The sequence below is a fragment of the Erinaceus europaeus genome, chromosome 17 (assembly GCF_950295315.1).
Source record: "Erinaceus europaeus chromosome 17, mEriEur2.1, whole genome shotgun sequence".
Classification (NCBI taxonomy): domain Eukaryota; kingdom Metazoa; phylum Chordata; class Mammalia; order Eulipotyphla; family Erinaceidae; genus Erinaceus; species Erinaceus europaeus.
In genome coordinates, this window is record NC_080178.1 from 6,444,504 (window position 1) to 6,516,592 (window position 72,089).

Sequence of the window (72,089 nt, forward strand, 5' to 3'; positions counted from 1 at the left end):
ATTATCACACATAGAAACCCAGTAGCAGATGGTCTCTGTACTTCAGTGCCCAAATAGTTGTTCCAAAGTAATAAGTAATTAGGTGATCTCAGACTCTGATTTTCTAAAATACTTACTTCCTACTAATAACAACAATAAAATTATTACAGATACATACTGCCAAATCTGTATTAGCAGATCTAATGAGTCTGTAACTGATTTTACAGTGGGTAAAATCTACTATGATATTTAGTTGAGTAAAGCTAGAAAATTTATCATTCATGGTTCAGGAAGTGGTGCAGTAGATAAAGCATTGGATTCTCAAGCAGGAGGTCCCGAGTTCTCTAGCCACCTGTGTACCATAAGTAAGTCTGGTTTATTTTTTTGTAATTTTTTAAAATTGTATTTCTCTCCTCTATCTTTCTCATAAATAAATAAAACCTTAAGGAAAAAAAAGAAGAAAATACATCATTCTAGAGAGATATATCAGTACAAAAGCACTATTTCTCATCTCTCCGTGACAGGTGTCTGCAAAATATTCTCACCCCAATTTATGTTTTTCTTCATCATTATGCACCAGGACATCAAGCCCACATTTCTGCCCTCAGATTCCTCCCTGGGATGCCTCATTTCCCAGAGTTCTATCCTTTCTTTTGCTGCAATACAGCAATCCCAGTTCAAGTTTTATTCTGTGTTTTCCCTTTCTGTCCTTGTTTCTTAAGATTTCTTTCCTACTTCCTTGCCTTTTTGTTTTATTTTATTGATTTTGTTGTTGTTATTGAGAGTGAGTGGAAGGGCAAAATCACTCAACTATTGTGGGACTCACATGCTCTATATTTTTGGGGCATCCAGGGTTATTTCTGGGGCTTGGTGCCTGCACCACAAATCCACAGCCATTTTTTTTCCGTATTTGTAGCCCTTGTTGTTGTCATTATTGTTATCATTGTCATTGATGTTGTTGGATAGGACAAAGAGAAATTAAGGGAGTAGGGGAGACAGAGAGGGGGAGAGAAATATAGACACCTGCATAACTGTTTCACCGCTTATGAGGCAAACCCCTCCCCCCCCCGCAGGTGGAGAGCCTGGAGCTCGAACTGGGATCCTTAAGCCAGTCCTTGTGCTTTGCACCATGAGCACTCAACCCACTGTGCTACTGCCTGACCCCCATCACATGCTCTATTTTTAAGTCTGTGTCAATTGTAGTTTTAATTGTCTTTATATGCTTCAAAATAAATTGTCCTGGTTAAGGAGGTAATTCAGTGGTAGGTACAGTCTGCTTGGAGTACAGGACTCTCTGTGTTGGACATCTGGCATCAGAAGATGAAAAGTTCGTGGAAATGCCTGGATGCTATAGCCATGCTCTGCTCTCTTTCTAGCTATTAAATCTTTCCTAGAGGAAGACAGGATGAGGAGAAGGAGGAGTGGTAGTGGTGGTAGTGGTGGTGGTAGTGGTAGTGGTGGTAGTGGTAGTGGTAGTGGTAGTGGTGGTAGTGGTAGTGGTAGTGGTAGTGGTAGTGGTGGTAGTGGTGGTGGTGGTGGTGGTGGTGGTGGTGGTGGTGGTGGTGGTGGTGGTGGTGGTGGTGGTAGTGGTAGTGTTAGTGGTAGTGGTAGTGGTAGTGGTAGTGGTAGTTATTCTTATTAATGTAGCTTAATGGTAGTGTACATGCATAAGATGCTAAACTCAGTCTCTGGAACTGAATTAAAAACAATAAATTACTTTTTCAAACTACAAACAGTGAAGAAATTTATATATCCCTTTGCTTTCAGCTATTTGAGAAAGTAATGGCAATGGAACCTGCAGCACCTGAAACATAATTAAATGTCTCGGTGTGTAAAGAAATAAAATTCTATACCACTGATAATACACAAACCACATGCCTAAACCACGTTTTACCAAATTCAGAGCAAGATTTCATTCCAACATGAGAGTTTACAAATCAGTCAGTTTCAATACTCTCTCGTAACAATTAGCAGATCCCAAGGGTTTTATGCCAGCAGAATTCCTCAATGGTTTTATAGCTTGGGGGCATGTTAAATGAGGCAAGGAATCTCATCCATGTATTGACAAAAGCAGGTATGTGTTATCTAGTCAAAAAGAAAGGCTTTGTTTAAAAGAGGTATCCAGTGATGTCTACATAACACTTTTCTTTCTATTATGAGTTAAGCTTGGCTAAAAAGAGTAAACATATTAGACTTCTGAAGGGGCAGTTAAAGAGAAACAATAGCTGCGTTTTCTCTTCTGGCTCAACTAGGAATAGCAAAGAGGGTCACCTGAGAATGCAAAGAGATAAGACTAGGATCACCCCCAGGAAACCACCAAGACACAGACACCAAGTTGTAGATGCTACCATGATGCCAATCTGACCCCACCTCCCCAGACCGACCCCTGCCCCACTAGGGAAAGAAAGAAATAGGCTGGAAGTATGGATCAACCTGCCAACACCCATGTCCAGCAGAGAAGCAATCATAGAAGCCAGACCTTCCACCTTCTGCATCCCATAATGATAATGGGTCCATGCTCCCAGAGAAATAAAGAATAGTAATGCTTCCAATGGATGGGGGTGGGATGGAGAACTCTGGTGGTTGGAATAGTAGGGAATTGTACCCCTCTTATCCAATGGACTGGTCATTCATTATTAAATAAATAAATAGAAAAAGGAAAGTATTCATATAACAGATATCTTGATATGCAAAATTTTAAAAGAATAAACACATAGATGCTGACATTTCTGTTAAGTACTTTGATCATCTCTCTTTTTCCCTTTACAATGTTTGCATTTTTTTCCTCTAAAGTGATTATTCAAGCTCTATTCCTGTGCTGTGAATGCACTGCTCCTGGAGGCTGTTTTTCCCCCATTGAATAGGACAAAGAAAAATTGAAAGAGGAGAGGAAGATAGAGGGGAATATAGATAGAGCAAGGGATGAAAGGGAGAGATCTGCTTCACTGCTTGTGATATGCATGCTTCACTGGGTGTGCCACCTCCTGGCTCCAAGGATAAAAATATTAAAGGGAGAGCCAGGTGATGGTGCACCTGGTTGAGCACATGTTGCTGTGCAAAAGGACCTGTTTTTGAGCCTCCAGTCCCCACCTACAGGGGGAAAGCTTTGTGAGTGGTAAAGCAGGGTTGTAAGTGTCTTTCTGTCTCTTTCCCTCTCTGACTCCCCCTTCCTCTCAATTTCAGATGGTATATATCCAATAAATAAAGATAAAGATTTAAAAAAGACAATATGAAATATATATATATATATATATATATATATATATATATATATATATAATATAACTAAAATATGCCTACTAGCTATCTACAAAACAGAGACCCACCCAACTCTTCATTTTCACTATTCCAGCCTTTAGGTTCATGATTAGTCAACAATTTGTTTGGCTTTATATGTTAATTCTCTTTTCAGCCACCAGGTTCTAGATGCTACCATGATGCCAACCAGAATTCCCTGGACAGAAAATCCCACCAATATGTCCTGGAGCTCTGATTCCCCAGAACCTCACCCCATTAGGGAAAGAGAGAGACAGGCTGGGAATATGGATTGACCTGTCAACACCAATGTTCAGTGGGGAAGTAATAACAGAAGCCAGACCTTCCATCTTCTGCATCCCACAATGATCCTGGGTCCATACTTCCAGAAGGATAAAGAATACGGAAGTTATCAGGGGAGGGGATGGGATACAGAGTTCTGGTGGTGGGAATTATGTGGAGTTGTACCCCTCTTATACTATGGTTTTGTCAGTGTTTTCTTTTTATAAATAAAATTAAAAATATATATTAAAGGGATAGCTTTCAGCTATATTAGAAAATAATTTAACTGAAGTTTTAATGTAAATTACTAGAAAAATATATTTGGTTATCAAAAAGACAGAGACAAGGCAGTTAAAATTAACAGGATCTTATTTATTAGTAGCTGTCTGATCCAGGGAGACTAAACAGTTGATCTATTCAAGTTTCCTTGAAGAGAAGACCTAACCATCTCTTACAAACCATACATCTTAAATAAAATAACAAACAAACAAAAAACAGCCATTCTGGGAGATAGCAGAGTGTTATGCAAATGGCTTCATGCCTGAGGATCCTGATCCCTGACTCTATCCCCAGTGCCACCATCAGCCAGAACTGAGCAGTGCTCTGTTGTCTCCATCCTTGTCGGGCATTAAGCCAGCTCCCCTTGCTCCACCCTGCATTGCTGATACTATGGCCAATTTACATAATCATTGTTTTGCCTGAAAGATCCCCACCCATTCCATTCCTTTGATCTATCTTCTTCGAGACCCACCCTGCCTGCAGGGTAACATTAATCCCACCAGTTAAAACCATCACAAGAATTGCTAAGGAAGTTTATACCTTCCCAGCCTGCTTTTGCTTTTCTCTACCCCCTTTACTAGCCATTTCCATTTCCCACTTGCCACTTCCAGTTCTATCCTATAAAAGTTTTGTCTATGATCAATTAAGGCTGCATTACCTTGCACACCACATGTTTGGTTCCTGAATCATCTATCTCCTCCATCTCTGAGTTAGTAGCAGTGTAGAGGACCACCAAAAGGCAATTCTCCATCAGGCTTTTGATAAACAAGGCTTCTGGGAGAAAGCATGGCAAAGAACACCATGACCTTTGGTCATACTCACAACTTCTCCATTTACATATGTTGCAAACATTGGCAAAACCTTCTGAGCTGACCTTGACTTTGCTAGCTGCTGAATAATCCTCAAGTCATAGAAGAAGAGAGCAAATTCCAGTAACCACTTGAACTTTAACTAACTGCCAGTAAATCATGAAATCATGTGTAACCTTGTATTGTGTAAGAGCTGCTTGCCTTCTGTATAAATATTAGAAACTCAGAAATAAAGTCTCTGTGTCTTTGGCACAGTCCTCACTACCCATCAGCTCTCATTCCTCCTCTCAGGACTCCTGTTCGACTCTCCCCTGTGCAAGATGTGGATACATAGCAGCCCAGGCTGGCTCCAGTCGAGTTCTCTCCAACCCAGAGAGTATGCTACCAGGAAGAGACACCCCAACACTAGCCCGGCACATCCTCATCCTTCAAGTTTAGGGTTCCCTATTTGAAGAAATCAGCTTCCCCCAACACATGGGAATTTCCTTCTGAGTTACTGAAAAATTCTCCTCAACTTCATATATATATATATATATATATATATATATATATATATATATTTAATATTTATTTATTTTCTGTTTTTTTGCCCTTTTTGTAGTTATTGTTGTTGTTACTGATGTCATCTTTGTTGGAGAACAGAGAGAAATGGAGAGAGGAGGGGAAGACAGAAAGGGGAAGCGAGAGATAGACACCTGCAGACCTGCTTCACCGTCTGTGAAGTGACTCCCCTGCAGGTGGGGAGCTGGGGGGCTTGAACCAGGATCCTTAACTGGTCCTTGCGCTTTGTGCCATGTGCGCTTAACCTGCTGCCCTACCGCCTGACTCCTTCTTCTCAACTTCTAACCCTCCACCTAACTCCCACTCCACCTAACTCTCTTGGGAAATTGAAGTGTCCCTAATCAAGATGGAGTAACCAAAGATTTGTTCTGTCATGAAATCTACATTAAGGAAGAATAGAATTCTGCCAACATCTATAGTGACAGGACCTGGGAAACCTTGTGTAGACTGGGTGCTAAAAGAGGCAAGTCAAAAATAATGAGATGTAGAGATGAGTCAAGACAAAAAATATCAATACTTTTTGAGTTCAAAGATTCATTCATTCACGCTCAAATGACTATAAAAGGTAATATATTGTATTTATTTTTGTTATATGTAAGTATTCATTTGACTAATTATTTTGAATTGTTCAAATATGTATAAAATCAAAACATTATTATTATTGTATTAATATTATTATTAATTTTATCAGATCACTGCTCAACTATGGCTAAAGGTGGTGCTGGGGATTGAACTTGGGCCTTCAGATTATCAGGAGTGAAAATCTCTTGAAGAAATATTATTGTATCTCACCCTCCCAAAGCAAAGCATTCTTAATGCAATGAGGATACATCATCTTGTTAACACCAACATTACTTCCCTAAATAATTTCTATTATCTTTATTTATTTGATAGGGACTGTGAGAAATTGAGAGGGAAGGGGAAACAGAAAGGGGGACAGAAAGACACCTGCAGCCCTGCTTCACCACTGGCAAAGCTTTCCCCTGCAGGTGGGGACTGGGGGCTCGAACCAGGGTCCTTGCGCTCTGTAATGTGTGCACTGAACCAGGTGTGCTACCACCTGGCCCCAATGATTTTTTCATTGTTTCTATATTCAGTGCTGTAACTTCCTGGATCCCATTACACTAAGGACAAACTTTAGTATAGTAGTGTATTTTCTGTCTCTGAAAAAAAAAAAAATGACCTGGAACAATGAAGCCCTGGTGACAACAACAACAATAATGATTATTTATAACCTTGTTTGTATTTGAATTAACTGATTTTCCTTATTTATTTATAAAAATAAAACGTTGACAAAGCCATAGGATTAACTTATTTTTATTGAACACATTACTTTATATGACGACTTTTTGTATAAGGGTTCAATTTCACATTTCTCCAAAAGTGGTGCCAACACAACTAGTCTTCTAACTCCACTGAGGGGAAACGGGACCAATGATAGCTATTCAGTCTCCCCAATTTTTTAATAATTAGAATTGCTGAATGGTGTCTCTCTCCAAGATGAGTCTTGTAAATAAACCTAAAAAAGCACTTTTGATTAATTGTGTTACAGGGACTTTCAGAGCTATGGAGCCCCAAAGTGATTAAATAGTTCTATACACCTGGGAGTCAGAGCAGGTATAAGCTATCTGGGTCCTTAGTGTGGTCTGTTGTTGTCTGTTGTACGGGGATCCACAGTTCAGCGTAGTGGCTCGGTTTAGGTGAGTAGATACTTTTCTTCTGGTAAGCAATATTGACTGAATCGAAGAGACAGAACACTTTGCCAGAAAATGTGCAGCAGAACTGGAGAGTAAAGGAAAATAGTTATACAAAAGACTCTTTTTCCCAGCACCACAACAAACTAGAGCTTTGCAATGCTCTGGTCTATCTTTCTATCTCTGTCTCTATATCTCTATCTCTCCAGCTCTTTCTCTGTCTCTGTCTCTCTCTTTCTGTGTGTGTGTGTGTGTGTGTGTGTGTGTGTGTGTGTGTGTATTTCTCTATATATCTCTCTCATGAAGAGAAGGATGAGGAGAAGGGAAAAGAAGAAATCAAAGAAGGAGGAGGAGAATGAGGAGAAGAAGGGGAAGGGGGCAAAGGAGGAGATCTTGGAAATACAATTATGATCTGATTCATGACAGGTGAAATGCTCACCTGTCACAGCTTCTGAATCTCTTCACATTGTCCTTTTGACTTTCACTAAGGCATTCTTCTTCTAGCGTTTGCCCTTCTTCCGTAGCCAGTCAACAGCGTCATTAAGACCTGTGACGCCTGTAAGTTACCATGAACCTAAGATCGTATGTGAAATCATTGATTTAATGACTTAGGTAACAGTGAAGTGGCAGGTTCCTAGAATTAGAGCTACTTCATTGTTCTATAAGTACAAGTTCCGTATCCCATCTCAATTTGATCATAAGATATTTTATTTTTCTTTTCTCTATTTTCATGTTATTTATTCATTCATTTATTTATTTATTTGCCACCAGGGTTATTGTAACGGTTCAGGGCCCACAGAAGCAATTCATGGCTCCCAGAAGCCATTTTGTTCCTTTCCCCTCCACCTCTTTCTTTCTTTTCCTTGACAGGACAGAAAGAAAATGAGAGAAAGGGAGAAAGAGAGACACCTGCAGCACTGCTTACCCACTACAGCTGGGGATTGAGGTCTTGAACCTGTTCTTTGTCCTCGGTAACAAGTGCTTTCTACACGGAGCACCTCTGCTGTGCACCTAACCACTTGCTATTTTTAACAGTATTGTTACCTATTGCTATCATTAACATTTCTATCATTATTAAGCATTTTAAGTATATTTCCACTTCTCACTGAGCATGCCAGTACTGTGTATTATCAGATTAAATAGAATATTAAAGACAAAACAAGAAGTACAGTATTGGGCTCTATTCAAAATGACTAATCCTGCATCAAATTCTGTGACAACTAGAAGAGCCAAAAACCAAGTAATCAAAAAATATTAAGTTTAAGCACAGGCCCAGGAGTTTTAATTTTATTCTACAGGAAACACTGACTGGTTCTTATAATCCATGTTCTAAAATACTTTTATCATCCACATAATTTTTCTCAACTCACATTAAGATGTTCATTTGGTATAAGCAACTCATGTAATGATACAACTTTTTATGAGATAAATATTCAACTTATATTTTTTCCACCCAAGGTAGATGGGGAAGGCTATATTCTAGTGAAAAAGAAAGTGTGCATATTTAGTAGGATATCTTTAATATTAAGGGAGGTGCAAGCAGTGTCCAGGAGAATAAAAGAGAGAAAGAGAGAGAAAAGGAATCAATGAAATATTAGGGAGATAGATTACTATACAGTGACCAATGAAATTATAAAAATTGCTAGTGTAACAGGTCCCATCTGCAGGGAAGAAACTACAGGAGCTGTGAAGCAGGGCAGCAGGCATCTCTTTTTATCACCCTCCCTATCACCCTCTTGTCTCTCAATTTTTCTCTGTCCCATCAAGTTAAAAGAAAAAGGAAAAATAATGTACATAAAGATGGCTTCCAGGAACTGTAGAATCCTACTGTGGTCACCAAGTTCTAGCAATAAACCTGATGGGAAAATAAACAAGCAAATAAACGTAAAAAAAAAAAAAAAAGAAACTTAACTGTTGGATTTAGATTCTGCAGCTATAAAGTTTAGATCAGGGATTTTAGTAGCAAAATCCCAAGTTAAATAATACTATCTTTTTATATTGTATTTAAAGTGATTAGTTTACATTGTATTCTTAACACTCATATTGGTAAGTTCTCAAGAGGACAGACATGCAGCTAACATGCATATTGACTGGAATTTTAGACTCAATCTGATGGGATGTTTTGTGTGGCTGACATCTTTGAAGTATGCTTCAGATTTTCATTCAAGTATAGAATTATTTCTCTTTGTATGATTCAGTTTAACACTTATGGTTCTAAGTTCAGAGAATCCTTAAGCAAGTTACAGAACCTCTGTGTCTAGAATTAGAATACTTTCTCATCATCATAGTTTAAGACACTATTTGCGCTCAATTCTGTCACTAGATAAAAAAAATCTAATGATGGGGGGTCAGGTGGTGGCACAGTGGGGGTTAAGCGCATGTGGCGCAAAGCACAAGGACCAGCGTAAGGATCCCGGTTCGAGCCCCTGGCTCCCCACCTGCAGGGGATTCGCTTCACAGGTGGTGAAGCAGGTCTGCAGGTGTCTGTCTTTCTCTTCCCCTATCTGTCTTCCCCTCCTCTCTCCATTTCTCTCTGTCCTATCCAACAACGAACAACATCAACAATGGCAATAATAATGACCACAACGAGACTACAACAAGGGGAACAAAGGGGTGAAAAATGGCCTACAGGAGCGGTGGATTCATGGTGCAGGCACCTAGCCCAGCAATAACCCTGGAGGGAAAAATAAATTAAATAAAATAAATCTAATGATGATAAAAATTACAAAGGTACTATAAATTTAGTCAATGCATTTTACTAGTACTACAGTATTTATATAGTATAAGTAGGTTAGCTACATTTGAAAGGGCCTATTAATATATATATGTATATATATATATGATTAAAAAAGAGAGTGTATCATTTGGATGTGTGGAACTGGAGGTGATGATGGTAAGTGAAATAAGTATAATACTATAATATGTATAATAATAAGTATGAATAGGAGCTAAGGAATAACTACCAATTGACTCTTCCTATATGTGGAATATAGATAGCTAAAGAAAATGGCTTTCTAAAGGATGGGTATGGAAGTAACCACTCTCTTGGCTTTTGTGAAAACTGTGCTGACTAAGAAATTCTCTTTCTTTGCTTCTACTTCTCCATAAATATCGTTCCATAAGTTTACTTTATGGGATAGCTCCTAATGACATTGATTTGATACTATCAGCTGAGAAAAGATGTTTTCAGTTACCAAAGAACTCAGATCATACAATGGCATGTTAAAGATAAATTAACTTGGGCATATTGTTTCAAATAAATATTTTAAAGAGCAATGTACCCAAGTAAATTTATCTTTAACATGTCACTGTAAAATCTGAGTTCTTTGGAGCCTGAAAACACTTTCTTTTTTATTTTTTTATTTTTTATTTAAGAAAGGATAAATTAACAAAACCATAAGGTAGGAGGGGTACAACTCCACACAATTCCCACCACACAATCACCATAGCCCACCCCTCCCCCGATAGCTTTCCCATTCTCTATCCCTGTGGGAGCATGGACCCAGGGTCATTGAGGATTGCAGAAGGTAGAAGGTCTGGCTTCTGTAATTGCTTCCCCGCTGAATATGGGCATTGACTGGTTGGTCCATACTCCCAGTCTGCCTCTCTCTTTCCCTAGTAGGGTGGGTCTCTGGGGAAGCTGAGCTCCAGGACACATTGGTGGGGTCTTCAATCCAGGGAAGCCTGGCCAGAACCCTGGTGGCATCTCGAACCTGGTGATTGAAAAGAGAGTTAACATACAAAGCCAAACAAATTGTTGAGCAATCATGGACCCAAAGCTTGGAATAGTGGAGAGGAAGTATTAGGGAGGTACTCACTACAAACTCTAGTATACTTCTGCTTTCAGGTATATATTTTGCAGTAGTTTATGGATACGTGTGAACATAAGCTCTCTCTCACAGAAACTGGTGTATATCTAGGTTATGGGACTTTGTTAGAAAGTGAACCACCTGAGATGAAATTAGAGTATACTATAAAAGGAAAGGTCTCACCCGAGTAATGAAGCTGAAGGGTTGTCATTCCACACGTGAAGTCTCTGGACACAGTCTGAGGTGAAGCATGTTGAGGTGGCAATCGTTAGGTTGTGATCGGCGGATGCAATATTATTTGATATGGATTGGGAGAGGCATATGGGAAAGTGGGCCCTATCCAAGGGTTCCAGGACTGGGAGAAGTAGGGGCTCTATAGTGGAGATGTGAGGTTCCTGCTGTCTTAGGATTCAAAAAGACAATCGATAGTTAATGTTATCATCACATTATTTGGTAATTGGGTTAACTTTGAAAAGTCCTTTTGTTATGGTTTGCTGTACAGTACCCGGTATCTTGTATATATAGCTGTGCTATTGGATGCTTCAGATCTACTTGGTCTAGGCTTTTGAGAGAGTCCGCATATCAAATACACAGCCTATATATTAAAAAGATTCACTTTGTGTTTTGAGAAACTTTGAGACATACAATTGATTTTCCCCCTCTCATATTAATTAACTACTGATTTATATGTCTACATTTTGCTAGGAGTGTACATAAACACCATTCCCACCACCAAAAGACTGTGACCCATCCCTCCCACCCACTCCCACCCTCCACTGACCCAGGAAGCTGCATGTCTACCCCTCACCACAGGGTTTTTACTTTGGTGCCCTACTTATAATTTGGTCAGGTCCTGCTTTTAGTTTCCCTTTCAGATCTTCTTACTCAACTTCTGTTGATGAGTGGAATCATCCCATACTCATCTTTATCTTTCTGACTTAGTTCACTTAACATAATTCCTTCTAGCTCTGTCCAAGATGGGTCAGAGAAGGTGGGTTCATTGTTCTTCATAGCTGCATAGTATTCCATTGTGTATATATACCACAGCTTTCTCAGCCACTCATCTGTTGTTGGGCACCTGGGTTTAGCTATTATGAATTGTGCTGCTATGAACATAGGAGTACACACCTCTTTTTGGTTGGGTGTTATGGAGTCCTTGGGGTATAACCCCAGGAGAGGAATTATTGGGTCATATGGAAGGTCCATGTCTAGCCTTCTGAGAGTTTTCCAGACTGCTCTCCACAGAGGCTGTACCAATTTACATTCCCACCAGCAATGTAAAAGGGTTCCTCTGTCCCCACATCCTCTCCAGCATTTGTTGCTGCTGTCCTTTTTGATGTATGCCATTCTTACAGGAGTGAGGTGGATCTTAGTGTTGTCTTAATTTGCATTTCTCTGACAATCAGTGACCTAGAGCAGTTTTTCATATGTTTGTTAGCCTTTTGGATCTCCTCTGTAGTGAATGTTTTGTTCATATCCTCTGCCCATTTTTGGATGGGGTCATTTGCTTTTTTGGTGCTAAGTTTGCTGAGCTCTTTATATATTTTGGTGATTAGTTTCTTGTCTGATGTCTGGCATGTGAAGATCTTCTCCCATTCTGTGACGGGTCTCTTTGTTTGTTTAATAGTTTCTTTGGATGTGCAGAAGCTTTTCAATGTGATGTAGTCCCATTGGTTTGTTTCTGCTTTAGTCTTCCTTGCAGTTGGGTTTGATTCATCAAAGATGTCCTTGAGGTGTAGGTGGGAAAGTGTTTTACCAATGTTTTCCTCTAAGTATTTGATTGTTTCTGGTCTGACATCTAGGTCTTTGATCCATTTGGAGTTGATTTTTGTTTCTGGTGAGATAAAGTGGTTCAATTTCATACTTCTGCATGTTACAACCCAGTTTTCCCTACACCATTTATTGAAGAGAGCCTCCTTTTTCCATTTAATCCTTTGGGCCCCCTTATCAAAGATTAGATGCCCATAGGTGTTGGGATTTATTTGTGGGCTTTCAATTCTGTTCCACTGCTCTGTGTGCCTATTTTTGTTCCAGTACCATGCTGTTTTGATGATGATGGCTTTATAATATAGTTTAAGGTCTGGGAGTGTGATGCCTCCATTTCTGTTTCTTTTCCTCAAGATGCTTTTGGCAATTCTAGGTGTTTTCAGGTTCCAGATAAATGATTGTAGTGTTTGTTCTATTCTCTTAAAGAAGCTTGGTGGAACTTTGGTGGGTATTGCATGAAATTTGTATATGGCTCTGGGGAGAATATTCATTTTGATGATATTTATTCTTCCAATCCATGAGCATGGGGTATCTTTCCATTTTTTGGTATCAGTTTCTATTTCCTTGAGTAGCGACTCATAGTTTTCAGCATACAAGTCTTTCACTTCTTTGGTCAACTTATTCCTAGGTATTTGATTGATTTTGCTGAAACAGTAAATGGGAGTGATTTCTGGATGTCTTATTCTTCAGATTTAGTGTTTGCATAAAGAAATGCCACTGATTTTTGTACATTGATTTTGTAGCCTGATACCTTGCTATATTGCCTAATAACTTCCAGTAATTTTCTGCTGGATTCTTTAGGTTTTTCTATGTATACTATCATGACATCTGCAAATAGTGAGAGCCTGACTTCTACCCTTCCAATCTGTATTCCTTTGATTCCTTTCTCTTGCCTGATTGCTATGGCAAGAACTTCCAATACTATGTTGAAAAATAACGGTGACAGTGGACATCCCATTTCTGTGGTGTCAGCTGTGATATCTCCTCCATCGTTTACAATTCTATTAATTTGAGTCTTCTCCCTTTTTTGTTTGGTAAGTCTGGCTAGGGATTTGTCAATTTTGTTTAATCTTTGAAAGAACCAAAATTTGGCTTCATTGAACTTTGTATGGTTCTTTTATTTTCGATGTTGTTTATTTCTGCTCTAACTTTAGTGATTTCTGTCCTTCAGGTTGCTTTAGGGTTCCTTTGTTCCTCTTCCTCTAAGTCCTTTGAGGTGTGCAGTAAGGTCAGTCATTTGAGCCTCTTCTTGGTGTTTAATATGTGATTGTATGGCTATAAGTTTCCCTCTCAGTACTGCATTAGGTGTGTCCCAAATATTTTGATAGGTTGTGTCTTCATTTTCATTAGTTTCCAGGAACATTTGAATTTCCTGTTTGAGTGATTCTCTGACCCAGTGGTTCTTAAGGAGAATGTTGTTTAGTTTCCAAATTCTGGGTCTTTTAATAATTTTCTGTTTGTTGTTAAATGTTATTTTTACTCCATTGTGGTCTGAGAAGATACTTGGGATGATTTCAATGCTCTTGAATTTATTGATGCTGTCTTTGTGGCCTAACATGTGGTCTATCCTTGAGTATGTGTTATGTGGATTTGAAAAGAACGTGTATTCCAGTTTTTTGGGGTGGAGGAATCTGAAAATGTCCAAGAGGTTTAGTCTGTCGATATTTTCATTCAATTCTCTTGTATCTTTATTGGTTCTCTGCTTTGTTGATCTCTCTAAGTGTGAGAGTGGGGTATTGAAGTCTCCCACTATTATTGTATTACTATTGATGTATTTTTGAAATTCTTTCAGTAGGTGCTTGACGTATTTAGATGGTCCCTCATTGGGTTCATAGATGTTAATAATTGTTAAGTCTTCTTGGCTGAATGATCCTCTAATCATTATGTAATGTCCTTGCCTATCTTTAATACTTTATTTAATTTAAAAATCTATCGTGTCTGAGATGAGAATGGCTGTTCCTGCCCTTTTTTGAGGTCCGTTAGTCTGTATGATAGTTTTCCATCCTTTCACTTTACGTCTGTGTTATTCTTGTTGTGACAGATGGGATTCTTGCAAGCAGCATATGCTTGGGTTATGTTTTCTGATCCATCCCCCCACCCTGTGTCTTTTGATGGGTGAGTTTAAGCCATTGACATTTATTGATATTATGGATTTAATGTATCCTAGTGCCATTGTTCCAAAAAAAAATTTGTTTGTTCTGATATATTACAAGTATTATAGTGATGTTCTTGTTTATAAGAGGTCTTTTAGTACCTCTTTCAGGGCCGGCTTGGTGATGGTTGCCTCCTTTAACTGTTGTTTATCTAAGAAGGTTTTGATCCCTCCATCTAGTTTGAATGAAAGTCTAGCAGGATATATTATCCTTGGTTGAAACCCTTTTTCATTCAGGGCTCAATAGATATCTTGCCATTCTCTTCTGGCTTTTAGAGTTTGAGTGGAGAAGTCTGCAGATAATCTTATGGGTTTTCCCTTGTATGTGACTTTTTGTTTTTCTCTTGCAGCCTTTAGCATCCTTTCTTTATCCTTACTTCTTCTCATTGTGACTATGATGTGTCTTGGTGTCTTCAGGTCTGGGTTGATTCTGTTTGGTACTCTCTGGGCCTCTTGAATCTTGATGTCCTTTCTGTTATTCAGGTCTGGGAAGTTTTCTTCTATTATTTCCTCTAGAATGTTTGCTTCCCCTTCCTCTCTTTCTTTCACTGGCACGCCAATTATGTGAATGTTACTTCTTTTGAGATCACCCCATATGTCTCTGTTTTTGTTTTCAGTGTCTCTCAATCTCTTTTTAATCTCTTTCACCTCTTTCTTTGTTTTCTCTAACTCATCCTCTGTCTGGCTAATTCTGTTTTCTGCTTCTGTTAGTCTGCTTTCCCTTGCCTCAGCTTCTTTCTTTATTACAGCTATTTCAGCTTTCAGTTCTCTAATTGCTTCAAGATAATCAGTATTTTCCTTGGGGGTCTCAACTGTTGTTTCCCTAATACTGCCATTCCTTTCCTCCAATGTTGTTTTCATTTCTGTGATTAATAAGTTTATTATTGCTTGCATACTTTTCTTATCTATGGTTACTTCTGGCTGATTTGTAGTTTCTTCTGGGCTCTTGTCTTCATTCATTGGAGTAGCAGTTTTATTTGTTTTTGATCTACCCATTTTTTTGATTTATGTCTTTTTTTTAATGCTCTGTTGTTCCTCAGTTGTTGTGTCTTGAGTATAAGTAACACTGTACTAAATACCTTTATGACAATTGCACTCACCAACCTCAGGAATTACAGTAGCAACTGAAGCAAGTATTGAAGTAGTTTAATCATTACCAGTTAGCCAAACAATTTCTCCAATCCGTGAAAAAATAGTAACCAAATCCCAGTAAAGAAAGAGAAAAGAAAGAAAGGATAGCAAGAATAGACAGTTACGCAAATCTACTATCCACTGTATATTCTAGGGGTAACAAGAGGGCAAAGGGAACTAGAGCAGAGATACACACATAGAGAGTCCACTCTGAGTCAGATTTCTTCCCTAAAATAATTCACAAATTCAGAAAGGCAAAGAAGAAGGAAGAAGTGTATGACAAGATAAAAAAAAGAGAGAGAGAGATGAGAGAGTGAGAAAAGGGAAAAGACACGAAAAAGAGCTGTAATTAAAGAGCAGTGAAATGAAATTCCCAAATGTGTATCAGTGAATTCAAAAAAGCACACTGTGGTGTGGGGCTGGGGGCTGTGTCTTTGGAAGCTGTAGGATTAAGGAAGAAGGGATGACAAGAATGAGAAATAGAAAAAAAGAGAGAGAGAAAAAAAAGAAAAAGATAAGAAAAAGAACAGTCATAAAAGGGCAGTGAAAGGAAAGGGGTTTTTTGTATTTATTTTTAATTATTTAATTAGCTATGCGGGGTGAGGTGGGGGGGGGGTTGGCTACTTAGAAAGAAAAAAGGCCAGAGGTTTCAGAAGGGTATAGACTTAGAATTAATGATACTCCCTGGTGGGGCAAGAATTTGGTAAAGAAAAGGAGCTCCCCTTCCCTGCTAGGAGCTGGTCCCCAGGGACTGGTTATGGGGGGTGGGGGGGCCGGGAAGGAGGTATGCTTGAAAATTAAAAGGAAGAAAAATATATATTTTTTTTTTCCCCTTTTTTCCCTACTCCAATTCTTAACCCAAATTAAGTTATAGTCACCTCCTTGGTGTTACCGCTAGGACCCCTTATTGGCTGGCCTGCTAAAGGCAGAAAATCCTACTGTTTCCAGGAGATGTGGTCAGAGCTCAGCCACTAGCAGCTTCTCAGTCTGCCATCTTCCGAGAAACCCCCCCCCCCCGAAGCTTTTTTAAAGGATTTCTCAAAAATGAAAACTAGCTCCAAGTCCTTTTGATCCAATCAGAGCTGTACTCAAGGATGTCCTCAGATCTGCCCTCAGGGTCATGGTGGTCCCCAGAGACTCCCAAGAGAAAGCCCCCAAGCTACAGTGCTCCCTCCCGGTCCTCTGCCGGCCTCCCAGCAACGCTCTGCAACCGGCGGAGGAGCCGCTTTCCAGGGCCAAGGACAATGCCCGGCATACCAGCCTTGCCTGCCGCAGCCTGGGAAGTCTGGAGCATCCTGCCTGCTAGTCCGCGCCACCTCTACTCTAATTCTTGACCCAAATTAAGTTATAGTCACTCCCTTGGTGTCACCGCTAGGACCCCTTATTGACTGGCCTACTAAAGGCAGAAAATCCTACCGTTTCCAGAAGATGTGATCAGAGCTCAAGCCACTAGCAGCTTCTCATCCGCCATCTTCCGGAAAACCTCTGAAAACACTTTCTAAATAGAGAATTTATATTGTTGTATCCTTGAAGTTTAGTGCACAACTGGCAGAATGTTGTTTCTATTTTTCTATTATTTATTATTGGATAGAGACAAAAAGAAATTGAGAGGTGAAGGGAGGGTAGAGAGGAAGAGAGACAGAAACACCTACAAGCCCTATTTCACACTTGTGAAGTTTCCCCCTGCAGGTAGGGAACAGGGGCTTGAACCAAGGTCCTTGCTCACTGTAATGAGAGTGCTTAACAAGGTGTGCCAACACCTGGATCCTAGAATTTTATTTATTTAGAAAAAATTCAAGCTGAGTCTTATTTTCTTTTCTTGTAGGTGAGAGTCTCTACAGCCATGGAGAGGAGCAATCACACAGTCACAGAATTCATCCTGGTGGGCTTCACTACAGACCCCACGATGCAGCTGATCCTCTTTGTTCTGTTCCTGGGAGTGTACTCTCTCACCCTGGTGGGAAACACCACCCTCATAGCCTTGATCTTCAATGATTCCAGGCTACACACACCCATGTATTTTTTCATTGGGAATCTCTCTTTCCTGGATCTCTGGTATTCCTCTGTCTACACCCCAAAAATCCTACTCACCTGCATCTCTGAAGACAAGAGCATCTCCTTTGCTGGCTGTGCAGCTCAGTTCTTCTTCTCAGGTGGACTGGCCTACACTGAGTGCTACCTGTTGGCTGCCATGGCTTATGACCGCTACATGGCCATCTCTAAGCCTCTGCTGTATGCTCAGGCCATGCCCATAAAACTCTGTGCCTTTTTGGTCATGTCCTCCTACCTTGGTGGCTTTATTAATTGTTCCATCATCACAAAAAGAATTTTTACCTTGAACTTCTGTGGGGGCAATATCATTGATGACTTTTTCTGTGATTTGCTTCCTTTGGTGAAGTTGGCTTGTGGCAAGAAGCATGACTACCAGGCTTTGATGTACTTCCTCCTGGCTTCCAACGTCATCACACCCACAGTGCTCATCCTGGCCTCCTACCTCTTCATCATTGCCACCATCTTGAGGATTCGCTCCACCCAGGGCCGCCTCAAGGCCTTCTCCACGTGCTCCTCCCACCTGCTCTCTGTCACTCTATATTATGGCTCCATTCTCTATATCTATGCACGGCCTCGATCCAACCACTCTATGAATACAGACAAAATAATGTCCACATTTTATACTGTGGTGTTCCCCATGTTGAACCCCATGATCTATAGTCTGAGGAATAAGGATGTCAAGGAGGCTCTGAATAAAATGTTCAAATAAATTGAGAGTCTTTTTTTATTGATTTTATTGGATGGATTAATGGTTTAGAGTCACAACAAAATACAATAGCAAAACCCAAAATACAGTAGTTTTTACATGTGTAAAATTTCTCAGTTTTCTACATAACAATTCAACCCTCTCTAGGTCCTCTGGCATCATATTCCAGGACTTAAACACTTCCCCCATCCCCACACTAGAATCCTTTACTTTGGTACAATACACTAAAACCAGTCCAATTTCTGCTTTATGTTTTCTTATTTTCTCTCTTTCAATGAAGATGATAAATGTATATATTTATTGCTTCCAGGGTTATTGCTGGGGCTCGATGCCTGCACTATAAATCCACTGTTTCTGGAGGCTACTTTCTCTCTTTTGTTGGCCTTGTTGTTATTGCTGTCATTGTTGTTGGATAGGACAGAGAGAAATCAAGAGACAAAGGGAAGACAGAGATGAGGAGAGAAATATAGACACCTGCAGACCTGATTCACCACTTGTAAAGTGACCCCCCTGCAGGTGAGGAGATGCGGGTTTGAACCAGGATCTTTAAGCCCATCTTTGCGTTTTGAGCCATATTTGCTTAATCCGCTGCGCTACCACCTGTCCCCCCAAAATATCTTTTAATAAATTTATTTATACTTAAATACCTCATGTCATTGTTTCCCATCCAGGTGCAGAATTCAAGATCAATAATTTGTACTCTTAGTCCATTATAACTCAGAGTTCTCTGGTGACAAAATTTAAGACAATTTGCAAAATGAATGTTTAATATTAATTATCTATATTTGATTGAATTTCTCTTTAACTAGTTTAGAAATACATAAAAACTGAAAATCTTTAATATATACATACATACATATAATCTTTTCATCTCTTTAGGGTTTATCACTGGAGCTTGGTGTAGTGCTGGCACTATGAATACACAGCTCCTGGCAGTGGTTTTTTCCATGTTTACCTTTCTATTGACAGGACAGAGAGGAATTGAGATGGGAAAGGAAGATAGAACAGGAGAAAGAAGAGAGACACCAGCAGATCTGCTTCACTATAGTAACAATCACTGACCAAATCCACTGATATTCAAATAAAAGTGCTAACTAATTTGGTCAAAGAGAAACATAGAATGTTTTTAAAGAACAGAATAATATGTATTCAATATATAACAAAAATATCATTATCATTTAACACTAGTCATTAAATATGCAGGTATACTCATAGGAATATCTGTAGTGTATAATACAGATGTACACATAGGCCTAGACTAACTTCTATACAAGTCAAAAGAGCATGAGAATGAAAATTAGACTATTTCCATTTTCACCATTGTGGCAATTGTAGCATCAAAAAGTTTTTGCTCCACTTTTAAAATCACACTCAATTTGTCAACATACAAATGTGGCTTATTGTTTTGTTAATTATTTTCAAGCTTCTGAAATCCTGAGGGGTTGTGGGAATTTGTAACTCTGGGGATCCATGGAACCAATACAAAAGATTCTAGTTCAGCCAGATTTGAATTCTTCTGAGGTGAAGCCGCTACTGAGAATTTTAGGTAAGTTCACTCAATTCAGATATAGTGGTAGAGAGTTCATTTCTTTGCTCTGCATAGCCAGTTCAGGGGTGCTTAACATATTGAGATCTGATGTGCAACAAATTAAATTTTAATATTTAAAAAATATATATGAGGCCGGATGGTGGCACACCTACTTGAGTACACAAGGACCCGGTTTCAAGCCTCTGGTCACTACCTGCAAAAGGCAATCGTTATGAGTAGTGAAGCAGTGCTATAAGTGTTTCTCTACTTCTCTCTCCAGTCCTACTCCCTCAATTACTCTCTGTTCTGTCAAATAAAATTATATATATATATATATTTCATTGTCATCTTCCTATCACATTCTCTGAAACTTTGAGATCAAGAAAAAGTATATCCTATTAACATACACAAATATTTAATTATACATAACAATATAAGGGTTGAAAAAGCTGCATATATATATATCAGGAAACACAAAAGAAACATCATTGTTATTATTTAAAGAGAGGCTAAGGAAACAAAGACTGAAGATGCTTGCAGATGAGCAATCTTGTAGACCAAATGACATTTAACTTTAAAAAAAAACTATTTATTTTACCTTGGTATTCCTTAAGAAAGCAAAAGGTATACAGTATTTTTAAGAAGAATTCCAGATGAGAGAAAGCAATCTCTAAATCAAATCTATCACCTATCTATCATCTATTATCTATCTCTCTATCATCTCTCATTATCATCTATCATCTATCTACCTATCTGAATAATTTTGTTTGAAAAGTATTGTTAGTTATCTTTCCATACAAAAATATATTATTCAACTCTTCAAGTATAGCTTTAGTAAGGAACAGATTGCTAAGCACTAGCAAACACAAGCAGATTACCATAATATTTTGTCTTCGGACAACAAATGTAGAACTCAACCCTTTGTGTCAGTCTCTGCTCCAGGAAAATAACATCTTGTTTTTGTTTTGCCATTAACATTTAAAGTATATCTGTTTATAACATCTTTTTTTTTATAAATTTGTCTTCATTTTATTTGTTTGTTTGTTTGTTTTAGAGACAAGGAGCCTAGAGGCAAAGAGAATTTGAAAGAGAACACAGCATTGAAACTTCCTTCAAGGAAGTGGGGTTTATATTTGAACCTGGGTCATGAGCAGGGCTAAGCAATGCACTAAGCAAGTTATTTCACATTCACTATAGGCCATCCTCTTAAAATGTGTGTCATTATGCCACATAACTATATAGCTTTACACTCATGTACTCTGTCTTCTCAATATTGTAATGTAGTCAAGATTCCAGCAATGAATAATAAAGCTAAGAAAACAGACAGGGCTAAGCAGTGCCACACCTGGTAGAGTGCATACGTAACCATGCACAAGGACCCAGGTTCAAGCCCCTGGTCTCTACCTGCAGCTAGGAAGTTTCATAAGTGATGAAGCAGGGCTGCAAGTGTCTCCTGTCTCTCTCCTTCTCTGTCTCTCCTCCCCATCACTGTTGCTCTGTCCTATCCAATAGAAAATAATAAATAAAATTTAAAAAAGAAAAAAATACTGAGAATGAATTCAGCATTGTTCACACCACTGATGAATCTATAGATAGTCTACATCACAGGCATTCAGGTTGCCTCAATAAAAATAATTTCCAAGGTCCACCGATAGCAGACAAGATATGGGACTCAGAGCTGGGTCTGGTGATATTTATTTGAATGTATTTGAGAACTACTGATTGAATCTGTGTGATGCTACAAGCACTGTGACAAACCCTTACCTGAGTTCTCTATTTTATACTAGCTCTATGGATTTATTAGAAATCCTTAGCTTATAGATGAAGAAATTAGAGCTTTTTAAAGTTAGCCAATGATGGATAACTTGAATCCTTGGTAAGTGATTCAAGTGATTCAAGTTTCCATGATATGCCAGGTCTCTGGTTTGAGCTATAGAGTAAGCTTTCTTTCTTCCTGTCATTCTTCCTTCATTTCTTCATTTTTTTTCTATCTTCCTATCTTTCTTTCTTTTTTTCTAGAGCTAATTTTAAAGGCATATTTACTTGCTATTATGACAAAGGATATACATTTTTGCATTCACATGAAAACTGTGTTTTTCACAGCCCACTTTATTTGGACAAAACAAAGATATTGTAAAGGGATATTTTATTATCAAATATATTCATTTATTTCAATTCCTGTTTGAAAAAAACACAGGTTGGTAAGGTTTATTGGTATCAGGAGCACTTATCAATTTTTTAAAAATTTATAATAAACGTTTAAGTGTAAATGTCACCATTCAACTGAAAAGCTGAAAGAGAAATAACCAGAACCACATACAAGTGCTTCTACTGCACCAGGGTCAACTCTTGCCTCTTCTATCTCTCCTACCTCTTCTATCTCTTCATCTCTCCTGTCTCTCCATTTTTCTGATTTTGAGAAGAATCAAACAGTTCCCCTAGGAGTAGGCAAATCATACAAGCATCCTCTCAGACTCCAAGAAGAAAAAAGAAGGGATGTTCTCAGTAGCGTATACTCTGAAATGCAGTAGATAGAAATGATAGAAGTTGCACAACTGATAAATAGGTTAACAAATCATGGTGAATAAAAGGAGCATTATATGGAACTAAGAAAGAAAAATGTAATTGTGTTAAATGACATATTTAAAAGATATGTCTCTATCCAATAAATAAATAAAGATCAATTAATAAAGAATATATTCTTTTTTAAAAAAACTTATTTATTTATTGGGGAATTAATGTTTTACATTCAACAGTAAATACAATAGTTTGTACTTGCATAACATTCTCCAGTTTCCCATTTAACAATACAACCCCCACTAGGTCATTTATCATCCTTCATGGACCTGTATTCTCCCCACGCACCCACCCACCCCCGAGTCTTTTACTTGGGTGCAATAAGTGAAATAAGTCAGAAACAGAAGGATGAATATGGGATGATCTCACTCTCAGGCAGAAGTTGAAAAACAAGATCAGAAAAGAAAACGCAAGTAAAACCTGAAATGGAATTGGCATATTGCACCCAAGTAAAGAATATATTCTTTTGGTGAATTACTGTATTATATTGTGAAAATAAATTGGAGGATGGAGTTGAATTAGTAGTTTGATTCACATTACACATTAGGATAAGAATTCCACAACTTATTTTCCAGCTACTAATGAGCAATAGTAATTATTTTAATAAGAGTTGTTTAACAAGTCTTTGGGGCTCAACTTTCTGTCTTTTAATGAGAAATTTTTTGCCATAGTGTGACACAGAAGCCCTCATGTCAGATTGTTTCTTTCTTGTTTTCAGGAAGAAATGGAAAGTTCTGTCACTGTTGTACTTACTGTTTTATAATCAACCGTTGGACCAATTAATTCTTATGTTATAGTGACATAGTAGGACTCTCCTGGATGTAAGACTATTAGTAGCTGAGAAATGACATGAGGCATTCTCATTGTCATGTGTTATGTGAATTAACCCATCTATGAATCCATTTCAATTCTATCCTCCAATTTTAATTTAGCAATATTACACGATAATTAGCCAAGAATATACTCCATTTTTAATTTTATTATATTTATTTATTTATTGGATAGAGACAGTCAGAAATTGAGAGGGGAGGGGTGATAGGAAGAAAGACATCTTCAATACTGATTCACCACTCACAAAGCTTTCCCCCTACAAGTGGGGACCGGAGTCTCAAACCTGGTTCCTTATGCACTATAATGTGTGTGATCAACCAGGTGTGCCACCAGACAGCCTTGGAATATACTCTCTATAATTTGTTTGATATGTATTCCTTCCTTATAGACAAAGTCTCCATAGAATCAAAATCTCACTGCTATATCCCAGTGGAAGGAAATAACGTAGGCTTCAAAAATATTTGATTAAAAAAATAGAGTGCAAACAGTAAATCTTATTTAGAAATGAGTGCATATTTTTGGAAAGAATATAGTTATTCTTGAAAACTCTCAATGACAGCCCAAATCAGGACAGAATCAGGGACTGATTGTCCTTGCTCTAATATCTATTTATTGGACCTCATCTCATATGACTATTATAGCAGTGAATTCTTTTTTTCTTTTAGTTGACAGAATTAAATTGTGTGTTATTCCATTCACAGGGAAGATTTATAAGTGATGGAGAGGAGCAATCACACAGTCACAGAATTCATCATGGTGGGTTTCACTACAGACCCCACAATGCAGCTGGTCCTCTTTGTGCTGTTCCTAGGAGTGTACTCTCTCACCCTGGTGGGAAACACCACCCTTTTAACATTGATCTGTAATGACTCCCGATTGCACACACCCATGTATTTTTTCATTGGGAATCTCTCTTTCCTGGATCTCTGGTATTCCTCTGTCTACACTCCAAAAATCCTAGTCACCTGCATCTCTGAAGACAAGAGCATCTCCTTTGCTGGCTGTGCAGCTCAATTCTTTTTCTCTGCTGGACTGGCCTACACTGAGTGCTACCTGTTGGCTGCCATGGCTTATGACCGCTACATGGCCATCTCTAAGCCTCTGCTGTATGTTCAGGCCATGACCACAAGGCTATGTGCCTTTTTGGTAACATCATCCTATCTTGGTGGCTTTATCAACTCTTCCATTCTTACCAAAAGAATTTTTACCTTGAACTTCTGTGGGGGCAATATCATTGATGACTTTTTCTGTGATTTGCTTCCTCTGGTAAAGTTGGCTTGTGGCAAGAAATATGACTACCAGGCTTTGATGTACTTCCTCCTGGCCTCCAACGTCATCACCCCCACAGTGCTCATCCTGGCCTCCTACCTCTTCATCATCGCCACCATCTTGAGGATCCGCTCCACCCAGGGCCGCCTCAAGGCCTTCTCCACGTGCTCCTCCCACCTGCTCTCTGTCACTCTATATTATGGCTCCATTCTCTATATCTATGCACGGCCTCGATCCAACCACTCCATGAATACAGACAAAATAATGTCCACATTTTATACTGTGGTGTTCCCCATGTTGAACCCCATGATCTATAGTCTGAGGAATAAGGATGTCAAGGAGGCTCTGAATAAAATGTTCAAATAAATTAAGAGTGTCTCTTTCTAAGACAAAGATGGAAATAATTTAATCAAATTATTTATGCTTAACCGTTTCACGACCTATTATCTTATAGTATTATAAATCACTATTTAATCAATATGAGAGGGGGAAATAGATTGAATGTCTCAAACTCTTTAATGCATAGACTTCACTTCTGAATATATCTTAGCACTTAAAATTTCAATTTATTAACTGATCAAATTTTAACATTGAGATCAAACTTCTACTACATTTCTAATAATAACTTTATTTTTGAAATGTTAAATCACCTACAATCTTAGACCATGGAGACCAGAAGTAGCCAGTCTTGTCAGTATATACAATACAGTTATTTATAAGTTGCATTAAATGACATAAATCATAAGAAAGTCTTGTGTGGTACAGTACATCCTAACTGTGGCATTTTCAAAGTAAATCAAGTTCCCAAATAACTTAATTATAATAATTGTCTTCTTAACTCTAAGAGAGCAAGAAACACTTCTCATTCACTATGAAACTCATTTTTCTCCCTGTGCTGGAACCTCTGGTGGCTTTGCTTGTTTTCCTTCATGCTTCTCTGGATCCAGACCATTTAAAACTACATGGGCTAATCTCAACCTAATCAATACAACCAGTGCCCCCTGGACACATTTCACTTCAGACTGTGTAGAGGTGCCTAGCCTGGGATATCAACCCTCCAGCTCCAGTACTCTGGTGAGATCTTTCCTAGCTCATAGGACTTCTTAGTTTCATTTCAGGTGGCACACCTCCTAACAGAGCTATAGAACCTAGATTTAGACTAGGGCCCATGAGACAGGGCACATGTGCACATGTATAAATGAGTTAAAGGAAAATATATACCTTAAAGTAAAAGTACACAGTAGTTTAGTTTTCTGTGACCCAATAAGATCAGCAAGCAAGTAGAAAGACGTAAAAAAGATAACATAAAGCACTTAATCAAATATTTTCAACTTAGACATAGATACTCTCTTAATCTATTTCCTATTTCACTTCTCTCAATCACTCTAAGGCTAACCTTGTCAGACAATGTTAGGACTACCAAAGTTGGATAAGTGCAAGACTGGCATATTTTAACAATGGCTCTTTGGGTTACTATCAGGCCACTTCACTTCCCAGGATCCTAGTCAGGGAATCCTGGGATTCACACACATACATGATGATTCTAGACCTCTAATAGATCCTTCTCTCCACCATCACTGCTCATCTCCATGAGGAACAATATCATAAAATTATTTGTGGGCCTCTACAGGACCTTGCCCTTAGTGTAGAACAGCAATCGTAGAAATTGTCCCACTCTCCAGTCTAAGCACTCTCCAATCTATGCATTTAAAATTTCAAATCAGTAAACTGATCAAATTTTAACATTGGGATTAAATTGTTAATGCTTGGCTGGTTCAACATACTCTGCCACTTAAGGAAGCCTACAGTGTGACCTACCTGTGACCATGGAATGTGAACTCAGACAGACAAGGATACTGACATTACACAGACTCCTGTGTTGAATACGTATAGACATAGACCCCAGGTCAGATTGATGGAGTTTACAGTATCAGGAAACACAAAAGAAACACCATTATTATTATCTAAAGAGCAGCTCAGGTAGCAAAGAGAAAAGACACTTAAAGATAACTAATCTTGTAGACCTAACAACACTTTAAATTTCTTTTAGCTTGAAATTCCTTATGAAAACAAAAGACGTGCATCAACATCTGAGCAATTTAGAGCCGATGATATTTCAGGTAAGTGTTTCCATCTGAGCTTGAAGGAATCATACCAAGTGAGAGAAAGTCAGAAAGAGAAGGATGAATATGGGATGATCTCACTCGTAGACAGAAGTTGAATAATATTACCATGATGCCAGCCTGTCTTCCCTGCACAAAAAAACCTCACCAATGTGGCCTGGATCCCCAGCTCCCCATAGCCCTACTCCACTACAGAAAGATAGAGACAGGTTAGGGGTATGGATCCACCTTTCAACACCTATGTCCAGGGGAGAAGCAATTATAGAAGCAAGACCTCTCACCTTCTACACCCCATAAAGATCTTTGGTCCATATTCCCAGAGGGATAAAGAATGGGAAAACATCCAATGGAGGGGATGGGGTCTGCGACTCCAGTGGTGGGAATTATATGGAATTGTACTCCTCTTATTCCACAATTTTATCAGTCATCATTAAATCACTAAAAAAGAAGAAAAAAAAAGCATTGACAAATAAGAAAACACAAAGCAGAACTTTGACTAGGTTTGGTGTACTATATCAAAATAAGACTCTGGGGTGGGGGCTGGGCAAGTTCAGGTCCTGAAACATATGGCAGAGAGGGTCCTAAAGTGTGGTTAGATTGTTAAGTGCAAAACTGAAATATTACACATGCATAAACTACTGTATTTTCTGTTGACTATAAACCATTAACCCCCAATAAAGAGAAAAGAAAAATGTTTCCATGTTGTCTCTGAGGAATGTGTATTGCAATAAGCTTTTCTGGTTCCCCATTTGTTTATTTCAGTTAAAAGTCCATGTTTAAATCATAGCAGATACCAGCTCACCAAATGATATTTATAATGTGTATTTGTATATTTTTGTGCTGTGAGAAATTAGTCTCCTAATGACCTATCCTCAGTCCGTCCTTCACTGCACATGTACTGACAATGATATTGTTTATGATTAAGTAAGTCTGATGCCACTAAATATCAGTTTTTCTCAGTGTCCTGTATCCCACCAGAGACTATAATCTTTTTGACTCTGATTAGCAAACTCAGTATTGAATTTCAAGTCAGTCACTCCATGAGGAAATAGATGCTTATGAGTTTGTATGACTAATTTTCAAATACTTAAAGAACTCAGTACCCCAAACATGTTTATCTCCTGGGAAAACTTTTCTTTTTTTAAATGTTTTTATCTTTATTTATTTGATAGAGACAGCTAGGAATTGAGAAGGAAGGGGGTGACAGGAAGAGAGAGAGAGACACCTGCAACTCTGCTTCAACACTCGCAAAGCTTTCCCCCTTGCAGGTGGGGACTGAGGGCTTGAACCCGAGTCCTTGAGCACTGTAACATGTATGCCCAACCAGATGTGCCACCATCCGGCCTCGGAAAAACTTTTCGGTTTTTTTTTTAAATTTTTTACTGGGGAATAAATGTTTTACAATCAACAGTAAATACAATAGTTTGTACATGCATAACATTTCTCAGTTTGGGGAAAACTTTTCTATGTTCAGTCTCAGTTATGGATTTGACTCATCATAGAAAATCACTAATACTGATAAATTTGGGGAGAGATTAATCAAAGAATTGTTACAAATAAATTTATATGACCTACAAAATGCTAAAGAGTAGTGTTTTAATTCCAAAAGTAATGATGTAATAACTTTATAACAATATAATAAAAGGTAATAAGAGGAATAACCATTCCTCCTTTTTTGAAGATTGAAGAAGAAAGAGAGGTTACAGGCACTGGAGAAAGAGATATGAAAAGAACCAAGAGGTATTATTTAAGACTAATGTTAACAGCCCAATGTGACAAGTTTGCATGACAGTCATTGGCTGACCCCATTTGGCATCTAGAATGTAAAGGAACTGTTGCACTTAAGATCGTTCACCTGGTTAAACATACATGTTACAATGAGCAAAGATACAGGTTCAAGCCCTTGGCCCTCACCCACAGGGGGTAAGCTTCATGAGTGGTGAAACAGGACTGCAGGTGTCTCTCTGTCTCTCTCCTTCTCTATCTCCCCCACCCCTCTCCATTTTTCTCTGACACTACCCAATAATAAAGATTTCTTAAAGAAAGAAGAGGAAAAAAATTCTTTCAAATATATCATTATTACTAAACATCTATGCTTAAATTGCCAAATATATACACAGGTATATGTATTCTACATAAGTCTATATCTACATATTGTATGTAAAATAATAATATATGTTTACAAATTATTCTGCATTCTACACAAGTCAGGAGAGAATGAGAGTGAAAATTTGTGATTGTTTCCATTTTCACTAGGGAATAGTATCACCATTTCCCCCCTAACTTTAAACAAAACTTAATTTATTGACATATAGCTTGGTTAATTGTCTTGTTTATTTCCTAGATGATGAAACCCTAAGGGCCTATAGGAACCCACAGCTCTAGGGAATCCAGACACCATACAAAATATTTTAGTACAAGCAGGTTTGAGATGTGTTGAGGTGATGGTGGCTCAGAACCTGGTAGGTAAGTTGACTAATTCTGAGATATAGGTAGAAAATTTCATTCTGTTTTACACTACCAGCCTGGAGGTCACTTACACACAAGGTGCGATGGGTGACAAAGAGGCTTTTAAAAAGATTATGCCCATCACTAAAGTTTCCAAAACTGCTTAAAGTTTCAGAAGAAACATTTCTCACCATTAAAGACAAAAGACGAATTAATAGGGAGGGGCAGACGTTGGTGTACCGGGATAAGCACACATAATGCCAAGGACCTATGCAAAGATCTTAGTTCGAGCCCTGGCTCCCCACCCACAGTGGAGTCACTTCACAAGAGGTGAAGCAGGTCTGCAGGTGTCTATCTTTCTCTCCCCCTCTCTGTCTTCCCATCCTCTCTCCATTTCTTTCTGTCCTATACAATAAAAATGGGGGGGAAAAAAGGTCAACATGAGCAGTGGATTTATAGTGCAGGCACCAAGCCCCAGTGATAACCCTGGTGGCAAAAAGGAAAAAAGTACTAATCTAAGGATAACAACAACAACAACAAAAATTCCTAAAAGAAAAGGGAGGAAAAACTAAATGTACAAAGAAAACTAACAGGTAGGTACCAAGAAGCAATTATCATTAAAAAAAATATATATATATATATATATATATATATATATATATATATATTAAGATAACAGAAAGGAACAATGGATGAGGCAAGTCTGCAGCTGTTTCTCTCCCCCTCTCTGTCTTCCTCTCCTCTCTTGACTTCTCTCTGTCCTATCCAACAACAACAGTAATGACAAAAATAACAACAAGGGCAACAAAATGGGAAAAATAGTCTCCAAGAGCAATGGATTCCTAGTGCAGGCAGAGAGCCCCAAAAATAACTCTGGAGGCAAACACACACACACACACACACACACACACACACACACACACACACACACACTGCATAAAGGCATCTGACATTTTTCTCAATTTATTCAAGGGGTAGTGGTCTGCAGTACAGTGTTTGACACATGGATACAGTTTCTCATCTCCCCATGAGAGGCATTTGTAGAATACTCTCACTGCCCCCATCTTTGATTCTTCTCCATCTTCATGTTCCAGGACCCAAAGCATCTCTCTGCCATCTGTCCCTATCTATCTATCTATCTATCTATCTATCTATCTATCTATCTATCTATATATTTATTTTGCTTTGGTGCAGTGTATCCCTCCCAGTCAGGATTCTCTTTGTGTTTCCTTTTTAAAAAATGTATATTTTGTATTGGTAAAAAGGAAACACTGACAAAAACCATATGATAAGAGGGGTACAATTCCACACAGTTCCCACCACCAGAACTCTGTATCCCATCCCCTCCCCTGATAGCTTTCCTATTCTTTATCCCTCTGGGAGTATAGACCCAAGGTCATTGTGGGATGCAGAAGGTGGAAGGTCTGGCTTCTGTAATTGCTTCCCTGATGAACATGGGCGTTGACAAGCCGATCCATACTCCCAGCCTGCCTCTCTCCCTAGTGGGGTGGGGTTCTGGGGAAGCAGAGCTGCAGGACACATTGGTGAGGTCGTCTGCCCAGGGAAGTCCAGTTGGCTTCGTAGTAGCATCTGGAACCTGGTGGCTGAAAAAGAGTTAACATATAAAACCATATAAATTGTTGATTAATCATGAACCTAAAGGCTAGAATATTGCAGATGAAGTTTTAGGGTCTTCATTTTGGAAATAGCTAGTAGGTCTATTTTAGGTATATTCCAAAGGGCCCATGACTTTGTTAGTTTTTGCCTGAGCCTGACATCTGATATATAGGTGGACCCGAGTTATTGACTGAGGAGATGATATGGCTGGGAAAAGGACTACAAACCTGGATCACGGAAGAGAGTAGCTCCCAAATATGGGAAAAGTGTATAAATATTACTGACTGTAAACTCCACATATTTTATCTATTAATAATTTGTACTTTAAATGTATTTTATGCATATTTATTTATATTATATTACTACCTGAGTCTTTATAGCAGTGTAACAAAGGCAGGATTTCTACGATAAAAAATAAGACCTAAGGGGACCTTCAGTGGCAAACAGGATTAATCACACGTATTACCAAGCTCAAGAACACCATTTTAACTTTTTTTTAATTTTTAATTTATTTATAAAACAGAAATATTGACAAGACCATAGGATAAGATGGGTATAGTTTCATACAGTTCCCACCACCAGAGCTCCTTATCCCTTGAAAGCTTTCCTATTATTTATCCCTCTGGGAGCATGTACCTAGGATCATTGTGGGGTCCAGAAGGTGGAAGGTCTGGCTTCTGTAACTGCTTCTTCACTGAACATGGGTGTTGACAGGTCCATCCATAATTCCAGTCTGTCTCTCTCTTTCCTGAGTGGGACAAAGCTCTGGGGAGGCAGGGCTCCAAGACATATTGTGGGGTCCTCCTCTTCCCATGGAAGTCAAATTGGCATCATGGTAGCATCTCCAATGTGGTGGCTCAAAAAGCATTAAGATATAAAGCAGAACAAATTGTTAAATAATCAGGAACCCAAAGGCAAGAATATAGCAGATGAGATTTGAGGTCTCCATTCTGGAAAAAAGCTAATAGGTCTATTTTAGGTATATCCCAAGAGATCCATGAATTTACTAGTTTTTTTTTTTCTTGAGCCTGACAGTTAACATGCAGGTGAACCTAAGGTATTGTCTGGGGAGATGTTTTCAGAGTTCAGAATAGGACTAGAAAACTGGATCAGGGAAGAGAGTAGCTCCAAAATATGGGGAAAGTATCTGAATATCATTAACTGTAAATCCCATCAATTTGATCTGGAGCCCATACTTATCACAAAAGCCTGTGTAACTTCTACACCCCTATAAGCCTGAGCTCATATTCTGTTGTCCTACCTGGGAACATTCTAGACTGGACAACTTTCCTGCTTTCCACCAGCAGCAGTTTCGTGAGTGGTGAAGCAGGTCTGCTGGTGTCTATCTTTCTCTCTCCCTCTCTATCTCTTCCCCCTCTCAATTTCTCTCTCTATAGAATATTAAAAAATAAAAATCACCACCTAGTAATAACTGAATTAATAACTACATAGTGCAGCACTGAGTCCCAGTGATAACCCTGGAGGCAACAACAACAACAACAAAGTGACATATCTAGATTCCATCCAGGTTTAGACTATTACAAATTGTGCTCCTATGAATTTACGCAACAGGAACATAAAGGAGAGACTTAAAGTAAAACTTGAGTTGGGTTTGGTGGGTTTCACTGAAGCTAAAGTCTCCACAGAATTATGGAGTAGTTGGATCAAATATTTTCACTGCTGTACCCTAGTGCAGAGAAAGCATCTTAGTTTCAAAAAAATGTTTTCTTAAAAATTATTACATTACGTTTCTGACTTAGCTCACTTAACATAATTCCTTCTAGCTCTGTCCAAGATGGATCAGAGAAGGTGGGTTCTTGATAGCTGTATAGTATTTCATTGTGTATATATCCCACAGCTTTCTCTGCCACTCATCTGTTGTTGGGCACCTGGGTTGCTTCTAGATTTTAGCTATTATGAATTGTGCTGCTATGAACATAGGAATACACACTTCTTTTTTTTAAAGAGATAATAAAAACTATATGCTATAGTCTGGGAGGTGGTACAGTGAATAAAGTATTAGACCTCAAAAAATTATTACATTACTTAAAGATCTAGAGCTTCCCAAATGATGTCAACAATTTACTGAAATGAATATGTCCCCATCACCTGCCTAAGCCAGGCAAGACTCCTACTTAGATTTCCCTTACTTGCCCACAGTTAGTAAATAAATCACAGATGCTGCTCTCTCTTCCTCTCTCTCTCTCTCTCTCTCTCTCCTCCCCCCCATTGATTGAAGCAGTCAAATCATTTCCCCTTGCATTTTCAGGTAAGGCCTCTTTAAGACATGGAGAGGAGCAATCACACAGTCACAGAATTCATCCTGGTGGGCTTCACTACAGACCCCACGATGCAGCTGGTCCTCTTTGTGTTGTTCCTGGGAGTGTACTCTCTCACCCTGGTGGGAAACACCACCCTCATAGCCTTGATCTGCAATGACTCCAGGCTACACACACCCATGTATTTTTTCATTGGGAATCTCTCTTTCCTGGATCTCTGGTATTCCTCTGTCTACACCCCAAAGATCTTAGTCACCTGCATCTCTGAAGACAAGAGCATCTCCTTTGCTGGCTGTGCATCTCAATTCTTTTTCTCTGCTGGTCTGGCCTACAGCGAATGCTACCTGTTGGCTACCATGGCTTATGACCGCTATGTGGCTATTTCCAATCCCTTACTCTATGCTCAGACCATGTCAAGAACACTGTGCATCTCTTTAGTCATATGTTCCTATACTGGAGGGTTTGTCAATGCAATTATACTCACTAGCAACACATTCACATTGGATTTTTGTGGTGACAATGTCATTGATGATTTCTTCTGTGATGTCCCTCCCCTGGTGAAGTTGGCTTGTGAGGTGGAAGAGAGCTATCAAGCAGTGCTCTACTTCCTCCTGGCCTCCAACGTCATCACCCCCACAGTGCTCATCCTGGCCTCCTACCTCTTCATCATTGCTGCCATCTTGAGGATCCGCTCTACCCAAGGCCGCCTCAAAGCCTTCTCCACGTGTTCCTCCCACTTGATCTCTGTGACTTTATACTATGGTTCCATCCTCTACATCTATTCACGTCCCAGTTCCAGCTATTCTCTAGAGAGGGACAAAATGGTTTCTACCTTTTATACAGTGTTGTTCCCTATGTTGAACCCCATGATCTATAGTCTGAGAAATAAAGACGTAAAAGAAGCTTTGCAAAAGCTATTCAAGGGATCACAACTCTAAAACTCTAAATTGAAATGGATTCCCTGTGGGGGGGGGGGCGGGGGATGGACTATTTTAAGGGAAGATAGGGGAATGGAACATAAAAACATATTAGCAAGTGGAATTGTAGGGTAAATGCTTGATAAACCATGACCTAATTCAGAAGACTGGAGGATTCAAAAGGGGAAGTAAGGTGGGACTTCTGAAAGGGCCCAGTGCTTTGTGGTGTAGCTAAGACAATTGTGTGGTGGTTTGATGCCAACGTGAAATTATACCCTTGCAACAGCAACCTTTTCTCTTTCTTTCTTTCTTTCTTTCTTTCTTTCTTTCTTTCTTTCTTTCTTTCTTTCTTTCTTTCTTTCTTTTTCCAGGGTTACCACTGGGGCTCAATGCCTGCATTACAAATCCACTCCTCCTGGCAGACATTTTTTTCCCCATTTTATTGGATAGAACAGAATGAAATTGAGAAAGGAGGGGGAAGTAGAGAGGGGGCAAAGGGATACAGTGACTCAGCTGGTTAAGTGCACATATTGTGGTGTGCAAGGACCCAGGTTCCTACAGGGGGAAAGCTTTGCAAGTGGTGAAAAAGGGCTTGAGATGTCTTTTTCTTTCTCCCTATCTACACCTCCCCTTTCAATTTCTCTCTGTATCTATATAATAATAAATACATATATATTTTAAAGGAGAGAGAGAAAGAGAGGGGAAGGGGGTTGAGAAAGAGAAACATCTGCAGACTTGTTTTATGGCTTGTGAAGCATTCCCCTCACCCATCCCCAGGCTTGAACCCAGTTCTTGCTCTGATATTTGCACTTGTTGTATGAACTTAACCAGGTGAGCCACTGCCTAGGGCCCCCTTTTTTTAATAAAATAAAAAAAATTAAATTTAGATCTAAAATAAATTAAAAACATGTTTTCTTGATTATATATATTTGTCTGAGTTATTTTAATTTATACTATAAAATATATTAAATTTAATATAAATATTTTTATACATTTTCCTAAAAGATCAAATTTTACCTTATTATCTCCTTTGAGATTGACTCTATTTTATTTTATCTGGATAGTAAAATTTATGGTAATGCAGTAGAAGTATATCAACTCATATATTTGTGGAGTATACTCCTAATTCTACATAAATAAAAAGAAATTTCAATAATATTCTGAGGATAAATAAGAAGGCAGTGAGTGATGTGTTATTTCATGAATATAGTTTAAAATATATCAGAAACTGCAGAGTTAATAAAATTATTAAAATGGCTGAAATTATTTTCAAATATTGATTTAGATGAATTTTATAAATCTGTTCTTTGCAAAAGGAACTATAATCTTTCATGACTGTGTCTTAGTTTCTGAGACAAAAGTTGCTGGTTTGTCATATGTAATTACTGATCTTTAGTCTGTAATGCCATCAAAAATATTAGAACAAAAAGAACAATTGATCTTGTCATGTACTAAATATGGAGTTTTCATGGCATTTGAACTTAAAATATGCTGGCAGGAAAGTAAGAAGCAACAAGTCTAGAATATGATGAGGTTTGGCGTGTTGACTTACCTATTTCCATTTATTCTACTTGATATGGACATTTACCTTAATGAGGAATAAGAGGTGGGATAGAAATGTGGGTGAGTATTCCTATTCTTTGAACAGATAATTCTCTAGAGCAACAGACAATCCCATAGGTATATATTTTCTTCCCAATGAATTTAGGAAAATGTTTTGGCTACATGATTGTGGCCTCTAAACATTTTGCCCAACATAAAATAGGTGTAGAAAGCACAAAGTTTATGGCCATGTTTTCAAGATTTTCAAATGGAATTTGAAGGAGGAAATAACTTACTAAAGTAAAATTTTATAGTCTCACAAGATATCGCACTTGGAAGACACCTTTTGTACCATATGTGTGACCTGTGTTCAATCCTCCCAGTTTCTACAGCACTCAGGGAAACTTCAGTACTGCAGGCGCTCTCTCTGTCCATATATATATATATATCTGAAAAGTTGGGTCAGAGAGGTTAGCTCCAGTAGCAACCAAAAGAAAAAAAAATCTTCAAAAAAAAAAAAAGTAAAATCTTAAGTAAAGGCCCAGCAGTTTAACCATTTCAGAGATTCTCTCCACACAGTAAAATACACTTTCCTGCCCCTCTAGGGAAAGAGAGATATGGGATGGGGCTATAGATTGACCTGACAATGTCCATGTTCAGCAGAAAAGCAATTACAGAATCTAGAACTCCTATCTTCTGCACCCATTAATGATCTGGGGTCCATGCTGCCAGAGGGGTAAAGAATAGGAAAGCTTCCAATGGAGAGGAAGGGATGCAGAACTCTGATGATGGGAATTGTGTGGAATTGTACCTCTCTTGAACTATGGTCTTGTCAATATTTCTATTTTATAAATAAATTTTAAAAAACAGTGAACAATAAAAATTCAAAATATTTTCTAGAAAAAAAATTACTTCCCAAAACTCAAAGGATGTGCACAGATCTCCTTCTTTTCCTAAGAATTTCCAAAGATAATCACAATAACATATTTTATGAAAATCCAGTACTAGGAAGAAGCAAAATATAGCACCACAGAATATCAAATGACCCAGTGGTCTCTATACATTTAAGTCTGAATGTATATTTTATTGTTTGAAGTATTAACTGTGCTTGCTTGGACTACTCAGGTGCTTATAAACAAATCACCAATGATTCGGAAATTTCAATAACTTGAAAAATTTAATAAAGAACATTCTGAAAAATAATCAAAATAACCACGTTCATCTCGTTGGCCTTATGGTCTGCATTGCTTTCCAAAAGGCCTGTTTGACATCTTTGTTCCTCACGCTATAGATGAGAGGGTTGAGCAGTGGGTTGATCACAGTGTAGAACAGAGCAGCCATTTTGTCCTTTTCCAAGGAGTAGGTGGAACTTGGCCTTGAGTACATGAAGAGCAAAGATCCATAAAAGAGCATGACCGAGATGAGGTGAGAGGCACAGGTAGAGAAGGCCTTGCGCCTGCCTGAGGCTGTGCGGATCTTCAGAATGGCCAGAAGGATGTTGAAATAAGAAGTCAGGATGGCCAGGATGTTGGAGAGGACCGTGAAACCCACTACACCAAGGAGAATTTTTTCGTAGACCCGGGTGTCTGTGCAAGACATTTTTACCAATGGGGGTGCATCACAGAAAAAATGGTCGATGATATTATTACCACAGAAACTCAGGCGGAAGGTGTTGGCAGTGTGGACTATGGCATTCAAGAACCCTCCTGTGTAGGAGCCAACCACAAGGCCAGTGCAGAGAGAACTGGACATAGTACTCGAGTACAGCAAGGGCTTACAAATGGCTCCATAGCGGTCGTATGACATAGCTGCTAGGAGATAGCACTCACTGTATGCCACAACACAGGAGAAGAATAACTGAGCTCCACATCCGGCCAAACTGATGCGTTTATCAGAGACACAGGTGGCCAGAATTTTGGGAGTATAGACAGAAGTATACCAGAAATCCAAAAAAGATAGATTACCAATGAAAAAGTACATAGGCGTGTGCAGATGGGAATCAACCCGGATCAAGATAATCAGTGTCATGTTACCCAATAAGGTTAGCACATAAAGTATCAGAAATACTCCAAACAGAATCAGTTGCCACCGGGGATCACTGGAGACACCCACTAGGATGAATTCTGTCAGGACAGTCCGATTTCCAATTTCCATATCCACAGTGGAAAAAAAAACCTAATAAAGAGTATGAGGAAGAAATTTAAAAAAAAAAGATGATCCAGTGTTTTATTTTTATTGTTTTACTCTTTATTATTGGCTAATGACAGAGAGAAACTGAGAGAGGAGAGGCTAAATAGGGAGAGAGACAGCTATAGCCCTACTTCACCACTCACGAAGCTTTCCCCCCTGCAGGTGGGGACCAGGGGCTTGAACCTGTGTCTTTGCACATAGTAGCGTGTGTACTCAAGCAATAAAGGAAGAAATGTCAGACATACAAATTGCTATGCAGAACTATTAACTTTGTATAAACTGGTATCTGACTCGTAAATAAACCTTAATGACTATTACTTTCAATATCTCCTCCAACCAGAAATTTAGATAGTAACCTCAAATTGCTCAACTAGATATAATGTACAAAAGGGGGGGTGGAAGAGTTCTTCACATTGTAATATTGGTTTATTACTTTTTTTTCCAAAAAAAAAAAAAGTCAATCAAGTGAGCTTGAAGGAATTCCCCTCTCTGTTTTCCTTGGTTTCTTTACTTAAGAAAATGAATTGCTTTTGACCTTTTGGAATCACAGACATTTCTGAGAAGCAGTGAAATAAATGATATTTCTCTCCAGCCTCTGAAACTCAACAGAGGTATAAACGCATGAAGTGATAGGGTTAGAATATCCCCCAGTAATTGATCCATAGTTTTTGAGGTTACACTTTGGGCAGATTGAAGGCTCTGCTACGCCCAAGTTTTCTTTCGTGCTGAGCCATTTGTAACTATCATAAAAGATGAGTGACAAGATGCTTCAAATTGAGTATATTTAAAGCAGAATTCCTTTCCACCACTGACCTACCTATTCTCTCTCTTATTAGCAAAGTCTACACTATGAAATTCCCACATTGTCAATCAGTCATCCTCTTCTTTCTTCTCTTTAATATTCTGAGAAAGCCTGGTTTTACTGCCTTCAGAACAAATCCTAAATCTGAACACTTCTCTCCAACTCTGATGTTTCAACCCTGTCCCAAACCACTTCTTTTATTTTCTTGTCAGGAATATTTCAGCACTTTTCCAGATAGCCTAGGCAATTGGTCCTCAATAGTCTACTTTCAATAAGAAGTCATTATGGTCTTTTACACATAAAAATGGCATCCTATGCTGTTCATGTATTTTAAAAGAATCCTGTAATGTTCATATTTTTTGAAAGATAAAGTCAAATTCTTTTTTTTTTTTTTTGGCCTCCGTGGGTCATTGCTGGGGCTCAGTGCCTGCACCATGAATCCACTGCTCCTAGAGGCTTTTTTTTTCCCTTTATGTTGCCCTTATTGTAATCTTGTGGTTATTATTGTTGTTGATGATGTCGTTCATTGTTGGATAGGACAGAGAGAAATGGAGAGAGGAGGGGAAGACAGAGAGGGGGAGAGAAAGATAGACACCTGCAGACCTGCTTCACCGCCTGTGAAGCCACTCCCCTGCAGGTGGGGAGTCCGGTGCTCTAACCAGGGTCCCAATACCGGTCCTTGTGCTTTGGGCCACGTGCGTTTAACCCGCTGAGGTGCACACCAGACCCTTGGTAAAGTCAAATTCTATACAGTGTTCCAAGGGCTCCGAGGATCTGCCCCACCTCCCATTCTCCCTGTGTTTTATCTCCCAGGACTCAAATCCTCTTTCATTCTTTTTTTTTTCCCTAGTTTGTTTCTCAGAAATATCAGTCATGCCTAACAAAACAAAGATAACTGAAGTGTCTTTTCCTCTGCCTGAGAGACAGTTTCTCATGTATTTCTAAGCATCATTTTCTCTCTGCTTGGATTACCCCTTTAAATATAATTTTCAAACTCTACTGTATTTTCTCCAAAATATGCCCTTACCTTAAAATTCCTGTTTGGTAACTTGATTGTACATTTATCCCACTAAAAGTAATTAACCACAGGAGAAAAAGATTCTTCTGTAGTGTTTACTGCTGCATCTTAGGGTCCAGAAAAGTTTTTAAGGGCCCGAGGTACGGGTACACCCCACTGAGTGCACATGTTATAATGTAGAGAGACCTCGGTTCAAGTCCCCCAAACCCACTTGTGTAAGATAAAACGAAATAAAGAATGAAGCAGTGCTTCAGGTCTCTCCTTCTTTGTCTATCTCTCCCTTCCTTCTCAATTTATGTCACTATCCAATAAGCCATAAAAATAAAGTTCCTTGAAACTCCTTGATGCTTTATACCTGTTTCTAAAATAGATGAATATTATGCCACTTCTTTTTTTTATCTAAGAACGATTCTCCTCAAGGTTTTTGCCTGTTTCAAATTTCAGTTCAAACTATTCAAAATAAATTTGCATCAAGTGGACTGTAACACTTACAAATATGTCTGGAAATGTGACCCCACAAAGACTGAAAATAGTAAGAATCTTGTCATTCACTAGTGATTTGAACAGCACAAGGCACCACACCCACCAGAATAAGACAGCATGTCATTCCATCCTCTTGATTTTTTGACAGTGCAAATGAATGAGATCGATTAGAATAAATAGACAGGCTGGGAGTATGGACCAACCTGTCAATTCCCATGTTCAGCGGGAAAGCAACTACAGAAGCCAGACCTTCCACCTTCTGCAACCCACAATGATCTTGGGTCCATGCTCCCAGAGGGTTAAAGAATAGGAAAGTTATCAGGGGAAGGGAGGAGAGAGGGAGTTCTGGTGGTGGAAATTGTGTGGAGTTGTACCCTCCTTGTCCTATGATTTAGTCAGTGTTTCCCTTTTATAAATAAAAAATGAAAAAAAGAATAACTACCAAACTAAATTTCAAATTCTAGATAAGACTTATGTGTATCAGCAACTGGGTGGCAGTATTCTCAGTAGATCATAGATGTTACAATGCACAAAGCCCTGGGTTCAAGCCCTCAGTACTCACCTGCAGGGGTAATCTTCACAAGTGGTGAAGCAGGATTGAAGTCTCTCTCTCTCTCTCTCTCTCTCTCTCTCTCTCTCTCTCCCTCTCTCTCTCCCTCTCTCTCTCTCCTCTCCTCTCTTCCTCCCTCTCCCATCTCTATCATTCTCTATCTCTGTTCAATAAATACAACATTTTTAAAGAAAATTTATGTGTGTATGATTATTTGGGATCCTATATATTTGTGATTTATAAAAATAACAAAATAGCAGGGATATAATCTCACACCATTACCACTACTGCAGTAGTGTCCCCATTCCCTCTACTGGAAACTGCATGTGTATATACATCCTTTTTTTTTTCTATAGGCCTTTCTTCTCTTCCTTTTTAATTCTCACCCACACCTGTGACTACTTCTGAATGCCCTTCCTTTATTCCTCTTCTCTCTCTGAGTCCTGATGGAATTGGAGTTCAGAACCCACTTGTTATCTTCCCCTAACATTTTCCCCCATCTGGGAGTATGGACCAAATTTTGTTTGGGGGTGAAGAAGGTGGGAGTTCTGGCTTCTTTGCTAGATGTGGGCATTGGAAAATCAGAGATCCTATTAAGAGACTGTGTGTGTGTGTGTGTGTGTGTGTGTGTGTGTGTGTGTGTGTGTGTGTGTTAAAAGTAATAACTGAGAGCTAATTCAGACTCTGTATCCACCTTACAAATGCGAGTGAGATGATATAGTTACCCCTGATCTCAATAACTTACCCTTTGTCAGGAAAAATAATTCTGGAAGTGCACACTTTCTTCTCTTCCGTTATTTTAGTGTGATGTCCTGGACCTGATGTATTTATACATATATTTCTTGAACATTCCTTTGGGATTCTTTCATCACAGTAATCCAGAAATATATGTCATAGTCTCCAAAGACTCATTTAGAAGGCCATGTGGAGTATAGAGATGCCATATTAATTGGAATTGACTGGAATGAAAGTATTTCACTGAAATTACACTCTCAATGGGTCTAAGTCATTATAGAATCATTTGATGTGTCTGACTATAGAAACTCTCCAAACTGTACTAATTAGACTTTTCTATTTTTTTATTTTATGTATTTATTCCCTTTTGTTGCCCTTGTTGTTTTATTGTTGTAGTTATTATTGTTGTTGTCGTTGTTGGATAGGACAGAGAGAAATGGAGAGAGGGAGGGGAAGACAGAGAGGAGGAGAGAAAGATAGACACCTGCAGACCTGCTTCACCGACTGTGAAGCGACTCCCCTGCAGGTGGGGAGTCGGGGTTCGAACAGGGATCCTTATGCTGGTCCTTGTGCTTTGCGCCACCTGCACTTAGCCAGCTGCACTACAGCCCGACTCCCACTAATTAGACTTTTCTAACCTCTCCATTATAAGGTTCACATTTTTTTCCTTGCCATGATGTCTTCTCTCTTCCAAGGTTTTACTTTCTTGTCTCATCATAGAAATCCCATCAGGAGACCAGATGGTAGTGCACCTGGTTGAGCGCACATGTTACAATGCACAGCAACCCAGATTTGAGACCCTTCTCCACATCTACAGGGGGAAAGCTTCACAAGTGGTGAAGAACTGCAGGTGTCTCTCTGCCTCTCTCCTTCCCTACCTCAATTTCACCCTTTCTGCTCAATGTCTGACTGTCCCTATCCAATAAATAAAGATAATAAAAATAAATTTTAAAAAATCCCATCAGTCCTTAGTGTTGTAGGGTAAATGATATCTTTACAAAATTCTACTTTTACAACCTTACTCCCCATTAATTAAGTTTTATTTTATATATGTAATTTATTTGTTTATTTATTTCTGAATAGAGACAAAGAGAAATGGTGCTGGGCAAACCAGTCACAAGCAAAATAATCAAAGCTAGACAATTACCTAAAACCATCACAAAACAATCATTCAAAAGGAATTAAATAATTAAATGTCAGACCAGAAACTATAAATGCACAGGAGATAAAAGCACGAGAAATATGTCGTTTAATGTCATGACACTAGGAGATATACTTGGGAACTTGACTTCAATGATTAGGGGAAGACAAGTACAGTATAAACAAATGGAACTATACCAAAATAATGCATTTCTTTTTTCTCTTTTTTTGTCTTTACTGAGGGGATTAATGACTTACAGTCTACAGTATAATATAGTAGCTTGTACATGTATAACGTTTCTCAGTTTTCCACAAAACAATCTAACCCCCCTGCCCCAAGTCCTCCTCCACCATCATGTTCCAGGTCCTGAGCGTCCCCCCACCCCCATCCCAGAGTCTTTTACTTTGGTGAAATACACCAACTCTCTAGTTCAAGTTCTGCTTTGTGTCTTTCTTCCTGTTCTTATTTTTCAACTTCCGCTTATGAGTACAATCATCCCATATTCATCGTTCCCTTTCTGGCTTATCTCACTTCATATGATTCTAGTTCCATCCAAAATGAGGTGAAGAGGGTGTATTCATCATTTTAATAGAAGTGTAGTATTGTGTTGTGTATGTATAACACAACTTACTCAGTCATTTATCTGTTGTTAGACAGACACCTAGGTTGTTTCCAGGTTCTGACTAGCACAAATTGTGATGTCATGAACATAGGTATACACTAAGATTCTTTCTCTCTCCCCTTGACCTCTCTCTCCCCAAAAAATGGTCTCAGCATGGAGTCAGAAGTTGTAGGTTTTCACTTGGATTTTTACACCTATGAACTACACAATTTAAAACAAGTTGGTTAATCCATATAACGCTGACAATTCTATTATCACATTTATTATCATTTGTATATTTAAAATTATATGTATTTATATATGTATGTATATTTAAACTTATATGTATAAGCAACTCATAACCTATCAAATGATTTTTAAAAAATGTTCTCTTCAACCTTCACATAATCCCAGTAATTATATGGATTCTGGTCCAAAGCTGGTGTGTATAACAATTCTTCCAAATTACCCAATCTTATTCATTTGAAAAAAAAATCAATGCCAACTTTAAAAAAACAAATGTGGAATGGTGTTTACACCTTGTGCAATTTTTGTGGCTTGTTCTATGTCCCAGAGCACAGGACATGGAGATAATCTGTGCTATAAAGTGAATCCAGGTTTAACAAAAATATTTGTTTACAAAAGCTGTGCTCTTTCTATGACTTTCCTCAGGGCATCTTTAACATCCTTATTTCGTAAACTATAAATCAAAGGATTCAGCATTGGAATGACAACAGTATAGAACACCGACACCACTTTATCCCTTTCCAGGGCATAGCTGGTACTCGGTCGGGAATAAATGAAGAGGATTGAACCATAGTACAGAGTGACAGCTGTCAGGTGAGAGCCACAAGTGGAGAAGGCCTTGAGACGACCTTGGGTGGAGCGAATCTTCAGGATGGCAGCCATGATGAAGAGATAAGAAGCAAGAATGAGCACAGTTGGGGTGATGACATTGGAGGCCAATATGAAGTACAGCACAGCCTGGTAGCTCTCCTTGACATCACAAGCCAACTTGACGAGGGGAGGAAGATCACAGAAGAAATCATCGATGATGTTATTACCACAGAAACTCAGAGTAAACGTCTCACTGGTAATAATGGTTGAATTAAGAAACCCTCCAAGATATGAAGTTGCAACAAGACCAGTGCATAACTTTGAGGACATGGCTTGGGTATAGAGCAGAGGGTTGGAGATGGCAATGTAACGGTCATAAGCCATTGCAGCTAATAGGTAACATTCACTGTAAGCCAGTCCGGCTGAGAAGAAGAACTGAGCAAGACAGCCAGCAAAGGAGATGCTTTTGTCTTCAGAGATGCATGTCATAAGGATTTTGGGAGCATAGACAGAAGAATACCAGAGATCCAGGAAGGATAGATTTCCAATGAAGAAATACATGGGCGTATGGAGTCGAGAGTCAACACAGATCAGAGAGATCAACGTGATGTTCCCAAGGAGACTGATGACATAAATGACAAGGAAGATGATAAACAGAATTCTTTGTAGCCACAAGTCTGTGGTGAACCCCAGGAGAATAAACTCTTTTACTTGAGTGAAATTTTTGCTATCCATTGGTTTCCAAGATCTTTCTCTGTGAATGGATTGACAAACATCATGATTTTGAATACTGGTATATCAATATCACTTATCATTTTTAGGATATTGTAAAACCACCACTGATGCATATAAGTTGTTTTGTATGTGTGTGTGTGAAATATATTTATACTATTTAATACCATTAGTTTTAGATACAGCCATTCCTGGTCACTTCGTGCTTCAACTTTCACAACTTCACTCTATTGTGTTTTTTTCAAATATATTTGTTAAAAAATTGATTGATACAGTGAAAATGATGCAGAGAGTGCTGCATGGTCTAAATAAATCATATTCCCCTGCATTACAATTATAATTACTGTCCATATGGGCTGTAGACCAATGTATTTGAGCACCCCTGCAAATCCCCCAACGCCAGATGTAACCCTTGACCACACCACGTGTGTGTTTGAAATAGAGTGTGGGGAAATCAAGATAATCAGAGTGTGTTTCTCTTATATGCACATCAAAAGCATCTTTGTTCTTGCAAGTGTTTTTGATTTCTGAGAACCTTTATCTAAGCCCCACAACAGCTCCTAAAGGTGCTGCTTCTTCTAAGCCTTCTGATGATGAAACTAAGAGCCAGAGGAATATGCATACCATCCAGGAGAAGGTGAAACTCTTGGAGATGATCAAAGATGGAAAGAAAATGGTGGAGGCTGCCCGCCATTATGACTTGAATTAGTTTACCATTTGCTCCATCGGTAAATATGAAAATAATATCTGTGTAAGGGCTACTGTCTCTTTCAACAAGGAAGCAAAGCTAAAGGGGTATTGTTCCATGTTTAGGGGCTCTAATAATGTTAAATCCCATAGTTAAAGGTCATAAACACTTTTCCTATGACCTATGAAAATATTTGATGTATAAGAATCCTACTTCTTGGAAATTCACTTATCGAGGGAGAGTCAGAAAATGATTAACCTTGATAAACTAGGGAGGACAGAAACTCAGAAATGAGTGCTATGTTGCCTTGGAAAATGAAGTATCATGCATGTAACATAGGAGGTATCACACTATCTCTTAAGTTAATCTCCTTTTGAGAGAAAGTGTCTACTTGTTTCTCTTCTATTTTTCATAAAGGTTATTGGGTACCCTGTGTAGAAATATGATAAAGGAAATTTAAAGAAATGCTCCAATTGATCTTCTAATATTTGAATGTTTAATCTTTCTGAGAGAATTACATGATGGGGAAGATGGTAGTGCACCTGGTTGAATGCACATGCTACTGTGAGCAAGGACCAGAGTTTGAGCCCCAGTCCCCATATGAAGCAGGAAAACTTTGAGAGCGGTGAAGCAGTGCTGCAGGGGTCTCTCTGCCTCTCTGTCTTTATCTCACCCTGCCCTCTTGATTTCTGGATATCTCTCTATTCAGTAAATAAATGAAGATAATTCAAAGTAAAATATATAAAAAGAACTGCACAATGAAACATACCTTTATCATTCACGCTAGATTGATATATAATCAAAAATACATTTAGGTGAATTTCTTGAATGCAATAAATACATTTTATTCAACTCTTTAACCACAGAGCAAGAGAACAATAATGCATAAGAGTAATGTGGAACTTAAGTAACAGACACTCATATCATAAGAATTTGAGATCATAGTCCCTTGTAGAATCTGAAATGTACACTTAGAAGAAGATATTAAACTAATGCATCACTGTGCTTTATAGTGTGCTTATTTTCATCACTACAGTTTATCCTTTAGATATATTTTTCCAACCTCACAAGGATTCCCCTCTCTACATATGCTACACCCTCTTAAGAGTTTCAAAGAGTATCACACAGATGGTTTTCCATCTGAGAAATTACTGGACTTGTTTTCACAATAGGAACTGGGAATGAAAATTTCAAGATAAATTAATCATCTAGTCTTTCTTATTTTCTATGATGGTTACTAAACACAAATAATTATACATTAGCATATCAATGTTCCATAAGTAAATGATTAAACCTGAGGCCCTGAGGTTAGCACACCTGGTTTGAGTGTATATGAAACCTTGCACAAGGTCCCAGGTTCAAGCTCTTGTTCCCCACCTGCAGTAAGGACCCTTTACAGATGGTGAAACAGGGTATCAGTTGTCTCTCTGGCTCTCCCTCTATCTCTCTTTCCTCTCTCAATTTATCTCTCTCCTAACAAACACAATCAAGAATACCAATAAAAAATAAAGCAAAAGTTTAAAAAGATTGAAGTTGGCTTACTATGGAGACATAAGAGACAGTGGCAGGGACCTGAAGATGGAACACTCAGTAGAGCACAGATGTTAGGATGTGTACGGAGGCAAGTTCATACTCCGAGTCCCCACTTGCAGGGTGAAGCTTCACTTGTACTGAACAAGTTCTGCATGTGTCTCTATTTCTATATCTCCCCACCCCCTCCTGCTTTTTTCTTTATCCTATCAAATACAAAGAAAGTAAAAGAAAAATGTCTACCAGGAGTGGTGGGTTCTCATTGTGCAGACAATGAAAAAGAGAGATAGAAAGGAGGAAGAGGGAAGATGGCAGACTGAGAAGCTGCTAGTGGCTTGAGCTCTGACCACATCTTCTGGAAACAGTAGGATTTTCTGCCTTTAGTAGGCCAGTCAATAAGGGGTACTAGCAGTGACACCAAGGAAGTGACTATAACTTAATTTGGGTTAAAAAAGAGTAGAAAAAAAGGGGAAATTTTTTTTCTTTCTTTTAAATTATTAAGCACACCTCCTCCCCCTTACCCCCCTACATAACCAGTCCCTGGGGACCAGCTCCTAGCAGGCTCCCCTGCTGAGCCTCTTTCTTTACAAAGATTCCTGTCCCACCAGGGAGTATCATTCATTCTAAGTCTATACCCTTCTAAAACCTCGGACCTTTTTTCCTTCTAAGTAGCCAAACACACCCCACCTCACCCCACATAGCTAATTAAATAATAAAAATAAATAAACAAAAAAAAACTCTTTCCTTTTACCACTCTTTTATGACTGTTCTTTTTCTTATCTTTTTCTTTTTCTCATTCTTGTCATCCTTTCTTCCTTAATCCTACAGCTTCCAAAGCCACAGGCCCCATTCCCCCACACCACCAAACAGTGTGCTTTTTTGAATTCACTGATACGCATTTGGGAATTATTTTGGGGAAGAATTCTGACTCAGAGTTGGACTCTCACTGCGAGTATCTCTGCTCAGCTTCCCTTCCTCCTTTAGCTACCCCTAGAATATACAGTGGATAGTAGATTTGCATAACTGTCTATTTCAGCTATCTTGTCTAGTCCTGAGGTTGTTTTTTTTTTTTCCCTCTTTCTTAACAATCAGTTGCCTCTGATCAGGAGGTTTGAGGTAATCTAGGACAGGGTTTTTTTTTTTTTACCCTGCTCTATTTTACTATTAATATTATATAAAGGCATATATCATCCCCCCCCTTTAGGTTGATCAGAATTAACTCTTAGGGTATCTTTCATTCCTAAAGTAGTGGGCATCTTATCTATTGTGGGAGGAACTTGTCTCGTTACTCCTACCTCCTCTACAGACTCTCCCCTCCCTCCTCCTCATAGCTAATTAAAAAAATTAAATTAAATTAAATTAAAAATAAAGTAATCAAAAAAAACTTTCCTTTCACTGCTCTTTACTTACAGCTCTTTTTCTTTTCTCTTTTCTCTCTCTTGTCTCTTGTTTCTTTCTTTTTTTTTATCCTGTCATACACTTCTTCCTTCCTTCTTCTTTGCCTTTATGAATTTGTGAATTATTTTGGGGAAGAAATATGACTCAGAGTGGACTCTCTATGTGTGTATCTCTCCTCTACTTCCCTTTCCCCTCTTGTTACCCCTAGACTATACAGTGGATAGTAGATTCGCATAACTGTTCTATTCTTGCTATCCCTTCTTTCTTTTCTCTTTCTTCTTCACTGGGATTTGGTTATTATTTTTTCATGGACTGGAGAAATTGTTTGGCTAACTGGTAGTGATTAAACTGCTTCAATACTTGCTTCAGTTGCTACTGTAATTCCTGAGGTTGGTGAGTGCAATTGTCATAAAGGTATTTAGTACAGTGTGGCTTGTGCTCAAGACACAACAACTGAGGAACAACAGAGCATAAAAAAATAAACACATAAATCAAAAAAATGGATAGATCAAAAACAAATAAAACTGCTACTCCAATGAATGAAGACAAGAGCCCAGAAGAAACTACAAATCAGCCAGAAGTAACCATAGATAAGAAAAGTATGCAAGCAATAATAAACTTATTAATCAAAGAAATGAAAACAACATTGGAGGAAAGGAATGGCAGTATTAGGGAAACAACAGTTGAGACCCCCAAGGAAAATACTGATTATCTTGAGACAATTAGAGAACTGAAAGCTGAAATAGCTGTAATCAAGAAAGAAGCTGAGGCAAGGGAAAGCAGACTAACAAAAGCAGGAAACAGAATTAGTCAGACAGAGGATGAGTTAGAGAAAACAAAGAAAGAGGTGAAAGAGCTTAAAAAGAGATTGAGAGACACTGAAAACAACAACAGAGACATATGGGATGATCTCAAAAGAAGCAACATTAGTAAAATAGGCCTGCCAGAGGAAGAAAGAGGACGGGGAAGCAAACATTCTAGAGGAAATAATAGAAGAAAACTTCTCAGACCTGAATAACAGAAAGGACACCAAGATTCAAGAGGCCCAGAGAGTACCAAACAGAATCAACCCAGACCTGAAGACACCAAGACACATCATAGTCACAATGAGAAGAAGTAAGGATAAAGAAAGGATGCTAAAGGCTGCAAGAGAGAAACAAAAAGTCACATACAAGGGAAAACCCATAAGATTATCAGCAGACTTCTCGACTCAAACTCTAAAAGCCAGAAGAGAATGGCAAGATATCTATCGAGCCCTAAATGAAAAAGGGTTTCAACCAAGGATAATATATCCTGCTAGAGTTTCATTCAAACTAGGTGGAGGGATCAAAAGCATCTTAGACAAACAACAGTTGAAGGAGGCAACCATCACCAAGCCAGCCCTGAAAGAGGTTCTAAAAGACCTCTTATAAACAAGAACATCACTATAATACTTGCAATATATCAGAGCAAAAAAAAATTTTTTTTTGAACAATGGCACTACAATACATTAAATCCATAATATCAATAAATGTCAATGGCTTAAACTCACCCATCAAAAGGCACAGAGTTGGGGGATGGATCAGAAAACATAACCCAACCATATGCTGCTTGCAAGAATCCCATCTGTCACAACAAGATAAACACAGATTTAAAGTGAAAAGATGGAAAACTATCATACAGGCTAACGGACCACAAAAAGGTCAGGAACAGCCATTCTCATCTCAGACACGATAGATTTTAAATTAAATAAAGTGATAAAAGATAGGCAAGGACATTACATAATGATTAGAGGATCAATCAACCAAGAAGACTTAACAATTATTAACATCTATGCACCCAATGAGGGACCATCTAAATACGTCAAGCACTTACTGAAAGAATTTCAAAAATACATCAATAGTAATACAATAATATTGGGAGACTTCAATACACTACTCTCACACTTAGACAGATCAACAAAGCAGAGAACCAACAAAGATACAAGAGAATTGAATGAATATATTGACAGACTAGACCTCTTGGACATTTTCAGACTCCTCCACCCAAAAAAACTGGAATACATATTCTTTTCAAATCCACATAACACATACTCAAGGATAGACCACATGTTAGGCCACAAAGACAGCATCAATAAATTCAAGAACATTGAAATCATCCGAAGTATCTTCTCATACCTCAGTGGAGTAAAACTAACATTTAACAACAAACAGAAAATTATTAAAAGTCACAGAATTTGGAAACTAAACAACAAACTCCTTAAGAACCACTGGGTCAGAGAATCACTCAAGCAGGAAATTCAAATATTCCTGGAAACAAATGAAAATGAAGACACAACCTATCAAAATATTTGGGACTCAGCTAAATCAGTACTGAGAGGGAAACTTATAGCCATACAATCACATATTAAACAACGAGAAGAAGCTCAAATGAATGACCTTACTGCACACCTCAAAGGACTTAGAGGAAGAGGAACAAAGGAACCCTAAAGCAACCAGAAGGACAGAAATAACTAAAGTTAGAGCAGAAATAAACAACATCGAAAATAAAAGAACCATAGAAAAGATCAATGAAGCCAAATGTTGGTTCTTTGAAAGATTAAACAAAATTGACAAACCCCTAGCCAGACTCACCAAACAAAAAAGAGAGAAGACTCAAATTAATAGAATTGTAAACGATGGAGGAGATATCACAACTGACACCACAGAAATCCAGAGAATCCTGTGAAACTTCTATAAAGAACTATACGCCACCAAGCTAGAAAATCTGGAAGAAATGAAACAATTTCTAGAAGCATATGCCCTTCCAAAACTGAACCAAGAAGAACTACAAAATCTAAATGCACCAATCACAGACAAAGAAATTGAAACCATTATTAAGAACCTCCCCAACAACAAAAGTCCTGGACCAGATGGCTTCACAAATGAATTCTACAAAACTTTCAGGAAACAGTTAATACCCATACTTCTTAAGCTATTCCATAAGATTGAAGAAACAGGAATACTCCCTTCCACCTTCTATGAAGCCAACATCACCCTTATACCAAAAGCTGATAGGGACAGAACAAAAAAGGAAAACTACAGACCAATATCTCTGATGAAGATAGATGCCAAAATATGAAACAAGATCTTGGCCAACCGGATACAGCAACCTATCAAAAAGATTGTTCATCACTACCAAGTGGGATTCATCCCAGGAATGCAAGGCTGGTTCAACAGTCGTAAGTCAATCAATGTCATTCAGCACATCAATAAAAGCAAAGCCAAAAACCACATGATTATCTCAATAGATGCAGAGAAAGCCTTCGACAAAATCCAACACCCATTCATGCTCAAAACTCTACAAAAAATGGGAATAGATGGGAAGTTCCTCAAGATAGTGGAGTCTATATATAGCAACCTCATACTCAATGGACAGAAGCTGAAAGCATTCCCCTTCAGATCGGGGTCTAGACAGGGCTGTCCACTGTCACAGTTACTCTTCAACATAGTATTGGAAGTACTTGCCACAGCAATCAGGCAAGAGAAAGGAATCAAAGGAATACAGATTGGAAGGGAAGAAGTCAGGCTCTCACTATTTGCAGATGATATGATAGTATACATAGAAAAACCTAAAAAATCCAGCAGAAAACTATTGGAAGTTATTAGGCAATATAGCAAGGTATCAGGCTACAAAATCAATGTACAAAAATCAGTGGCATTTCTTTATGCAAACACTGCATAAATCTGAAGAAGAAGACATCCAGAAATCACTCCCATTTACGGACCTTCCAGACCTTAAACTATATTATAAAGCCATCATATCAAAACAGCATGGTACTGGAACAAAAATAGGCACACAGAGCAGTGGAACAGAATTGAAAGCCCAGAAATAAATCCCAACACCTATGGACATCTAATCTTTGATAAGGGGGCCCAAAGGATTAAATGGAAAAAGGAGGCTCTCTTCAATAAATGGTGCTGGGAAAACTGGGTTGGAACATGCAGAAGAATGAAATTGAACCACTTTATCTCACCAGAAACAAAAATCAACTCCAAATGGATCAAAGACCTAGATGTCAGACCAGAAACAATCAAATACTTAGAGGAAAACATTGGTAAAACATTTTCCCACCTACACCTCAAGGACATCTTTGATGAATCAAACCCAATTGCAAGGAAGACTAAAGCAGAAACAAACCAATGGAACTACATCAAATTGAAAAGCTTCTGCACATCCAAAGAAACTATTAAACAAACAAAGAGACCCGTCACAGAATGGGAGAAGATCTTCACATGCCAGACATCAGACAAGAAACTAATCACCAAAATATATAAAGAGCTCAGCAAACTTAGCACCAAAAAATCAAATGACCCCATCCAAAAATGGGTAGAGGATATGAACAAAACATTCACTGCAGAGGAGATCCAAAAGGCTAACAAACATATGAAAAACTGCTCTAGGTCACTGATTGTCAGAGAAATGCAAATTAAGACAACACTAAGATACCACCTCACTCCTGTAAGAATGGCATACATCAAAAAGGACAGCAGCAACAAATGCTGGAGAGGTTGTGGGGACAGAGGAACCCTTTTACATTGCTGGTGGGAATGTAAATTGGTACAGCCTCTGTGGAGAGCAGTCTGGAAAACTCTCAGAAGGCTAGACATGGACCTTCCATATGATCCAGCAATTCCTCTCCTGGGCTTATACCCCAAGGACTCCATAACACCCAACCAAAAAGAGGTGTGTACTCCTATGTTCATAGCAGCACACTTCATAATAGCTAAAACCTGGAAGAAACCCAGGTGCCCAACAACAGATGAGTGGCTGAGATAGCTGTGGTATATAGACACAATGGAATACTATGCAGCTATCAAGAACAATGAACCCACCTTCTCTGACCCATCTTGGACAGAGCTAGAAGGAATTATGTTAAGTGAGCTAAGTCAGAAACATAAAGATGAGTATGGGATGATCCCACTCATCAACAGAAGTTGACTAAGAAGATCTGAAAGGGAAACTAAAGCAGGACCTGACCAAATTATAAGTAGGGCACCAAAATAAAAACCCTGTGGTGAGGGGTAGACATGCAGCTTCCTGGGCCAGTGGGGGGTGGGAGTGGGCAGGAGGGATGGGTCACAGTCTTTTGGTGGTGGGAATGGTGTTTATTTACACTCCTAGTAAAATGTAGTGATATAAATCACTAGTTAATTAATACAAGAGGGGGGAAATTAATTGTATGTCTCAAAGTTTTTCAAAACACAAACTGAATATTTTTAATATATATGCTGTGTAATTGATATGCAGACTCTCTCAAAAGCCTTGACCAAGTAGATCAGAAGCAACCAATAGCACAGCTATATACAAGATACTGGGTACTGTACAGCGAACCCTAACAAAAGGACTTTTCAAAGTTAACCCAATTGCCAAATAATGTGATGATAATATTAACTATCCATTGTCTTTTTGAACCCTAAGACAGCAGGAACCTCACATCTCCACTATAGAGACTCTACTTCCCCCAGTCCTGGAACCATTGGTTAGGGCCCACTTTCCTGTATGCCTTTCCCAATCCATATCAAATAATATTCCATCTGCCAATCACAACCTAATCAACACAATGATTGCCACCTCAACATGCTTCACTTCAGACTGTGTCCAAAGACTTCACGTGAGGAATGACAACCCTTCAGCTTCATTACTCTGGTGAGACCTTTCCTTTCATAGTACACTCTAATTTCATCTCAGGTGGTTCACTTTCTAACAAAGTCCCAAAACTTAGATATACACCAGTTTCTGTGAGAGAGAGCATATGTTCACACATATCTGTAAACTACTGCAAAATATATACCTGAAAGCAGAAGTACACTAGAGTTTGCAGTGAGTACCCCCCTAACACTTCCTCTCCACTATTCCAAGCTTTGGGTCCATGATTGTCCAACAATTTCTTTGGCTTCGTATGTTAACTCTCTTTTCAGTCACCAGGTTCCAGATGTCATCAGGATGCCGGCCAGGCTTCCCTAGACTGAAGACCCCACCAATGTGTCCTGGAGCTCCGCTTCCCCAGAGACCCACCCTACTAGGGAAAGAGAGAGGCAGACTGGGAGTATGGACTGACCAGTCAATGTCCATGTTCAGCGGGGAAGCAATTACAGAAGCCAGACCTTCTACCTTCTGCAACCCACAACGACCCTGGGTCCATGTTCCCAGAGGGATAGAGAATGGGAAAGTTATCATGGGAGGGGGTGGGATATGGAGATTGGGTGGTGGGAATTGTGTGGAGTTGTACCCCTTCTACCCTATGGTTTTGTTAATTAATCCTTTCTTAAATAAAAAAAGAAAGGAGGAGGAGAGAGGGATAGAGAGAATATTAATAAAGTATGAAAAAGATAAGCAAAAATTTGGCATAAATGAAAGCAGAAATAAAAGTTGGAAAACATCAAGTCCTACCACCTGTTATGTGTTAGACAGAGTTGAAACTTTCTTTTTAAAATATGTGTAATTATCTTCATTTATTTGTTGTATAGAGACAGTCAGACATTAAGAGGGAAGGGGGAGCTAGAGAGGGAGAGAGAGAGAGACAGAGAGACAACCTGCACTACTGCTTCACAAAGCTTGTTCCTGCAGGCAGAGACCAGGGTCTGAAACCTGGGTTCTAACACACTGTAGCATGTGCACTCAGTCAGGTGTGCCCCCACCCAGCCCCATAGAGAGAACTTTAAAAAATGCTATGCTCACAGAAACAGAAGTGAGATATAGACCAACGCAAAAGGTCAGACCTAAAGCTCTAAGATGTTAACATTCCATCTGGAATCCGTCCACCAATGGGTTAGAAAAAGAAAAACCTAGAATGGTAGGGAGAACAGTAAAAGTGCAATATCTAGCAGTTAGCAGAGGTTCCAGAATAGACATTTCCATTCAGTGAGACTTGTCTGTTTCAGGTTGTGTGTTAAGCTTATAAACTCAAGCTAGATGCACTTTCTCAACCAGGTGCACCACCACACGGCCCCTGAGTTGAAGTCCATATATACAATGATTAGTACCTAAATACATATTAAAAAGCTGAACCTTGAGGGTTGGCTACCCCAAAAGAGCTGATTATTTACCAGTCTCACCTCTGTCTTCATGATAGATGCACACATCATCAGTGCTAATCACTGTTAGCCAGGTACTTCTTGAATTTTGTATTAATTACAGATAAGCTTTATGTATACAAAGAGAAATCAACACCTCTATATAAAGTATGTCTAGGGGCTGGACAGTGGCACACCCAAGGTCAAGTCCCTGCTCCCCACCTGCAACAAGGACACTGGACAAGTAGTGAAACAGTTCTTCAGGTCTCTCTCTCTCTCTCTCTCTCTCCCTCCCTCACTATCTCCCTCTTCTTTTTCATTGTCTTTCTGTCCTATATAATAAAATTTTAAAAAATGGCCACCAGGAGCAATGGATGGATAGTTCCAGCATGGAGCCCCAGCAATAACCCTGGAGGCAAATGAAAATTATGTCTATATTAATGACTATATATTATAGACTAGTATATACAATACATATTTTATTATTGATATTATATAACAATGTCTTAAATATATTTATGTAAAACATACAGCTATATGTAATATATATTACATGATCTATATGATATATTGTTATCTATTAATGCATGCTTGTATACAGAGAAATAGAAAATAATAGATAGGTGAGCTATACTCTCAGATTATATAGATAAGTGGATGATAGAGAGAAATGATAAATGGCACATGCTAGATTGAAGATGTTAGGTGATGAAGATAGTTGAAGTATATATACTTTTAAGAAGTTTCTATCCTGTGCACTAACAGTAAAAGAAATATTTTAAAGCTATAAAAGTGTTGACCTATGTAATGTTTCCTATACCTTGGCATACTGTAAAGACTAGTAAATTTAATGCAATGTAGCAGGAAAGATAATAGTGGCTTTAACACACACACACACACACACACACACATACACACACAATGTAAGCATAAAGCCATTTTCAAGTACATTTCTAGTTTATTTGTTTCACTGAAAAAGAGAAGGAGGCATTAAAGAAAATATCTGGAGAAATCTGAGCTCTTTTTATCAAATATGGGAGGAAAGTCTTAGTGAGATTGACTAATTATTACAGTTTCATTGTGTTAAAATTAGTTATTTTTGGTTTTGTCCTCATACAGATTTAGTGGCCCACTGCCACTGGTTAATTAAACACACTACTTATTCCATGAACATAAATTTGAACTTGTCATTAACTTTGAATTTCAGATCAAGTTCCTAATTTCTCACATTACCTTACAGTGGTAAATGTCTTCTTCTGTCCTGTCAGCAGGAATCTTCTTTTCAGTGGTAACAGTGCTGGAATATATGTAAATTTGAGCATCCCTCTGGGAGATGATGCTCAGAACAGGAGCCTGTGTTCTGCTGATGCCAAGTGAGCACTTAAAATGTTCAGTATCAGGGGGTAGGATGGTAGCACAGAGGGTTAAGCGCATGTGGCGCAAAGCACAAGACCCCGTGTAAGGATCCCGGTTCCAGCTCCCAACTCCCCACCTGCAGGGGAGTCACTTCACAGGTGATGAAGCAGGTCTGCAGGTGTCTATCTTTCTTTCCCTGTCTCGATAGTCCCCTCCTCTCTCCATTTCTCTCTGTCCTATCTAACAACAACAATGACATCAGTGACAACAGTAACAATAATGACAACAACAAGGACAACCAAATGGGAAAAACTGGCCTCCAGAAACAGTGCAGCCACTGAGCCCCAGCAATCAAAAAAGAAATTAGTAGCATTCTGGAATAAAATAGGAAAAGATCATTCACTATGAAAATAATTGATCTAATTCATCTGTAAGGTCCAGTTTCTTCTGGAGTTTCATTCGTCCATTCAGTTGATGTGGATAGGAATTCGACAGAAATGAAGAACCATGGTAGATGCTTAAAAATGGTTTTCAGCCCATAATGGCAGAGAAAAAAAATGACAATTTAAAAAATCATAATTTCACTATTGCGTGTTAAGTATTACTTTATAAAATATGTACATTTGACAAAGAAAAATGGGTATGGAAAACTTAAACTGAGAGACAAATGCAGTCTTAGGAAGAGGCAAAAAAAATTCCAACTTTAGACTGCATTGCAATAGGCAAAGCAGCTAAGAAATTCTGAATTTTATTATTTTTATTTTATTTATTTATTTGTATTTATTCAAACTTCAAACAGTTGAAAGAACTGTAACCTTGGTAGAGTAGGAGAACACTTTCTAAACATCATCTAGTAAAACATATACACACATATACATATGTGTGTATATATATATATATATATATATATATATATATATATATGTATTCATGTACAAAGTGTGTATGTGTGTGTTAGAGATAACTTATTTGAAAGAAACAAAATGAGGATCTACAGAAAGCTTTCCCTGTAGAATGCTCCTTTTATCATGACCAAGACACAAGTTTGAATTCCAACACCATATAGAAATATTGTAGTTGTGGTCCAGGAGTTAGCACTCTGGTTAAAGCATTAGGTCCCAGGTTCAATTTCCAGCAGCTCATGTACCAGAATGATATGATGCCTGGTTCTCTATCTATCACCTATCTATCTATCTGTCTGTCTATCTATCTATCATCTATCTCTCTTATCTTTGTCATTAATAAATAAAATCTTTTTAAAAAATGGTAGCATTAGGGAAAGCTCCACAGATGATAGAATGGTTCTGTGGTGACTCTCCCTCTCAGTCACTCATATCTAAAAGAAAAAGAAGAAAAAAGTTGCCTAGGAAGTGGCAGAATTACACATAGCAAATCCCCAATCACTGAAAAGAAAGAAAATCATCTTTAAGATACAGAAAATGCATAGTCAGTGTGTTTTAAATACTTTGTGAGAACTTTGATAACTTAGAGTTTCATTGGTGATGCATCTGGTAATCTGGTAGAATGCACACATTACTGTGTACTAGGACCTGAGTTCAAGGCCCTTCACTATCTCCCCACCTGCATAGGGAAGCTTTACTGATAGTGAAATAGTGCTATGTGAGTCTTCCCCTCCTCTTTCATGGGTGTCTTCTCTCCCTCTCTCTGTCTCTCTCTCTCTCTCTCTCTCACTGTGTCTGTATGTCACCAGAGAGACATATAGAAAAATAGAAGGGGTATAGGGGGTGGTGTACAGCATTAAGTGTACAGAGTTCTATGCACAAGGAACAAGGGTCCAGGTCCCAGCCCTAGAAGGATGAGCTTCATGAGAAGTGAAGTAGGTCTCTCTTTGTTTCTCTCCCTCTCTACCTCCTCATCCCCTCTCAATTTCTTTCTGTTCTAGCCAATAAAATGATGGTGATGGAGAGGAAATATGTCTGCCAGGAACTGTGACTTCATAGTACTGGCACTAAGCCCCACTGATGACCCTGGAGGAAAATCAATAGATAAATAAAGGAAGAAAGGAAGGATAGAGAGAAAGAAAGAGAAGGGGGAGGAAGGAAAGAAGGAAGGAAGGAAACAATATAGAAAACTGAGGGGAAAAAAAACCAATGGACACAGTGAAGTCACCTATGGCCCACCTGTTGGGGGAAAGATTCTGAAATGGTGAAACAGGTCTTGAGGTCTCTATCTTTTGAGTGTGCATGTGGATTCTCCTTATCTCCCCCTTTGCCTCTCAATATCTCTGTCTATCTCAAACAAAAGAGAATTACTACTCTTCCAAATGTGGCTGATTAAGCATCCCTGCTTTGTATACTTACCGTGTCATAAAATGGTCATGTGTTTTTATGCATGTGGTTATAAAATCACATATATTCACAAAACACATTGTTTATTATATAAAAAGTCATAAACTTCTGTCTATAAAGGCTGAGTCATATCTGTTGCTGTTCACCACTATATCATATCCAGCCCCCTAGCCATGCTCCCTATTGCATATCCAAGGAACTCTGCTTTTTTTCTTTAGATTTTTTCATTATGATTGACAAGACCATAGGATAAGAGGGGTACAATTCCATAATTCCCACCACCAGAGTTCTGCATCCCATCCCCTCCATTGGAAGCTTTCCTATTCTTTATCTCTTTGGTAGCATGGACCTAGGATCATTATGGGGTGTAGAAGATGGGAGGTCTGGCTTCTGTAATTGCTTCTCCACTCAACATGGGTGTTGGCTGGTTGATCCATACTCCCAGCTGAGTATGGATCTAGCTTTGTGGGTGGAGACAGATGACCAGGGACTCATGGCTGAGCTGTATGCAGTATCTCTTTATTCATGTGGAACATAGTACAATCTAAGCCAAGCTAAACTAACTAAACTATAAGCACAATCCTATCCTTATATATATATTTGCCCAGTAGGGTGTAAACAGTATGTGATGCAGAGAGGGTGGAGCAAAAAGTGACTGGTTTGCATCAGGGGTGGAGCAAAGCACATCATGAACCAGTGGGGATTAAACCAATGCCCTGTAGGCAGGGCAGTGCTTAGGTAACAATGGTTATGTAAATAGAATACAGTGTTAAGCAGGGGGGATTAAACCACTGAAACAGAAGGGGTTTTTTAGAAGCAGAATTAGAAGCATACCAACACCCAGCCTGTTTCTATTTTTCTCTAGTGGGGAATGGGTCTGGGGAGGAGGGGTTCCAGGACACATTGTTGAGGTCATCTGCCCATGGAAGTCAGGTTGTCATCATAGTCACATCTGCAACTTGGTGGCTGAAAAAAGAACATTAAGATATAAAGCAGAACAAATTGATTAATAACTAGGAACCTAAAGGTAAGAATATAATAGCTGATGAGATTTGGGGTCTCCATTTTGGATAAAGCTCTTAGGTCTATTTTAGGTATATTCCACAGGGCCCAGGATTTTACTAATTTTTTACCTACTAATTGAGTCTGACATCTAACATGCAGAATTTCAGAGAATTTTAAATCAATGTATGTTGGTAAGATAGTTCACCTGGGCAGTACACCTATTCTGTCATGCCTGAGACCCAGTTTTAAGATCAGTTTTAAGAACAACCCATTGGAGGAAGTTTGGGTGTTATGGTCTCCCCTCTCGTGCTCTGTCTCTCTGATTCTCTCTTTTATTGAATAATAATAATCAGTGCAGAGTAGTAAATTCCTGGGGGCTGCACAACAAAAATTCCCTGAGTGGTGTGTACAATATCTTCCCATTTGAGTGGGTGTGCAAAGTTACACTCAAATGTCTTCTTAAAAATTTCTTATAAAAATCCGGTGGAGCAGGGCCAGGCATCATCACATGGAATTGAGCACACATGTCACAGTGCATAGCACAAGGACTCAGGTTCAAGCCTCTGGTCCCTACCCGTAGGAGGAAAGCTTCAGGAGTGGTGATGCAGGGCTGCAGGTGTCTCTCTGTCTCTTCCCCTTTCTATCTCCCCCTTCCTTCTCAGTTTCTCTGTCTGCATCTAATAATAAATAAATATTTTTTAATCCAGTAGAAGCACTCACAAGAACTGCTAATATTGATCCACATTTGACAAAAGTTGAGTAGTATTCACATCTCATAGCTTATTCATTTGCATACCTTATTGAGTATTTTTCATTTTATACATAAAGTTTTCATTTATATTCTTATTAGAAAGTATCTATCAATAATGTTGTTTCTTTTACCATATGTTCCTAAAGTAATTTCACAGGAATGTAATTTTTCACTCTTTTTTTTTAGCAAGATATTTTTTTGGGGGGAGTGATATAAATATCATAAGATATTTAGGATTCTCTTTCAGTATAATAATTGTTGCAACTCTCTGCCTTCATTTATAGCCTTTCCTCCATTTCTCTTTCTTTTTTGCTTCCTTTATTTCTTTTTTTTTATATCATGTGATTTCCTTTAAGGAGTAATTGCACTAACTACCAGAAGGACTACTTTTTTTTTTTAGCAAAATAGGCTGTAGCACGATGGCCCTAATCAAGTCAAATCAGTTCCCCTATGCTTTTAGTTGATCCCCTCTTCTGGAAAACTAAGAGTTCAGATCCAAACATCTCTAAAGTAGACTTCATTTACATGATTCAATAAATCAAAATTGTATATGCATTTGAATCTGAACAAAAAGTTGTTAACTCTTTAGGAAAAAACATTATGAAATTAGAAGATACCAGCATATTCTTGTCCATATGAGACTGAAGTTCCAAGGCCCATGGCTGCTACTGATTCCCCTTCCTAACGAGATGCCTTGGGCATCATTACCACTGATTGGGCCCTCAGAGACTGCCAGTTGCCACAGTTGATAAAAATTCTCAGCTTCACTCCTAAACAAGTTTCAGAGGAACTAATTAATCAGAACAACTTTGAACAAGAAAACTTCCTGGATAATCATTGTATTTCAACTGTAAAAGTTAGCTCTTGCATCTTTTCATAGATCAGACAGCGGAATCACCCTCCTTGGGGATAGACAATTTCTCCTTAAGTTGGGTGTAAGCAGGAATGCCCTTTCCATCAGTATCGGTTCATTGATGGCTACACTATCTTCTTGGGGATTGATTACTTGCTCAAAAGTAATATAGTCCAATTTAGGAAAATTGACAAACCCAGGGACTGAACTCATTTATAAAACTCAAAAGCTGTAGTAAATAAAGGTAGTCACTCCAGTCTCTGCTATGTTGAGCAACTTGCATCTTGCACACAAGAGCCCCTCTAGCCTTGAACACTAGCTCCTGGTCTTGAGAAAGCTTGTCAAAAATTCTCCTTGTGTTTCAGTTTCTTTAAAGAAAACAGCAAATTAAACCAAAGTACCTACAGTAGGGAATTAAATAAAATTAAAACTCGATAGGCACCTGAAAAATAGTAGAGATTGTTGAGTCATCCCTCTTTCTTAACTATGCTATTGTAACATCTCCTCTCAATCTCCTCACCTCCAGTCTCACTTTTATTTTTGAATGTGCAGATCACAAAATTAAAGGATTGTAGTTTCACACCATTAATATGCTGTGTTCCCCTCCTGCTAGTAACTGACACAGTTCTCACAAAGTCTTAGAAACATCAGTTTGGCCACTGATAAGATGACTGGCTAAAGAATCCTTGGGACGTATATTCAGTAGAATAGGACTCTGCAGTTAAAGATGTAGTTGTGTCCTTCAGGAAAAAAAATGGATGGAACTGGAGGTGATTATGCTACATGAAGTCAGTAAGGAGATTTAAGATAGAGACTGGAGTTTATATCTAGCCATACTTCAGTCTTGATCATCTTCCAAAATGTCATCTCTGTAGTGGAATACTTCTGGGTTGTAAATGCTGATCTAAAGGAAGAGTAATGACTGAAAATCCAGAGAATTAATTTGACCATGACTGACTCCATTTACCTCAACTATGTCTCCTATATGTTATGTGACAAATGAATCAGACTCTTTTGTGATCTCATTGCATTGCTTTCTCTTTATCATGCTCTTAACCACTTTCTCATCACTGCTAGATACACAAAATTGTGCCTTCACTGTCAATCTCAAGAATCACCTCCACTAAGTCATTCTCTGCCCCAATCCAATGTGAATTCTTCTTCTCCCTTTCTTCCTTCCTTCCTTATTTTCCTTTTTTTTTTTTTTCATTCTTTCTTTCTTCCCCCATTCTTCTTCCTTTTCTTTGGATTCACATCATTGCAAACATTGAATCCTTATGACTATTATATTCTGACATCTGAAATTTCTAAGTAGAACAATGGCATTGAGTGTACTATTTTGTTGGGTTGCCATAACCACCACTATAAATTCCAAGCATTATTTTGTTATCTTTCCATTCTAAAACACTACACCTACCAAACAATGCACACATTAGCCACTCCTCTCAGTCTCTGCTAAGTATAATTCATTCTACTTTATGTCTTTATGAACGTTATATACTTTTAGTATCTTAAGTGATAAAATAGATGGCGTTTTTCCTTTTATATCTAAAGACTTTATTTCATTTCACACTCTATTTTGAAGGAACCTTTATGTGAGCACACATATGAGAGCTTCATTCCTTTTTAAAGTTGAATGATACTCTTTTATGTGGCAACAATATATTTGATAATCCATTCATCTGTCAATAGACATTAGGGTTGTTTCCACATTTTTTATGAAGGGATATGAATGCCAATTAACTTCTTACATATATTAATACAAAGATTTTCTGTGATAAGAATGAGTATGACAATACAAAATGTTGAACAGTTTATTGTCACTCATTCAAAATACTACTAAACACCTACTGTGTAGCAGGTATCCTGCAAGGGAGAACTGGATTTAAAAAGTTTTATAATCAGTGTGCAGAGTATGAATGTGATAAGGCATATGGGATCAAAGACGGGATGCAATTTAGAGATTCATCTGATTGTCAAATATATAACAGGTATATCCTAGATTGGATTTGAAACCTCAGTATTTTGCATTTTAAAAAATAGAAAGGAAGGAAGAAAGAGAGAAAGAAAGAAAGATGACCAACAGCTTTATCATAAGTTCACTATATTTAATTTCAACTTCTTTAAATATATGACTACCACAAATTTAATTTCGGGGGGCCTGGTTAAGCACACATTACAGTGCAGAGGGATCCAGGATCAAGCCCCTGGTCCCCACCTGCAGGGGGAATGTTTCACATGTGATGAAGCAGGTCTGCAGGTGTCTCTCTGTCTCTCTATCTCCCCCTACCCTCTCAATTTGTCTCTATCCAATAATAAACAAATAAAAATATTTTTCAAAATTAAGTTTGAATAATATTAAAAGGATGCATCAAGAATTGTTCAGAATAACTTCAGATGAAAATGAAGACGGACTTGTCCTTGTGGAGAGCATCAGCAAGATTGAAAGGCATCTGTTTTATCATGTGAGCAGGGAGCAGCAGTCCAGGCCCTAATTGCAGTCCTTCACAGTACTGAGGAAACCTCAGCACTGGCACTGTGGGTTTTCTCTATCTCTATCTCTATTTCTATTTCTATTTCTATCTCTGCCTCTCTATCTAAAACAAGACAATCATAAGCAGCGAAGCCCTAATAACAAAAATAAATTGATAAAAATTGTAACTTTCTGCAAATTTAAAGGGTCTTGTTTATTTATAGTATGTATCTCATTTTCACCAACATAGTGCCATTATAAAAAAATAGTGTTCAACTTAGACATATGTGAAACCAATTATGCAATGACTTTTATTATCATTCTTGTATTCAGTATGTGGCTCAGAGAAGGCCAGTAGATTTCCTAAGTTCACTCACCTATTAAGTGAGTAACAGTCAAAATATGAATCAAAGTTTAATTCCAACACAAATTCTTGTATAGGATACTCAATATAAAGTCTCCCTTGAGCAACAAAGAAATAGATTTCTGAAACTGAAGTTTGAATCCTATTAGTAGGACATAAAACCAGTTGAGTCGCTCAGGACAGCCATAGTTTGAAGAGACAGAGCAGAAGAAAGGAAAGGAGGACTGGTCAAACTTATTCTGTAAACATTTTAGATTTTTATGAAAAAAAATGTCTCTGTGACAATTACTCAACTTGGCTCCTGGAGGTCCAAAGCAGCCATAACTAAGTCTACACAATTTTTTCCCCACAGATAGCATTTGTATACATTTTGTTGTCATGACTAAAGTGAAGTTTCTGCAATCTTATAACTCATGAACTATACACATTAAGCACTGACCTACAAGTCATAGTTCGCCAATGCCTAACATGTAGCATTCAAAAAAGTATTACAGAAAGAAATGATGCAGATATTACAGTGTGCAAAGATTCAAGCAAGGGGGACAGTTCACAATCAGTGAAGCAGGGCTGCAGGTGTCTCTCTGTCTCTCTTCCTCTCAATTTCTTTCTCCCATCTCAAATTCTCCCTGTGGCTAGCTGACAGATAAAGGTATATTTAAAAATTGTATTGCAGTTAGTACCACAAAGAATATTTTGTGGAACTCTGCTTTCAAGTTATATACCTGAATGTCTCTACTGATTACCTCTGTATGAAATATGTGCTTTTCATATAAGGCATGTTAAAACAAGGAGCCAAAGGGGGCACAGATCGACCTGTCAATGCCAATGTCCAGTGGAGATGCAATTTCAGAAGCCAGACCTTTCACCTTCTCTACCCCATAATAATCCTGAGTCCCTGCTCCCAGAGAGGTAAATAATAGGAAAGCTTCTAATGGAAGGGATGGAATGCAGAACTCTGGTGGTCAGAATTGTGTGGAATTGTACCCCTCTTATCCCACAATCTTGTCATTTATTATTACACCCACCCCCCCCAAAAAAAAGGAGTCTAAAAATATGATGGGCAGCAAAAGATCTGGATAGACAATTCTCTAAAGAAGACATATAGTCAGTCCACAATAATCATTACATGCCACCTCATACTTGTGAAAATGGCCTACATCAACAAAACTGGAAATGTTAAATGTTGGCATGAAGTGAAAAAAAAAGGCCCTCTGGTGCACTGCTGGTGGAAGTGCAAACTGGTGCATTCCTTATGGATACAATGATCGAAGCAAATGAAAATGAATATATCCAAAGGATGGGAATACACTAGCTTGAAGGGTTATACACATCATTATGTTCATAATTTCACTTCCCATAAAACCAAAACTATGGAAGCACCCTAAATACTGGACATAGGTGTGCTGGGATGTATATTCAATGAAACAGGACTCTTGTATGAGACACAATGGATGGAAATGAAGGTGATTATGTTAAATTTAATAACTAAAGAGTTGAAAGACAACTACCAGTGGGTCTTGCTCATATGTGGAATATAGAGAACTAAAGTAAATTAACTTGAAAAAAATAATAGTAGCAACCAAACCATCCCTCAGACACTGTGAAAACTATGGTGGTTATGAGAGGAAAGGGGAGAAGAAGAACTTTGTTGGTGGGATCAGTGATATAAAGTCACATGTGAGTATGAAACTTGCTCCTGAAATTTTATAATTTTCTGAATTACTTTTAAATCACCAGTAATAAAAAAAATGTTTAAAAAGCTATTCTTTCTTTTGGAAATAATCATTATTTCCTTAAGCCAGAACTGAGCAATGCTCTGGTTGATAACGATGGTGATGATGATATTGATCATGATAAATACACCCAGAAGTGATTGTTCTAGTATTAGAATTCAGGTGACTGGGAACAGGCCATGGCCACCTGGTTAAGCAATCACATTACAGTGCTCATGGACCCAGGTTCAAGCCCATGCTCCCCACCTGCAGGGGTAGGGGTTGGGGTGGGGGAGAGATTCGCAAGTGGTAAAGCAGGGCTGCAATGCTGTCTCTCTCTCATCTATCTACCTATCTACCTCTCTATCTATCTCCTCTCCCTTCTCAATTTCTCTGTTTTTACCCAATAATAAATAAATAAAGATTAAAAATATATTATATTAAAACAATTCAGGAGGGTTGGGGTAGATAGCATACTGGTTACATAAAGAGACTCGTGTTGCTGAGGCTCCAAATTCCTAGGTTCGATGCCCCCAACCACCATAAACCGGAGCTGAATAGTGCTCTGGAGAAAAAAAAAAAAAAAGCTATAAAAAAATTCAAGTTGGGGCAGAGGCAAGATGGTGACTTGGAAACAGCAGCTGTCATGAGCTCCAAACAGAAGCAACTTCTGACCTGGGATTCTCTGGATAGGGTAGGATACTGGGCTGTCTGTAGGAGGGTGAACACTGGCTGGTCAGGGTGACAGCAAAATACAATCCCATAACTTACTCTTGGGCTGACAAACAGAGACCAAAAGGACAAAGGAAAATCTTTGTGGCTTGATTATTTCTGAACTCACCCCTTGCCCCCACCCCATAAACAGCCCCCAGGGGCTGGGCAGCTGCTTGTAGCAGACTTCCAGCTGAGCTATTTTCTTTAACAAGATTCCTGACTCACCAGGAGTGTCATTCCCAGCCTTTTTCTCTTTGTTTTCGTCCTTTTTTTTTTTTTTTTTTTTTAGGTGTCTGGAGCTCTATTTGATTGACAAAATACCTGACCAATCAGAGCCTCAGTCCTGTCTGGGAAAATATACCTGGATGTTTCTTTCTTTTTTTTTCTTAGGCTATCTGTAGCAAATCTGGAGCAGTCCAAGCAGCAGACAGACTGTTAAGGTTTTTTACTCTATTTTATTTTATTATTATTACTACTATTGTATACACGTGTCCCTTTTCCCTCCTTTCTTAAGGTGACCAAAATTAGTTGTTGTTGTCTTTTTTTTTAATTGATAGGTGTCTGAGTGTCCTATCCACTATGAGAGGAAATTATTTCTCTACCACTTCCCTCCACTTTCTTTTTTCTATCCTCCTAGCTAATTCAAAATAAATAAATAACTATTTCCTTTCACTGCTCCTTTTTCCCTTTATTCCTTCTTTTGCTTTCTGAATTCACTGATACTCATTTGGGAATTATTTTGTGGAAGAAATATGACTCAGAGTGGATTCTCCTTGTGTGTGTGTGTTGCTATTTTCTACTTCCATTTCTCCTCTTGCGACCCCTAGAATTTACACTAGATTTGAATAATTGTCTATTCTTGCTCTCCCTTTTTTCCTTTCTCTTTCTTCTTCTTTTGGTTTTGGTTGCTATTTTTTCTTGTACTGGTGATGCTGTTTTCCTATTGTAATTTCTGAGGTTTCTGACTGAATTTGTGAAAGGGCTTTAGGATAGCATGGCTTGTACTCAAAACACAAGGACTGAAGAATGACAGAACCAAAACATAAAAACCACATTATAAAAAGAAAAGGACAAATCAAGAGCAAATAAAACTGCTACCACAATGAATCAGAATAGGTGCCAAGAAGATACTCCAAATCAGTCAGAAGTAACCATAGGTAAGAAAAGTATGCAAGCAATAATGAACCAAATAATCACATAAATGAAGAAATTTATGGAGTAAAGAGCTATCAGAATCAAGGAAACAACAGATGAGACCCTCAAGGAAAATACTACATACCTCGAGGTAATTAGAGAATTGAAAGCTGAAATAGCGGAGCTAAAAAGTCAATTAGCAGAACAAGATAATGCTATAACTGAACTAAATAAAAAGCTGAGGGAAGGGAAAGCAGACTCACAGAAGGAGAAAACAGAATTAGCTAGACAAAGGGTGAGCTAGAGAAAACAAAGAAAGAGGTAAAAGGGCTAAAAAAAAGAGACTGAGAGACTCCAAAAACAACAACAGAGACATATGGGATGATATCAGGCGATAGCAGTAGGTTAAGTGCACATGGCACAAAGCGCAAGGACCAGCATAAGGATCCCGGTTCGAGCCCCCGGCTCCCCACCTATAGGAGAATCACTTCACAAGTGGTGAAGCAGGTCTGCAGGTGTCTATCCTTCTCTCCCCCTCTCTGCCTTCTCCTCCTCTCTCCATTTCTCTCTGTCCTACCTAACAATGATATCAATAACAACAACAATAATAACCACAAAAACAAGGGCAAAAAAAGGAGGGAAGAAGCCTCCAGGAGCAATGAATTCATGGTGCAAGCATTGAGCCCCAACAATAACCTTGAAGGCAAAAAAAAATTTAAAAAACATTAAAAATATAAAATAAAGCTTATTATTACAGTTCAGTGGTTAATTGTAAATTTTTACTTTATACATTATAGAATAGTGAAGACAATCAATTCATTATGTTTTCCCTACAGAAAAGCACTTAAAAAAAATGTTGGCAGTTCATTTATCTATCTAACCAAGAAGTTTCCTAATCATAATCGTTGAACTCAGTTTGGGCAAATACACAAAGTTCTTTGTCACATGCCCATACCCCAACCTGGTGGATACAGTCACAGCTTTCACTTTATTTATGAGGTTCAGTACAAAATTTCACAATGTAATTTTTCAACAAAGCTTATTTCTTAATATATATATGTGTGTACAACAGCAAGAATGCAGTATTTTTAAAGGTAAGTACCAAGGAGTACTGGTAAAAGAAATTTAAAAAATAATAAGATTTTAAGAAATAATTGAACAGTGAGGTGTCGATGGATTTGAACCATAATATTGACACATTAAAGAAAACAGATCACAGAAATCATTCAATGAATTCATATTGACAGACTAAGTGACTGAAGAGTTGAATGGATAAATGGATAAAGAGCTGCCAATCAACTCCCCAACCACTTGCAAGAAGACTTGAACTCCCAGGAGTCCTCACAGTCCTCACGCGGCATCATCTAAGTTCATTTCCCACGTCTACGCTCGACCGGACCCGCCAATATACGCGGATATCTTCACCCACCCTGTCCAACGCTTGATGTCTCGTCACCCAATCTGGTCCTCTATGCCTACACTGAACTTCTCTGTTCCAGACTCTTGGAAACAGAGTTGGCAGTCAGCTGAGATAAAGAACAAACACCTCATCACAGACCCCTGCAAGCGTCAACCCGGCTTTGACCTAGCACGTTATGATTGGGCCCTCCTCAATCGCTATCGAACAGGCCGTGGCCGGTGCGCTGCTACATTCCATCGCTGGGGAGCCAGAGATGACCCGAATTGCCCCTGCGGCTCCAGACAGACTATGACCCACATAGTCAATGACTGCCACCTCTCCAGATTCAAAGGAGGTCTCGAAACTTTACATCAGGCTCAACCTGACGCTGTTGACTGGCTACGGAAGAAGGGCAAACGCTAGAAGAAGAATCTGTACATTTGGATTTCTCGACAATTTATTTTCCAGATAAGAAATAAGTACAGCCTACACTGTACCTAGCCATGACCACAGAATGCAAGCTCAGATCTACAGGGATGCAGAGATTACATAGACTCCTACTCTGAATATGGGCCCCAGATCAAATCGATGGTGTTTACAATTAACAATATTTATACACTTTTCCCATATTTTGGAGCTACTCTCTTCCCTGATGTAGTTTTCTAGTCCTCTATCCAACTCTGACACAATATCCCCAGATAATACCTTTGGTCCACCTGCATGTTACCTGTCAGGCTTACACAAAAACTAGTAAAGTTATGGGGCCCTGGGAATATATCTAAAAAATACCTATCAGCTTCTTCCAAAATGGAGACCCCAAATCTCATCTGCTATATTCTTACCTTTAGGTTCCTTATTATTAAACAATTTGTTCTGCTTTATATCTTAATGCTTTTGTAGCCACCAAGTTTCAGATGCTATCATGAAGCCAACCTGGCTTCCTTGGGCAGATGACCACACCAATGTGTCCTGGAACCCCACTTCTCTATCAAAATCCCTACCCTACTAGAGAAAGAGAGAGACAGGCTGGGGGTGTGGCTCCACGTTCTGCACCCCCATAAAGGTCTTTGGTCTATGCTCCCAGAAGGATAAAGAATAGGAAAGCTTCCAATGGGGGGGAAGGTATATGGAATTCTGGTCGGGGGAGATTGTGTGGAATTGTGTCCCTCTTATCCTATGGTCTTGTCAATATTTCCATTTTATGAATAAATTTTAAGAAATGAGGAGAAAAAAAGAATTTAGGCCTTACAGAACTTCCTCTTGGTCACAGTTCTATAGATGGCATCTTTGACCTCCTTATTCCTCAGGCTGTAGATAAGTGGATTCAACATGGGAATCACAGCTGTGTAAAACACGGAGACCACTTTATTGATATCCAAGGAGAAGCTTGCGCTAGGCCGTACATAAATGAAGAAGAGAGTCCCATACAGGATGGAAACTGCTGTCAGGTGAGAAGAGCAGGTAGAAAAGGCCTTGCGTCTCCCCTCAGCAGAGCGGATCCTTAGGATGGCAATGAGGATGTAAATGTAGGAGACTAGGATAGTCAAACCACTGAAGACACCCACAGCTCCAGCCACGACAAAGACAACCAGCTTATTGAGCCAAGTGTCAGCGCATGCAAGGGAAAGTAAAGGGGACATGTCACAGAAGAAATGATTGATGACATTGGGGCCACAGAAAGGGAGACGAAATGCATTCGTTGTGTGAGTCATGGTGTTCACGAACCCAATGACATAGGGACCCACAACTAGCTGGACACAGAGTCTCTGGGACATGGCAACTGAGTAGAGCAATGGGTTGCAGATGGCGACATAGCGGTCGTAGGCCATGGAAGCTAGGAGGAAGCACTCTGCCGCCACAAAGAAGCCAAAGAACCACTGCTGCAAAGCACAACCCAAGAAAGAAATGGTCTTCCTCTTCAGAAAGAAGTCAGTGAGCATCTTGGGGCTCACAACTGAGGAGAAACAAATGTCCACAAAGGACAAGTGACTGAGGAAGAAGTACATGGGGGTGTGGAGGCGGGAATCGATCCGTATCAGAATGATCATTCCTAGGTTCCCAGTTAGGTTGATGGTATAGAAACTCAGGAAGATCAGGAAGAGGAAGACCTGTAACTGGGGGCTAGAACTCAACCCTGTGAAGATGAACTCGGTGACTCTTGTATAATTTGCACTGGCCATTGACTGGTTCTGCTTTCCACTAGAAGAAAATTAGGAGAGTCACAGTTGATTTTGTAACTAAATCTGCCCATCAGAGACACAGCAAAATTATTCCAGTACTAGGAATACATTTTTCAAATACATCCAAGACATATAGCCAAGTGTCTCATATCTTTTTTTCTTAATGTTTCTTATTATCTTTATTTATAGGATAGAGACAACCAGAAATCGAGAGTGAAGCAGAAAATAGAGGAGGAAGAAGACAGAAGGACTCTTGCAACACTTGCAACACCCGTTTGCAAAGCTTTCCCCTACAGGTGGAGACCAGGGCCTCAACCTGGGTCCTTGAACATTGTAACATGTGCACTCAATCAGGTGCACCACAACCCAGCCCTATCGGGAGAACTTTGAAAATGCTAAGAGTTAATTACATGCTATGCTCAGAGAAAACAGAAGTGAGATAGAGACCAATGCCAAAGTTAGACCTGAAGCTATAAGATGATAACAATCTGTT

The 72,089-nt window shown here is 38.7% G+C and overlaps 6 protein-coding genes across 6 annotated transcripts; 3 read left to right on the forward strand and 3 right to left on the reverse strand.

Annotated features, from left to right (window-relative positions):
* Positions 1-17,549: 17,549 nt before the first annotated feature.
* Positions 17,550-18,479, forward strand: LOC103110279 (olfactory receptor 9G1-like). Its single transcript, XM_007519454.2, has one exon. The coding sequence runs from the start codon at positions 17,562-17,564 to the stop codon at positions 18,477-18,479; it is 918 nt and encodes a 305-aa protein (XP_007519516.2). The 5' UTR covers positions 17,550-17,561.
* A 5,650-nt stretch (positions 18,480-24,129) lies between these two features.
* On the forward strand, positions 24,130-25,047 carry LOC103110280 (olfactory receptor 9G1-like). The gene has a single exon (XM_007519455.1). The coding sequence runs from the start codon at positions 24,130-24,132 to the stop codon at positions 25,045-25,047; it is 918 nt and encodes a 305-aa protein (XP_007519517.1).
* An 8,109-nt stretch (positions 25,048-33,156) lies between these two features.
* On the forward strand, positions 33,157-34,086 carry LOC103110281 (olfactory receptor 9G19-like). The gene has a single exon (XM_007519457.1). The coding sequence runs from the start codon at positions 33,157-33,159 to the stop codon at positions 34,084-34,086; it is 930 nt and encodes a 309-aa protein (XP_007519519.1).
* Positions 34,087-36,825: 2,739 nt separating this feature from the next.
* On the reverse strand, positions 36,826-37,770 carry LOC103110383 (olfactory receptor 9G4). The gene has a single exon (XM_007519556.2). The coding sequence runs from the start codon at positions 37,759-37,761 to the stop codon at positions 36,826-36,828; it is 936 nt and encodes a 311-aa protein (XP_007519618.1). The 5' UTR covers positions 37,762-37,770.
* Positions 37,771-43,763: 5,993 nt separating this feature from the next.
* Positions 43,764-44,699, reverse strand: LOC103110384 (olfactory receptor 9G19-like). The gene has a single exon (XM_007519557.1). The coding sequence runs from the start codon at positions 44,697-44,699 to the stop codon at positions 43,764-43,766; it is 936 nt and encodes a 311-aa protein (XP_007519619.1).
* A 25,955-nt stretch (positions 44,700-70,654) lies between these two features.
* On the reverse strand, positions 70,655-71,596 carry LOC103110283 (olfactory receptor 5G9-like). The gene has a single exon (XM_007519458.1). The coding sequence runs from the start codon at positions 71,594-71,596 to the stop codon at positions 70,655-70,657; it is 942 nt and encodes a 313-aa protein (XP_007519520.1).
* Positions 71,597-72,089: the final 493 nt, after the last annotated feature.

Excerpts from the sequence above, each read along its gene's own strand:
- LOC103110383 (XM_007519556.2), bottom strand. The coding sequence starts at position 37,761 with ATGGAAATTGGAAATCGGACTGTCCTGACAGAATTCATCCTAGTGGGT.
- LOC103110280 (XM_007519455.1), top strand. The coding sequence starts at position 24,130 with ATGGAGAGGAGCAATCACACAGTCACAGAATTCATCATGGTGGGTTTC.
- LOC103110384 (XM_007519557.1), bottom strand. The coding sequence starts at position 44,699 with ATGGATAGCAAAAATTTCACTCAAGTAAAAGAGTTTATTCTCCTGGGG.
- LOC103110279 (XM_007519454.2), top strand. The coding sequence starts at position 17,562 with ATGGAGAGGAGCAATCACACAGTCACAGAATTCATCCTGGTGGGCTTC.
- LOC103110281 (XM_007519457.1), top strand. The coding sequence starts at position 33,157 with ATGGAGAGGAGCAATCACACAGTCACAGAATTCATCCTGGTGGGCTTC.
- LOC103110283 (XM_007519458.1), bottom strand. The coding sequence starts at position 71,596 with ATGGCCAGTGCAAATTATACAAGAGTCACCGAGTTCATCTTCACAGGG.